The sequence below is a fragment of the Micrasema longulum genome, unplaced genomic scaffold, assembly GCF_059751315.1.
Source record: "Micrasema longulum isolate JH-2025_06_02 unplaced genomic scaffold, ASM5975131v1 h1tg000644l, whole genome shotgun sequence".
Classification (NCBI taxonomy): domain Eukaryota; kingdom Metazoa; phylum Arthropoda; class Insecta; order Trichoptera; family Brachycentridae; genus Micrasema; species Micrasema longulum.
In genome coordinates, this window is record NW_028277840.1 from 440262 (window position 1) to 512350 (window position 72089).

Consider the following 72089-nt stretch of genomic DNA (forward strand, 5'->3'; position numbering starts at 1 on the left):
TGTTGGAGACTCACTAATCAGAGGTCCAAGGTTCGAACCCCACTCTACCTCAACTCGATTTCCATTTTCTAATAGTGAAATATTTACAACTTGTTGAAAATGGTCACCAAATTTGAAATATTTGGGTAATTTATAAGAACGCTAATACATTTTTTTAATGGTATATTAACCGTGACAATTTTATTGATATTTTTATTAAAATTATTAACTGTGAAGTTTTATAAAAAAAAAACGAAAAACATAAATATTATCAAATTTAAATAAGTACAAACGAATGCTTAGTTATTAATAGTACATTTTTAATTTTATATTTTTGCTTCAATTTTTATTATTATCGGTGTAATGGCCATCGGTTCGAATTCGTCACGGCAGTGACATCTGTTGAGAAAAGATGAAGTCAACCGAAAAGGATAACGTATTTGATTAGTTAATCAAATACGTAGTTTTAATGGGCGTCGATAGATGGCTCGCCTGGTCTTCCGTCACTGCACACGGGCGGAAATACATTAAAAATTATCGTTGCAAATTTCGCCATATTGGGCACGCCACTGGGTTTTTGTAATCTCCTTTAAATCTTCGAAATAATCGCGAAGGTGTTAAAACTCAGAGTCAACAGTCAATCCATCTCCTAGGAAGTGACCAGGAAGACGAATTGGATGCAGACCAGGACTTCGGGATTGCCCAGGTCAGTTGTATTCAATTATCTTTGACGGATTTCCTGTCGGTTGGGTTCGAACTGTTGGCCATTATTATATAAATTAACTTTGATTGTTACTTAAGAATCGAAACTGCAAAACAAGAAACATGTATAGCTTGTGAATGACATAACATTATACAATCGGTATGTTTTCTAATTTATGTTTATGTTTAATTTTTTAATTGTTAATGTTTTATTTTTAAATTAATATATATGCTTCAATTTTTCACATTATCGGTTCCTATGTTTTCTAATATATATTTAGTTTATAGTTTTTCTAGTATTTAGTTATAATTTTTTAATATTACTATTATTATTTGAATTGTTTAAGCATCTTTTGATGAAAAATAAACCCATGTAAAATAAAGGTCCTTCCGAAACACAGGAATTTTCTGTCTAGTCTGGACCTAAAACAGAGATCCTCTGTGTATTTTAAAACTGTGAAATAAATAAATAAATAAATTAATTAAATAACAACAAATAAATTGAGATACGTAGATACATCTTTGATATTGGATGGTAGATGATTCCACAGCCGAGCCGCATGGACACTATAATATAAAAAAATATAGAGTCATTATGAGGAGAAAGATTAATTGAATGCAGTTATGCAGAAAGCAGCCAGCCATGGAAAAGTGAAACTGAAATAATAGCACTTTTGTTAAAAGAGTAAATAATCTAATCTACACAACGGTCGAATGTTTTTTTATTTTGACAAATGATAAATAATGCATTTGTTCGTTTTTTAAAATACAAAAAAAATATTACGTATTTGACCAGTTTTAATGATTTTTAAAGTCTGTATATGTATATATAAAATATACATATATATATATATATATTATTATTGTTATATTATAATTTAAAAGCATTAGTTTCCAAAAATTCAGAATGGAAATATTCTGCAAAAGCATTACAAATATTCTGACCGCCAATTACCAAATTATCTTTGTAGGACATTTGAAGAGGCACATCACACCCAGCTCGCTTGGACTTGACAAAAGACCAGAAAAAAATAGGTTCTCGGTTAGTGTTATATTCAGCAGTTGAGATAAAGCGTTTTTGTCTTTCCCTCAGCAAAGAAAAAGTATGATAATCAGACGCTTGAGAGTACTTTTTCCATTTTTTGAAAAAAAAAATCTGAAATTAACTTAATTAGCGGTCGAGTGTATCATGGAGGATATCGGCAATTATAATTTGCGAGACGCTTGGGAACAAAATTGTTAATAACACCATTTAGAACAACGTAAAATTGCTGGGTTGCGTCTTCCATGTTTAGATTAGACAAAGTTTCGAACCAATTAATATTATCCAAATGGGCACACACATCATCGTAGTTTGCCTTATGAAATAAACGAACAGATCGTTGATTATCAGGAAGAATTTTAAATTGTAAATTGAGCAAACTTACAAAAGTCTTGTGATGGGCGTCTTTCAGTGTTAATGGAGATACACATTCGGTGACTCTGCAGTCAAAATTTGAGATAACTCGATCTAGAATACAGCCACGAGTATTGGCATGCGAATTGAACTGGTAGAAGTTATTAAATGACATAAAATTACATAGATACTTGCTAAGTGGATCATCTTCAGGATCGAGGGTGCAGTGAGTAAAACTGGGATTCGAAAACCAGGCAGCATTAGAAATATTAAAATCACCAATAATCAGGAAAATTCCATTAGGGGTCGTTCAGAGTGTATCGGAAACTTTGTCAAAAAACTCGGACATCACTCGCAAATGTGAATTTCCATGTGGAAAGTAGGAACAGAACATATTTAAGGTTTTGTGATAAGTGATTGTGTTTACTTTAATCCAAATAACTTCCGCCGTTAGGTCCCAAGAATCTACTACAGAACTACAAAACATTTTTTTGACAGCTATAAGCACGCCTCCACCGAGAGTCTGTTGTGTTTTCTCATAATCACGGCCTCTTCGAAACACGTTATATCTACTAACAAAAATTTCGCCATCGTTGATACTTGGAAGGAGCCATGTTTCAGATAAAAAGATCATATCATAATCATTAATCAAGACGTTATTTTAAAAATCATGAATTTTGGAGCGAATGTCGCGTACGTTTTAATAGTAAATAGAAAAACTATTAATGGGATAATCGCCTGAGAATCTTAAAATATTTTAACCTATTAAACAAAAAACTTAGTAAAATTGATTTAAATCATATTGGACGCACCTGTAAATGGAGTCTCTATATATCAATGCAGTCACTAAAGGCTAGTAGTTTGCTAAATTATACACCTTGAAATAGTTGAAAAAAGGACGAAGAAAGGGTAAAAACATGGAATTTTTACACGAATAACGCGAAAAAAAATATTTACGCCACATTGCGCATTGCAATGTTCGCACATATATTCTGTATATACAGGGTCTCATTCCCTTTTTTGTGCTTTGTATCCCGCAGCCGTGTAAACACGTGATTATAATAACCATGCGTTGTGTCCCGGTCCCGTGTTTTCACGTAGTTAACCAGCAGTGAAAAAGTACTAATGAAAGTCACTAGATGTCAATAAAATGCACTTTTTAGACAGCTGGTAAACCACGTGAAAACACGGGACCGGGACTCAACGCGTGGTTATATAATCACGTGTTTACACGGCTGCGGGATACAAAGTGTTAACAGAAGAATTTTAATGTGAGTAAAAATGTATATACAGTCCACCACAACATTCCTTCTGTTATCAGTGTACAAAACCAGAAATGTAATGAGCTGAACAGAGTATGTAATAGAATGCATTAGTTTTTTTATATTTTTTTATATAAGAGTTGCTTTATTATTTACCTTGCTAATAATATACAGTACTCCCTCTGTCATCCGGCATCTCATCTCTCCGGCACTCCCACTAATCCGGCATTTTTTTCGCGGTGTTGACGCATCTACGCTAAATAAATCTGGCAACGTCGGCCTGTTACACGGTCGCGCCAGCCCACGCCTTGTGCTGTCAATCGGCTACTGGCACTTGTCACGCGCCTAAGCCTATCACGCGTCTTATTTTATGTGGCTAGTGTACAGTATATATAGTGTAGTGTTGTAAACTATTGAACATGGCTTCTACGGCGAGTGGTAAACGTAAACATAAAAATATTATGTTAATAAAATTTGTATAAAACCACTCACCGACTTATCTGTCTACCGGTTTCGAGACGTAACCCGTCTCTTCGTCAGGACAACAACACTACATCAACGTAAACATAAAACTATATCTTTGTTGGATAAAAGTGAAATCTTGAAGCGGCTTGAGAAGGGCGAGAAGATAACTTGTTTGAGCTACTATACACGATATAAGAAAGAACAGTGACGGAATAAAATCATTCGTCAATAAAAGCGAAAATTTAAAAAGTAAACGACAGACACTAAAAAGTGGTGAACATCCTGAAGTTGACGACAGTGTAAATTCTTGGTTTTCACAAAAACGACGGAGGCACACCCCAATTTCTGGCGATATTCTGAAAGAAAAGGCCAGGAAATTTTATCGTAAAATTGTAAAAAAGATGATTTGCAAGCCAGCGAGGGTTGGTTGCAAAAATTCAAACAACGTTGTGGCATAAGGTTGTTGACCAGTACCGGTGAAAAGTTATCGAGTGATGAAAGCGCTATCGAGCCATACAAAGAAAAATTTCAGCAGGTCATCCAGGAAATGGATTTAACTCCTGACCAAGTTTATAATGCGGACGAAAGTGGCTTGTTTTGGCGGCTTCTGCCAAAAAAAACACTTGTTCACCATCAAGGAAGTAGTGCTCCTTGACGAAAATTAGCTAAAGATAGAATAACATTCATGCCTTGTTCAAATGCCGGGGGTAAGCATAAGATGACCATGTTAGTCATAGGCAAGGCGAAGAATCCTCGGCCGTTTAAAAATGTTAAACGTCCCGTGGATTACAAGAATCAGGCTAAGGGATGGATGAATAAAGCCGTCTTTGCAGAGTGGTTTCATGAACATTTTGTACCATCTGTAAAAAAAAAATCTCACGAAAGAGAAACTGCCACAAAAAGCATTGCTTATTTTGGATAACTGCTCTGGCCATCCCGATGAAGATGAGTTGAACTCAAAAGATTCCTTCATTCGTGTGATGTTTTTACCGCCTAATGTGACCCCCCTTACAACCAATGGATCAGAATGTGAACTCAGCAATAAAAATGCAGTACAAAAAGACCTTGTTGTACAATGCTTTATCCAAAGATAACAGTGTGATTCAATCACTAAAAGCAATAAACCTGAAAGACGTGGTTTATTCGCTTGCAAATGCTTGGAAAAATCTGAGTGATAAAGTTATAATTTGCTCTTGGAAAAAATTATGGCCAAACTTGACACTGCTAGATCAATACAAAATAGATGATCCAAATAAGCAGACAGCCCCTGAAGAGAGAGAAATAAATTTACTGCAAGAACAGGCCAATGAACAGCTCGTGGATTCAACAGCTAACACACTGACGGCAGACGATGTACGGGTGTGGCTTACTGGAGAAGAAGACGAGAATGACCAATTCATGGCAGAAGATGAGATAATTGAGGAGGTCACACGGGAGGGAGAGAACGAAGAGGACGGTGGAGGAGACAACATGACAGCTGCTTCAAAGATAAGCTATGATGCGGCTATCGTCTCATTCGCCACATCGATAGCGTGGGCAGAAGAAAATGGCACCTGTGCTCATGACGTTTTAGTGTTAAAACGGTTACAAGAACAAGCCCTTAAAGGATCGTTCAGAAATAAAAAACAAAAGACAATAGACAATTACTATTTCAAGCCTTCCACGTCAATGGAATAACGTAAATTACACTATAGTAACATGTAACTATGGTAACATATAGTAACTTTTGTATATTTTATATTTTTAATGTAGCCTACATTAAAACGAATGTTTCTGTTAGACTTTTTAAAATTATTTTCCAGTAATCCGGCGTTTTCAGTAATCCGGCAGTGCACTGGTCTGGTATCTGTCGGATTACAGAGGGAGTACTGTACAAGGTTTTTATATAAAAAAGAGGATTTTTCTGCAATTAAATTTCTTTAAATTTATCTCAACTGTTAGGATCAGGAGGCATATACTTATGTGGACTAATCGGGAACTTCTCAGCATTTGCTCATGTGGAGAGGAAACCACTTAAAACTCTTCAGGAGAAGCCAGCCTGTTGGCAGTAGTCAACAGGCCTTCCGTTCCACTAGAGGAGTATTCGGCATTTTCTTCCCTACTTTGGTTTATTTTACCAATTGCCTGCGCTATATTGATCATGTATGTATGATACTACCTCTCGTGTGAGTTCTTTATTACCCATCACCGATGGGATGTTACGTAGATCCTCACCCAGGCTTCTGCATCGTGCCTCCAGCTGTTGAAAGCTGAAAAAGGGGCAATGCATCAACAGGTGAGGGACATCTTGAGGAGTTTCATCGTCGCATGGGCAGTTGTCTATCTCGGAGAGCTTGAAGCGATGCAGGTAGCTCATGAACCCACCGTGACCCGTAAGTATCTGGGTGAGCTCGTAGCCAGCATTCTGCATTCTCCTGAAATCATAGGCATGAAAAATGGTAGAGAAAAACATTTTAGTAATACTTCCGGCAGTCTCACTCAAATAACGATCGTTCCAGAGTTGAAGGGTCCTGCTTGTTATTTTCCTTTTGGCAAAACTGACCGGGAAATCGGTGAAATCGGGGGCTGTCTTCTTGAGCGTAGCCTCCCGAGCCTTTTCGTCAGCCTTTTCATTGCCAAGGATTCCGCAGTGTCCCTGTATCCAGCCAATGTACACGTCCTGATGTCTGCATCGTAGCTTCTGAATATCTGATCTGATGTCCATTACAATAGGGTTGACCGAATTTCGGTCAGTTATTGCATGGACGCCAGATTTGCAATCTGTCAGGATCGTTATTTTTTTTCCATCTATTTAGTGGCTTCTTCAAAACATAGACCAGGGCTTCTCTGATCGCAAAGAGTTCCACCTGAAACACGGAACAGAAATCACCGAGTTTAAACTTTTTCGACGGCAGCTCTCTGACGCCATCGTAAGGTACAAAAGCTGCACCCACTTTGCCGTCCAAGAGACTGCCATCTGTGTAGATCCTCAACTCTTCCTACACCGTCCCAGGCAGAACCTGATCATCGTAGCCGTGATCTATCGGATAGCGCTCCGCTGGATGAGGAAGTGAGAAATAGTCTCCCACTCCCTGGTAAAATCTGTCCCGCGGCAAGTCTTGCAAAGTGAGGCTCTTCTTTACGTCATATGCTTCTGCAAGCTCCCTGGTCCTCAGATCGAGTAGCATGAATCCACTCAGAACCTGTGCTGATACCAAGGAGATTGTTCTGAGTATGCATTAGTTAATACAAATAAGATTATGCAATAATTAATAAAAATAAGATTATGCAAATGCTAGGTACGGCACATTGTTATTGGATATAAGGTTAAGAAAGACGACGTTGTGAAGCAAGTGGGAACAGCGTGAATAAACAGCCAAAGACCGAAGCGTGGAAGAGAATGAAGGAGGCCTACGTCCAGAAGTGGACGGCTAGAGGCTGAAGAAAAATATATGTTAAGTTTTATTATTACAAAACGCTAATTATTTAAAAACCATTTGACTTACAGTATGCGTTTCCAGTGAGGAATCCTATTTTCCTTGAAAGGTGGCAAATTTTTTAGGAATATTGAATTATACATCTTCATAAATATATGAGGGGATTTGTCTCGACGAAATATGTGAGTTGACATAAGGCATTGATTGATTAAATCAATTGACTCGGTTTGTCGGCTCTTCGGTTGAGAAATAGGAAACTCTCAGGGGTGCCGCATAATATAGTGACCGATACTTGTGAAATTCTCGTCTTTGAAAGAATGTGCAGAATAACTCGTAAACTGAATTGATGTTATTGTAATTTAAAAACATTTTTCACTTTGTGGTATGACATTTTACACTTGTTTGTTTATAAATTTGTATAAACCACTTGTAAGTATAAACCACCTAAGTATAAACCACTAAAGTGGTTTATACAAATTTATAAACAAATAAGAATAATTATTTTAATTAAAAATGAGTAGGTATTGCGTTTTCTGTTACAAGCAGGTGACACTGGAGCTGGAGAGATGAAGTTGTTTTTACATAAAACCATAGAAAAATAATCCGTGTACCTGTATATACTTTATTACTCATATTTAGGTACATGCAGGTACAAATTATGAAAAAAAAAGCGTATATATAAAAGCTTACCTATAAAAAAAGTCACCGTTCGCTACTGGTAGATAGGATAGAGCGCTACATCACTATATCTTTGAATACAGATCTTGCTTTCTCTACATTCATACATCTTCTCATGCTCGCGCGCTGTGATTATTCCGACTTTTGACAAGTCCATCTTCAAGTATTTGTTGGATTTGGTCATGCCATGTCTTTGCTACTGGTTTGTTTATTTGGAAGTTCTTGTAATAATGAACAGACTTTAAATGAATTTTAATCAGCATTGACCCGAACGCCATTGGGTATTATTATATTTTGATAAGAGTAAGTGCTTAGTAAAGAATGTGAACTTATCAATTAGTAGAAATTCCTACACGGAGCATAAAGTTCATTTAACATGTTTATAAGAGTATTTGTTGTATTTTGGAGTTCTTGTAAGTTTGGTATATTTTTTATTACTTTTTATGTGATTAAAGCGTGGACTATGGGACCATTTTTCTAATCCCGGTATTTTTTCAATGTTACAATTTCAAATATCAGAAACCCTGTATTTCGATATGTTTTGACAATTTTACTGGATTTTTATTTAAATATTTATTTATTAACCCTTACGGACTATTACATTATTTTACAAAAAATAAGATATCCATTTTTTAAAATTAATTACATACTCTGCTGTTCTAAATAATATTTTTTACTTCTTTTGAAAAGTTTGTCTGAGTCTTTTGATTAGTTTGTCTGGTAGTTTATTGTATAATTTCAGCCCGTGGTTTATTAGTCTCGACTGTCCTTGTCTTGTTTTAAAAAGTTGTGTATGATATTTTTCTGATATTCTCGTATTGTGTCAATGTTTACTATATTTTTTTACAAGATTTAGTTCTTCGTCTACAATTACATTAGTGGCTAATTTATGGATAAATTTTAATGATTCTAGTTGAAAGAGTTCAACAATATTTTGAGTTTGTCCAAATTTTTGTAGACAAGGACAGGATTCAACTCTTTGGGGAGCTGTTTATATTAATATAATACAACAGAGATGAAGAACATCAACATAACACAATATTGTCGATAAATTACCTGGTCCATGAAGAAGTATAGAAATTTAAAAAATAATATTTTCAGGCGTTGCCTAGTATGTAGGTGAAATAATTCAATTAGATGAATCTCACCCGCATAAATAAAGGTTTCAGCTCTTTAACTTCACAAACATCAACAGACGAAAGAATTGAGGGAATATAGATGTTCAAATATAGGCAGAATGGTGAATGTTACACAGTATGTAAAGTGGCCACTTAAACCAGCCATTGACAGGTCATAAGCCCTGTAGACGCCTAGACTTCTATATTACCTTATCTGAAATGTTCTTCATCTCTGTTGTATTATGTTATTTTTTTATTTTTTTTAATTCTTTGTTCTAAATAAATTTTTTTTAATATGCTAATATGTCTTCTTGCCCATACTGGTTTTGGATGTGACAGGGTTTAAAGAACACCCTGTATATATTACCTAGTAAGATAAAGATTAAGATAAGAATTTTTAGAGAAAAAATATTATGTATGCCGACGACATTGGACTATTCTATAAAAATCAAATAGACATATTAACAAACTATTCAAGTCAATTTATTATAAAGCACCCCTGAGAATTTCCCATTCTTAACCCTAGAGCCGACAAACCGACTAAACACAGCACAGTATGTATTCACCTAATAAAGTTGACAACAATACATTATTTAACAAAAAAAAATAATTTCAGTTCTAATTCATACTGATGCCGCCACGTCCGGACCAAATGCAAGGTAATTTATTTAGTTATTACTCCATTTCAATATAAAAATAAATAAATAATATGATAGAATTCCAATGTCATATTTAATGTATTTGACTGTAAAGTCGCAAAATTTATTTTTACTATAGTAACGTGAGCGAGCCGAAGAAAAGATGGTTATTGAAGAGATAGAGTTTAATAAAAAGATCTACGTCATGAAGCTAGGGAACGCTGAATCTGAGTGCCGTTTCAGTGATTACTTTCAGCCTCGTGTCGATCCAAAGTTCAACGTGGCTCCGCCCACTCTTACGTCATGACTGGCGCCGCAGCGATATGTCTTGAGCAGTGAGTGTCATTACTTCACTCAACTTGGAAACTTGGATTCGTTTTAAAATCAGTGTATGTTTAAAAAATATATATTTATAAATCACAAAGTCATTATTACTTTTTCAGGTGTTAGTGAAATTCAATTAGAAACTAAAATAATACTTACATTTCTTAAAAGTACATTTTATTCAGAAAATTACAGAAACAAAACAGTTCAATATTTTTATAAATAAATGTCATTACAAAAAATAAACCAAACAATTTTAACAGTTTCGGACACAAACAAAATAAATAAATATAAACGGTTTTAAAAATAAAGAATGTGGTAAATCTAGGACTAACAGATATTTAATTTTATTCATTTATTTTATTTTATTAACATAAACGGCAAATCTGCCTTTTACAAACATTTATAATACTAACATGTTTGGCTTAATATATATATTTTTTTAAAAACATAAATTTCCTTATACCAAGATTAAAAAAAAAAAATTAAACCTAAAAATTATACAAGATTTATATTTAAAAAATTAACCTTAAAATTATACGGCATATTCAGTAGAAAGTTTAAATAATAAAACATTCTACAGTATAACAACAAGAAAATCATAAGTGCTGTTTCACACAGCTAGGCAAAGTGAACAAAAAACTCTATATATATATTATGAAATGCAAGAATAAATAAATATAATTACCATTCACCATCTTTGAAAAAGTTCAAAAGGTTTGTTCTATAGGAACAATACCCTACACTAAATATATCAGATACGTGGGAATAACTATTGCCGAGTTCATGAAGTCTATTTAATACGGCATTACAAGTATACACTGTCCGTGAGTTGTTGCTACAAAACGGTGGCACCTGTCTAGTCATTCTTCCATATACAGTCATTAATGCAACGTCTTCTTTAGTCTTCTTGAGCTTTTCTCTTTTCACTGCTTGTTAAATGCCTCTCCCAAACGTCTCCATTCCTCAATGTTTGAGTATGTCCAAATGCTTGCAGACTAACTGGATGTACTCCCTAAGGAGTTATTCATATTTAAATTTATTTCAATAGAGAGGGGAAAACATTTTTGAGAAGAGAATATGGAATTGAGAAGGTAATCCAGCCAGTCTGCAAGCATTTTGACATACTCGAACATTGTTGAATTACTACCTAGTAAAAGGAGAAGTGTAAAAATTGGAAAATTGTTTTCAGGCGTTGCCTAGTAGGTGATTTGGTTCAGCCGGATGAATCTCACCCACGTGATAAAGGTTTCAGCTCTTTTACTTCACAAAAGTCAACAGATGGAAGAGTAGAGGAAATGTGGATGTCAAACATGGGCAGAATGGTGAATGTTACAGTGTGTAAAGTGGTCACTTAAACCAGCCAATGACAGGTCATAAGCCCTGTAAATGCCTAGACTCCCATATTCCTTCTCAAAAATGTTTTCCCTCTCTGTTCAAATAAATTTAAAGTCTCCATTCCTTCCTATCACTCGCTTTTATCGTCCATAACGGCTATCGAGGCAATGTCATCAGCCCATCTTTTTTTTGGCCTTTTAATACTTTTTTGTTTGCCTAGAGCCTCCACATTATTGTTCTGGGTGTCCGCCTGCCATCATTTCACCTCGCCCAGCGTCCTACCTACTGCTTATTTCGCTACACGATCCATGATATTTACGACTTCGATTCAGCGGCTTATTTCTTCTTTCATATTCTGTTTCATAGAGACACACCGAGCATTTGTCTTTCCGTGGATCGTAGCGTGCACCGTTCATTCTTTCTACCGAAGAATAAACCGTAATATTTGCTACCCATCGTAACCCATCTTGACCTAGGAAATGAGAGAGCGGATGAACGAGCAAGAGCCGCAACTTGTAAAAGAACGGCACCTTTCTTCTCAGAATTTCCCCTTAGCTTTGCTAAACGCTGTATAAAACAAAATACGCAGCAGCGTTGGGAGGATCATTACCGCGCTTCTTCTACAGGTAAAATCACTAAAATGTTTTTCCCAACGCTGGCTGATGCAGCAAACTTCCGTCATCATCACCAAAGTACTTTCGACACGACCCAAATTTTTACCGGACACGGAGCTATGAGAAGTTATCTATATAAGTTTATATTCAGGAATGATGACTATTGTCCATGCGATGATATTTCTTCACAGATTATCGAACATCTGTTATTTCAGTGCCCATTTTTCAGTTTGCAACGCCATAATCTTGAAGCAGAATGCAGGAAAGATGGAATATCCTTAACAGATATCCACACTGTAGTTAAAAGTAGTTATCACGCGGCATTGTTCTTGAACTTTGCAACAATGGTGATTGGACTCATAAAGGTAATAAACCAAAATCAGTGATCGAACATCCCATTTCCAAGACAAACAAAAACGATTTTTTCCGAGTACCTTGGCCTTGTACATGACACGTAAGGCTACTAAATACAGGGGTCCAAATATATATTTAAAAATAAAACCCATCTTGACCTTGTAAAATGGGTAACGCGGTGTCCCATTTATCTTTCCTGAAATTGTGATACTTACATATTTTGTATTTTTAGCGTCAGTGGATGTCCTCTACCGAATTTCCCTCAAAATGGTCACTATGCACTTGTAGGAGGCAACCCATCTCGACCTCCTAACCCTGGTGACTGGGTGCCTCATTTCTCTATCCTGGAGTACTCTTGTAGAAGCAAGAACTATATTTTATCAAATGAGGTGTCTGTGTGTCAAAAAAACAATGCCTGGTCTAGCAACCCAACTTGTATGAGTAAGTAGGAATAAATATACATATATATTTATTTATTTATTTATTTACACGCCCTGCGGACCTTTACATATATTAGAAATTACATTCAAGTGCAGCAGTGAAACATAAGTATGTATAATTAGGTAAAATTAAAGATAACATAAGAAAAACTAAAAGATACAATAATAAGTAAAAATAAGGATATGTACGGATATAGGTATAGGGTACATAGAAAAATATTTAATAAATTTACATACGAAAACACACACACATACCAGTGGCGAGCCGTGATTTATTTTATAGGTAATCTATTAAAAATGTTCATTAATTTGTACTACATATAAGTACTCACATAACATGTAAGTAATGTAATTATAAATTACTATTTTTTCTGTGGTTCTGTGAAAATCAACTCAAACAACAATTATTACTAACCACGCGATATACGTAGCTTTATTCTACACTATTTTAATAGAATACTAAACTTTTACAAAAGTTTATTAACACATACCACAATGACATTCAGCAGATATTTTCATTATGATCTGTCATTGACAGTACTGTCAAGAATTGAGCACTGGCCGATTTCTTTTAAAATGAATAATGCCTAAAACAGCCACTGCGAACGCCACCTGTCCTTTGTGATACATAATATGTCAACGGTATCCCATCAAAGGAAAATAGTCCTTGGGAAATAATGTTCGAAATACTAGTTTCCAAATAGAGAATCTTCTAAAAATATTTGTAATCTGCAAGTTTGTTTTAGTACTAAAAAAGCCGACTTGGGTTAAAGACGAAAAATACAGTGTACTTTTTTGTATGGAAGAATAAGCTGAGGTAATCGGGTAGTTTTATCGTTCAGTGAGAGTGGACTGGGCGCACTTCATAGATATTTTTTTGTAGAAAGATATAAACGGTGATTTATAATAAATAACAATTACTTTATATATTTTCCCATAAACATGGTTACTATAAATTATTATAATTTAAAGTCAAATATAATGGTAAGCTATGCATAATCGCTTACTTTGACGATTCGCCCCTGACACATACATATACATACATATAAGTTTTATACGTTATTATAGAGATACACGAGAAAAAGTAAATAAAGAACAATATTAAGAAATTTTATACAAATTAATTTATAACCTTTTGAATACTTAACCTATATTTATATAAAGACAGACGAAATATATCAACTTCACCATACTCCTAGCCGCTGGCCGCTGGCCAGTGTAGTCTAGGTATTGGTGAATTGTAATAATAATTGTGACTGCCAGGAGATTAAAAAAATAACGTTAGCTGCCGAGTATTTCGAACTGGTACTTTTAAGCTGATAACACTAGTTCATTCCGGGACGTCCAATACGCCATTTGCTATTTTATACAAATTTAATAAATCATTTATAATTCTTCTTTTACAAAGAGTTGACATATTTAGTGTACATAATAAATTATCGTAATCAATATTTTCAGTGGGTATATTAAGTTTGTAATTGATGAATCTAAGGAATTTACGTTGTACTCTTTCTAACTTTAAAATATGAACATTGTAATTATAAATATAATTATTGTAGACGGGCTGTAGCCCCGTGGTCCAGCGTCACCGACATCAAAAGCTTCGAGGTTCGAACTTCCCTTCCACAACTTTCATTTCCCGGTTTCTCACACGGCTATTTACAACAACAAAAAATGGTCCTTAAATATACATAGTACAAGCTGACCCGACGGACGTTGTCCTGCCCGAACGTTGGCTTACCTGCTATTAGCTTTGAAAAAGACTTTTCATTGATAAGTAGGTGCCTAGGTACTTGTTTGTGATTAAATTCCAAAACTAAAAATATTTAATATTCAAATATTGAATTTAAGTAGGTACAGTAGGTCAGCGCATTTGCCTACCATGCAATAGGTCTCGGGTTCGATTCCCGACAGGGTAGTAATGAAATATTTATTTTATTTTATTCACACTGAAATATTTCATAGTCCCTGGACTGGTACCTGAAGCATAAATAATGAGTTCTTTCATAGAAACTATGCAACAAGAGGATCTAAAAATATAAGACTGGAAAAGAAATCAAAAGCAATGTCCCAGAACTGCCGCATGTACAAGGGAATACAACTATTTGAAGAAATGCCAGAAAGCATAAAAAATTAAATTAATGTAAATATATTTAAAATTAAATTTAAAAAGTATATATGTGAAAAATATTAGGTGGTATATAGTGTAAATAGTGAATATAATTAATGAAAATGTACATATGAAACAGTGAATATTATAAATTAGGATATTAAGTGTATAATAGTGATAAATAATGTTAGAATAAGTATAGATGTAAATATTGTTTGTAAATATATATTAGACTATGTTGCATAGAACTAAATAAATAAATAAATAAATAATAATAATACTGATCATCTTACCTTCGTGTAACAAAAATGATTAAGATACGCTGCGATTGGTGTACCAATGCAGTGCCCTATGCACCATTAGGTACGGATAGGGAATGATGATGATGATGATGAATACCGAATGCTCACTAGTACAAGCACCTATTATAAACCTATTAAGCTCATCCCCTCCCTCCATCCCCTCTACTTTTTCATTAATTCTCAAACAAGAGAATATTCTCATAATTTAATCAGTGCATGTTAGTCCTAACTAAGTGAAGTTGAAGATCTAAAGAAACTAAAATCAACAAATGGAAGAATTGAAGAAATATGGATGTTCAAACATAAGCAAAATGGTAAATGTTACACAGTGTGTAAAGTGGCCACTTGAACCAGCCAATGACAGGTCAAAAGCCCTGTTAATGCCTAGACTTCCATATTCCCTTATTTAAGGTATTCTCCATCCCTGTTGTAATTTGTTAACTATGGTGAAGGTGTAAAGTGGGTTTTGCATGTTGGTTTAATTGGTGTCCCGATGAAGAGACGGGTACGTCTCAAAACCGGTAGACATAGAAAAGTCGGTAAGTGGTTATATACAAATATTTAATAAAATTTAGTGATATTATTTCATTTTTAATTCAATTTAATTTCCAGAACAATGCACGGTGCTGACTTCTTTCACGGTTGACTTTAAATGCATATCGTCAACTAATGACGAAATACCCTGCACATTCAAAATGGACTCTGGAACAAAAATCGAACCGACGTGCAAGCCTGAGCATTCACCCCAGGGATACTTGGAGATCCTCACTTGCAACGGAGGGCTTTGGGATCATCCAACACCCAAATGTGTACCAGGTTGGCTAATTTTGTGGGATAAGTTTATTTTTACTTATTTCCGAAACCAATTACTACCTCACATAGATGTCTTCAAAACAAAATACAACTGTGCCAGAAATTTTGAATAACTGCCTACAACATTTGGTAGACATTTTTCATGGTCGGTCGAAAGAGCGAGGTTGACAGTCATACATCAGGCAAAATCTAAAAACACATAATGGATTCTCCCAGTAACTTTATATAATTTGTTACTCTGTCTACACATACTAGTTTAAATACTACGACTTCAGAATACATGCATAAGGTACATTTTTGGTCTTAGGAAATATGACCACATTTCCGATTTTGTTTTTTTTATGTGTATTTGTTTTTTTTAATATTTTATTTTTAAAAATTTTCTTCATTCTAAATATTTTTTTTAATATGCCAATATGTCTCCTTGCCCATACTGATCATCGTGGTTTCGGATGTGACAGGGTTTAAAGAACACCCTGTATTATATACATAGATTCATTAATTGTGTATGCAGATGTATGGTTAAGGTATCCAAAATAAAACACGTTTATTGGATTTAATTCTACTTTATTTTTTAAATTTATGTGACGCGTTTTGTCTTGTTGGGACATTATCAAACGAGAAATCATAGGAGAAATCAAATCGAGTTTGATAATGTTTTAACAAGACGAAACGCGTCGAATCAAATCCAATAAAAGTGTTTTATTTTGGATAGCTTACTCAATTTTAATGCTTAAATTCTTCTATCTAGATTGAAGAATACCGTAATTACGCATGTGCAATAGAAGAGTGTTTTTGAGTTTGGTAAAAAGTACAAAGAGAAATCGTGGGATCAGCACTATACAAGCTCCTGCCGTCACTGCGACCTATGAAGATATATTGTGATAGGTCTCCGTAAATACTATAGTTCTTGCCCTCCAAGTCCAGGTTTTAGAAGAGCCTGGCTTACAATGTAAATCTCCTCCTCCCAGCCTACATCATTAAATTTAGTATTTTGTTCTGAACAAGACCTACGGAAAAAAGTATAGTGGTTTGTTTTTTTTAACATCTCGTTGCATAATGTTCAAATGCGTTCAACCATTTTTTCCGCATTTTTTCATTAACAACAACAAACCATCACGCCGTTTCCCCGTAAGGGTAGGCAGAGAGGATAGAACGCCACAACACTCTTTGCATACAGATCTCGCTTCCTCTACATTCATACATCTTCTCATGCACGCGCGCCGATTATTCCGACTTTTGACATGTCCATCTTTAAGTATTTGTTGAATTTGGTCATGCCATGTCTTCCTCGGTCTTCCTCTATTTCTGCATCCATCAACATTCGCATTGTAAATATTCTTAGCCGTTCTCTCGCTGTCCATTCGTTCTACATGTCCAAACCAGCGCAGAGCTCCTTTCTTGATTTTGTCAATAATGCTTGTCTCAGCCTTACATAATGTGGTACAAGGAATAGCCAAAAAAGCTTTATTTGGCGTCTTTACCGTAGTGTTTGTGCACATCGGAACTAAACCATACTTGTATCTTATAACTAAAGACATTTTATGCGCGTTAATTAATTAAAACAGTGTAAAACAACCGATTACAACAAAAACGACACGTAGGCTATACAAATTCGTATGAATTTGTTTGAACGGTCAGTCGGATTCGTAACGCGTGACGTCACAAGCCCATCCGGCATCCGAATGGTCGTTTTGGCGCCAATTCAAAATATACGCGTGGACATTAAAAAAAAACTGTACACCTACCATTGTATTTTTTTTCTTTATTTTTTTGCTAAATAAAAAAAAACGTGATAATACCCTATTCAGTGGCCTACGTACTGTAAGATACGACTAAGGGCCTATTTCACCACCTCTGAGTAAAGTCTTGATTAGAACTACTCGTCGAGTAAAACAAATAATCTGTTTCACCACCGCTAAGTAGCGCTATTCGGCGAGTAAGTCCCTGAGTAAACTACTCAAAGCTCTTCCCTATGATTAACTGCTAATCATAACCTAGAGAAAAAATAAAATGGCGGCAAAACAATTTGACAGCCGGCAAAGAGGGTTTGTGTTTCGATTTGTTAGTTTGGAAAGTGTGTTTTTATAAATTATGGAACTGATAGAGCTTGTGGACGATTTTCTGTAAGACTGAAAGTGGTTGGATTTGGAGCACGCGTTAAACTCCGCTTCTATTGATTTCCACGCGGAAATTTTTTCTTTCCACAAAACATTGTCGCTTTTTTTATTTTCAATCACATTTTTGTGGCGCAAAACTAAATTTATTAGTACTTCGCATTCCTCGGTACTAAAGTTTACACCCCTTCGCGCTTATTCTCCATTATAATGCAGTTTTTAAAAAACACGTGCGACTCCCAAAGTAATGAACGAATACAATAAACAACACACGAAAGCTAGCAGTAGACGTTGTCACGTTGTCAGACGTGAGCCTAGACCGTTTAAATGCGACGTTGCCACACAAAGTATCTTTTTAGCAAATCAAAGGATACTCATAGGTCGTGAAACCGTTGCTCGGTAATCGGGACATTAATCATCAGATTAAGTTATGTGATGGTTAGTTATTCAATACTTTACTCAGAGGTGGTGAAATAGACCCTTAACCCTTACGCTGCTACGCAGTTTTTCAAGAATCTAATCAGAAATCTTCTTATTTATACATTTCAAAAATATTTTATCGAATACGTTGTTTTCCAAACACACTACTGTTTTATCAATTAATAGCAATTCCAAGAAAAATCTTCCATTTCATAAATATCTAGTTCAAACTCAATGGAGTGAGCAAGATAGAAAATTCGTGCCGCAAATAGACAATTTTCGTACAGCGGTTGTAAACCCTTTCTAAATTGAAAATTAAAACAAACAAAACTGATCTCGTACTGCAATCTCAAGGCGCATTGTTATTATTGAAACGAAATAATTATGATAGTTTTTTTGTTGATTGCGGGGCAAAGTGCTCTGTTATATATTATCAAACCTACCACTTCCATAAATGCATGCTAAACAAAAATTGAGTAAAATAAATCTTGAAATTTGTTGCAACAGAGAGGAAAAACATTTTTGCCAAGGGAATATGGAAGTCTAGGCATTTACAGGACTTATGATCTGTCATTAGCTGGTTCAAATGACCACTTTACACACTGCGAAATATTCACTATTCTGGGTATGTTTACACATCCACATTCATGGTTATTTTTACATTACCTCAACTCTTCCATCTGTTAACTTTTGCAAACTTAAAGAGCTGAAACCTTTATTGATGTCGGTGAGTTTCATCTGGATAAATTATTTTACCTCCTAGGTAATGCCTAAAAATACTTTAAATTTTTTATGTAAGTTATTTTAATCAACAATATTTTGTAGTATGTCCAAATGTTTGTAGGGAGTTATTTAGATTGAAACTTAAAGGTAACCGGTAAATGTACTTAGTGATATTATTTCTTGGTAGTTGTCATGATATAATTTTAATTTGAAAAAATAATGTTTTTGTACAACTGTCTCACAAATTGATATCTCTTCTAAGAAAAATATTCCGTTTCACTAATAGCTAGTTCACACATAATAGATTGAGTGAGATAGACAACAGTTGCCGAAATTACAAACAGCTGAGGTAAATTACATATCTTTTACATTTATATATATTTTTAATCTTACTTTGTTACTTTAACTAACAATTTAACTCTGCAAAGCGTCCTTTTTATTATGAATAAATTTACAAAATATATCATTCAAAATGATAACGGATAGTAAAAGTGATAAAGAAATAATAGTATCTGGCCGAGAAACTCAAAGGCTTAGCAGCTAAACCTATTCCGAAAGTGAATTAGACAATAATGATATATTTTTAAGTAATAGTGATAATAATTTATAATAAGACTTTTACGAAGAGCACGAAATCGAAAAAGCTTTTTCTGAAGTATTTTTGGATCAATATCGAGCTGATGTACCTCATTTACGTTTTCTTTGTAGAATAGTTTGTAGAATAGAGTTTGTATAGTAATAATTACGTTTTGTTAGTAGAGTAATAATTACTACCTAATGAACAGCTAAAATATTTTGATTTCCCATTACTGTGGGTACCCATTATAATAAATTAACAAATGATTTTTTTAATATTCAAACGTCCTAATTGACAATCATTAGGTTCCATGGTGAATTATTTTTATGTTTTATGGCTCTTTACTTATTTGTTTATATTCTTAATTATGGGGTTTTCCGGTGATATAGGGACCTCACTAGATAATAACTTTTATATTAAAGGTAAAGTATTCAATTAGTTATTCATTACGGAAGTACATCAATATTTTCGTAATCACTGAATCGGGTTTAATAGCGGGGAAAACACCAAATATAATTATTTTCCTCAGATGTCATATAAGTGATAAAAAATCTTAGTTGATTAAAAACAATGATTTATTTTTTATTTCACTGTTTCTGGAATGTAAAAAAGTTCACTGTTACAGGTCCCGACTAGCTAGAAGTTTCCTGTGTTTAGTCGTTTCTCTTTTCTTAAAAGCACTGTGAATTTAAACATCATAAGTAAATTTATAATGAGGATGTTTTTTTATTTATTTATTTAACTTTTTGTACATAATGTTATTTGTGCATTGGCGGGCTTATTGCCAAATGGCAATTTCTTCCAACCAACCAATAAAATAAAAGTTTTACTTTTATAATTCAAGTTACAGAACATATTCAATAGAAAAAAAAAAGATTAAAAAGTTAAAAATATATAAAAATAGAAATAAACGTATTTGTTTATAAATTACCTTAGTGGTTTAAAAAAATTAAATGGTTAATAGACGAAGCTTTTTATTCAATTTTTATGTATCGTATTATCAGCGCTACGATCTTTTAAAGTTTTGTATTTCTGACATTAATCCGCGTGTGACGTCGCAAGGTCTCTTCCCCTTCTTCTCGGTTAGTTCTGTTGATTGGTTTATTGACGATTATCAAACCGGAAATCTTAAACAACCCTCTTATCATTGGTTGATTCATATAAACAAGTGACGTCGTTCAAAGTTGTTCGTTTTCATTAAAATATTTTTAATTATTTTTTATTCATTTTCAAGAAACTTTGCTGTACAATTTAATACTTAAATTTTTACCTGAAATAGGTACGAAACTAAATAATAAGCCGTCGAATAAGTAATTTTTATGTTTTGAAAATGTTTTATACCACTGACGGTTAAGTGCAACAAGCAGTTCCCGAATTCATTTACCCTTTTGGGGATTATGACGTCAGCATCAGTCTAGTTAGAACTTTATGATAGGGATTAACAACAACGATATATCGTTGTTTAGCAGTATAAGGGTTAAGGGTATCATGCTGATTAATTGTATTACTTTACAGATTGCGGTTTGGAGAAGTCATTTGGCATAACACATATCATTAACGCTCAAATAACGAGAAAGGATTCTCTACCATGGCATGTCGGAATTTACCAAAATATGAATCGAAAAGTTGAGCAAATCTGCGGAGGTAGCATTTTGCAAACTAATATTGTTATATCGGGTAAGCGGAGCAAACTGTTAAATGACCTATATTATTAATATATTGGTTTTATGCCGAGTATGGTTGGTAATACTCAGTACAAAGGCACGCACAAAAAATCATTTTCCATTTCATGATTATCCTTATTCTGAAAGATGCGGATCAGTGCTTCATAAGATCCTGACGTCCAGTGACGTAGCAGTCTCAGTAAACCTATGTACATGGATCTATTGTGACGGGTCCCCGTTAATTAGTTCTCGCCCTCCAAGATAGGTCTTTAACTCCTGTGTGGCTGTGATGTCTCACTAGTCGACATAAGACTTGATATATCTCTCTTATTTTTTTAAATTATGAACTTATATTTTTTGTAATCTTCAATTCGACATTTTCACACCCGACTTAGAAAATAAAATTTGTGTAATTATACTCAATGTTGATACAAAAAATATTTATCCTTGCTACGCGAAGAATGAATGTCCGCTAATTCAGCAACACATCAATACAGATACTTTATACAAGAGAGAGCACGAATATAGTCATAACAAGGAAGACAGAGACGCTGTTCTTCGGTGGGTGTTATCTTAAACAGATTCAGTCTTCAGTCGGTTGATGACATTGATGGGGGACGCACGCGCGTAACATGAGTGGCGTATTTGTGATTTTTAATTTATTTTGCTAAAAGGCTTAATTATATAATTTTTCGCATAAATTATCTGAAAGGAATTAATTTAAAGTGTGTCTCCATGTTTTTTTTCTTTTCAAATGCCTGAACTTTAAAATATTCCGTCTTTTATTAGTGGTAACACGATGTTACATCACCGCGCGTAAAGGGATTATTTACCACAGTCTTTTAAGAGTTAAAGAGCCAAGCTACAGATTTCACAGCTCCCCAAAGTATCTAGCTATTAAGTACAAAAAGAGCGCTCTTACGTTCTTTAGTTAGCCCATAAATCCTCCGAGGATGTGGTTTTTTAAGGTACATCGATCTACACAAATAACATCAACCTTGATGATGGACGCTGTAATGCGATCTGAACCGTCGGTTAATAGTACGAACAACAAACGGCATAATAATCCAGAAAACCTTATTACGCATACCAACGCTACATGTATATATATATATATCTATATATATAGTTTGATAATTTATATAGCGCCATTTTTGTGAAAATCACCTCAAGGGCGCTGTACCATTCATAAATATCCCAGTACGTCTTGCAGCTACAGAGCGCATGGACGGTTGGTATTCTAGTTCCTCGTCTTCAATTAAGATCAATAAAAAATTATAGCAGATAGGAGCTAGATTACAGGACGTCTTGCAGTTACAGAGCGCATAGACAGTTAGAAATTTAGCCCCCATTTACACATTTTAAAAATTGACAAATAAATTTAGTGTATTAATGATACTAAAAAAATAAATTAATATGAATAATAAAAAGAAGTAAGATTACAACACGTCTTGCAGCTACTAAGCGCTTAGACGATTGGAATTCTAGACCCCATTTACAAAATTTAAGTATTTTAAAGTTGATATATGAAAGCTAGATAACCAATCATCGTGCAGCTACAAAGCGCATGGACGAGTGGAATTCTAGCGATGTTAAAATGATATCAATAAATTTACAAAAAATAGAGCATAGTAGTAAGTTTGTCAAGTGTTCATGCCAAGAAGTAAGCAATAAAACACTAAATAAATAAATCACTGTATCAACTCCATGGTTAACAAAGGGAGATAGATGTCCGAAGAGAATCTTTTGTAGACAGTAGGTAGATTCCGTCACCATGTGGCCCACTGGCTGCTTGATAATTTCAGGAAACGCACGTGTGTAGACTGTCAATAAATATAAATACCAAAAATTTTCAAATATTTCATTGAATCCACATGAATTAATTAAGGTCTCGAAAGGTTCAACTAAATATTTAATTGAAAGGGAATAAATTTCAGCTGCACATTGTTTTTTTGATGAATGGAAAAAAAGGACAATTCATCCGAGATATTACAAAGTAGCTGGGGGCAAGTACTACAGAACATGGAACACCGCTTTGGAAAGAAATGTACAAATATCTAATGTAAGAAAAGTTTCCATTTAAAATATATAAATTATCAAAAGAAGACGTTTGTTATAATAAGCTGATAATTTAAAATATCCTTGCACTCACTTACGCATTGAAACTAGACATGTCATTCCCAATCGAACTTATTAAAGCACTTCACTCAAGAATTCCGAATCAGAATTAACAGTTGTCACAGATTGGTTTGAGATCACCACCGGGGTTCGCCAAGGTTGCGTCCTTGTACCGTTTCTTTTTTATAATCCTTACGGACTTCATCCTAAGGAAGTCAATCCCACTAGATCCAAGAAAGTTCATCTCTCCTTCCCAAAAACTCTGTGACTTCTTCTTCTTCTGCGATCGCGATACGCTGCATGTGGTGTTTCAATACAGTGTTCTATAGGATAGGAGCATGGTAATAATGATGATTATCTAAATCAAATAGTTAAAAAAATGATTTATATAAATCTCTGTAAACTCTTGACGCTTTAATTTTCCAGGTCAGTCTTATCAAAACCCACGAGTTCTATGGAGGAGACGAGCAAAATCAACAAACTGACGTAGCTTTAATAGTGCTGGAGACTCCATTTATCTTTTCTGACTCAGTGCATCCGATTTGCTATGATCTTGTCCGGGCAGACTTCAACAAGCATCAACTTTCAAATAACAATCTCGGTCAGGTGAGTCAGTTTAGGTTTATTTATAATATTTTTTCAAATCAGAGAAAAAAAAATGGTGTATTAAATTTACAATTCCATACCAGTTCATAGTAGGGCCAATTTAATAGATCACATTTGACACTTCATCAAAATTCAACAACATAACCTTGTAAGAGCGGTAATAAAATATTATTTATTTTTTCGAATTTAGAACTACACAATTGCTTAACTTTTTTCGATAACGATTACATATTTATTGTAATAATGATAAAAGGTAATTTTATGATTTACTTTCACTAATAAACCATTCTAAACATAATAAACTTTTTCTGTTCTAAACGTCGTTACAATGTTGCGTCAGTGAACCCTTTTTCTTTTTAAACACTAGGGATGTTACCCAGAAAAATCGAATGTTGATAGTTTTGTTAAATTATGTAATTATCTTATTTTGTTCCTTAAATTCACGATAGAAAATAATTGATAATGATTCGACTTATGATTTTTAAAATAAAATTACAGTACTTAAAAGGACCTTTTTAAAGCAACTGAATTCAATTCACATTTATTATGTTTGAAATCCGAATCGATTCATACACTTTAATCGATGTTTTTAAGCATGTTTCCTCACTATGAAGCTAAAACCGACAAATGTCAAATGTGACCTATTAAATTGGCCCTACTATAGTTATTGTAAATTGTAAATTAAAGGAGCGTCCCTTTGTGGGTAGGCTCCAGTGCATTAGACGCATATTTTGATTTATTTGTGGACCCCCATACAGTAAAAAAACCTATATTCTTTCTGCTACTGTCTCGCTTGTCTAGCTCACAAAACACCAGTCGTATCTCTGTAACATAACCCTTCTACGTCAACTTTTTTCTTCTTAAAATAAATATTTCAGAGAAGCGACGCCTATAATTATACATACAGTCCACAGCAACAGAAATATAAAAAAGAATCTTTACAATACCAATAATGGTTAAAGTAAATTGTGTAAAACCTAATTTGGCAGATGATGACAATTCAAACTTATCGTGAATTCGTCGACACAAGAAAACACATAAAATTATCTGGAAATCAAATAAAATAAGGAGAAATAATAGTGGAACTCGGTTTTGATCATTTATGAGGAAGCTTGTTAAACACTTTGTATCCCGGAGTTATTATATAACCAATCGTTGTGTCCCGGTCCCGTGTTTTCACATGGTTTACCAGCTGTCTGAAAAAGTGCATTTTATTGACATCTAGTGATTTTTATTGGTGCTTTTTTCCTGCTGGTAAACCACGTTAAAACACGGGACCGGGACACAACGCATGGTTATTATGATTACGTGTTTACACGGCTCCGGGATACAAAGCACAAAAAAAGGAGTGAGGCCCTGTATATGTGCGAACACATTGCAATACGCCAAGTGGCTCTCCATAAAAGCCAATTTTGGCAAAACTATCATACAAAAATGACTTATTTAATTATTTCAAATAAATATGAGATGTTTTAATTGATTTAATTTAGTATTTTTTTTATTATGACACTTTTAAGAAACCATTTACAAAGCATGAAATTTCACAAAAATGGGCCGGGCACAGGGTAAATTCTATGTGTATTCGGCCGGTGCTCAAATTGTTAAACAACGTTGGTATACAAATTTGGTATGAGACTCGATAGTAAAGTCAGAATCAACAAAACATGTGTAGGGCATACATAAATGCATGTGCTACATACAGAATTAAGGCGAGAGCGGATACCAACATGACAATATCGAAACTACGAAAGCGAACACTGCGCAATATCAGCGGAAACATACTACGAGATCGCATAAGAAACACTGATATTCAAAGCCCGCGTAGTGCGGAAGACGGTGAAGAAGCCGGCAAATATGATACTAGAATATTAACATCTCAACAGAATGCTGAAAAACGGGCTTCCGCGTACCACGCTTCAAGAGAACCCCGAAGGCAGAAGACTCCCAGGCAGACCACTAAAAAGATAGCGAAATAGCTGATAAACAGATGCAGCGACACAAACAGACCATACGAATCTAAGAAAAAGAAGGCGCCTTAAGGCAATTCCTTCCTGCCTACCCAAACCGTTCAGTTTGAGAAAATTATAAATACATGGACATATTGAATCTTACAATTTTATACAAATTTCCATAATCCTGAGCTATCTAGACTTTATAAGTTTTATGGTTAAAATCGGCCAGTTCCATGTTGGTGATTCGCCAGGGTTTTTTTATTATCAAAGTACTTGACCGGAAATAGAATGCCAAAATATTAAGTTTTTTTTTTCAATTTTTTAACTTTAAATTAATGATTTTATTAACATATTACGACAGAGATAAATATCATTTTAGAGAAGGTAATATAGAATTCTAGGCATCTACAGGGCTTATGACCTGTCATTGGCTGGTTTAAGTGGCCACTTTACACACTGTGTAACATTCACCATTCTGCCCATATTTGAACATCTGTAATCCTTCAATTCTTTCATCTGTTGATGTTTGTGAAGTTAAAGAGCTGAAACCTTTATTTATGCGGGTAAACCAGCCAAAGACAGGTCAAGCCCTAGCTAGCCTAAGCCTAGACTTCTATATTACCTTCTCTTAAATTTTCTTCATATCTGTTGTAATAGGTTAATGTTAACTGCTCCCCGGGGAGTTGAATCCAGTCCTTGTCTCCAAAAATTTGGACAAACTTAAAATATTGTTAATGATTTTATTATTGAAAAACTTATGTAAAAAAATAAATTGAATTTTAATTAATAAATATTTAACGTGTCTGAACAATTTTTTTGTGCAGATACATGTCAAATTATTTGATGTGATGATTCACTAATGTTAATTTGTATCGAGTGACTTACTTTTAAGCTCAAAATCTGCACTTGCGAATGTTGTGTGTTTAAAAAGAAGAGTTTTTTACGAATATTATTAATTCCTGTATATTTGTGAATGTTCATTTAAAATTTTCATGAAGTAAGTGTTAAAAATACATCTTTTTTTACAGCTTGCTTTTTGTTAGTCCGAGGATTCAAGCAAAAGTAAGGTTAATTCTGACAAACAATCCACAGGTGGCGGGCTGGGGGCTAACGGAGGCTGGAAATGCTTCGGAGGAACTTAAGATCCTTAAGCTTCCAGTAATAGATTATGACGAGTGTAAAGCAGAACTATCTCAATATCAATTCATCAGGTATCTTACTCAAGACAAACTCTGCGCTGGATACCTCAATGGTTAGTCATAGGTTATTTTCACGATGCTCTAGCACATTGTTATTCAACCTGTGGGTCGCGACCCCCTGGGGGGTCGCGGAGCCTCTGTAGGGGGGTCGCGAGAGGTCGAGAAAAGTTCAGTTTTTTTATACAACATATAATTTGTGAGACTTAAATAAAAGGTCGATAAGAGTTGAAATTATTATATTTTACAAAATTTCCCTATAATCAATCATCAAAGTCAGAAAAATGCTAGTTCAAAACATGTTATTACAAAGAAAATAAATATTAAAAAGGTGTTTAAATAGAAAATGAGTACATCTGTGCTTGCTTATCTTCGTTCATTTTAATGTGAACGCTGTGCTTGAGTTTGTTCAATTAATATTTCCCATCGTGGATCCGTTTTTGCCACATTAAATATTAAATCGTTTTCCAAATTTAAGCGACTTCTTAGTTTACATTTTATTCGCGCCATTGATGGAAATGCCAACTCGCACAAATACGAGGTAGAAAATGGAATCAAACACTTCAAAGTCTCGGTTGTTAATTCCGAGTATTCTGTTTTTCTTTTTAACCAAAACGTTTCCAAATTTTCAGACTTGAATTCCAAGTGTAACATCCCATCGGCAGATAGTTCTAGCAGATTCTCTTTGAGCTTAGTTGCTAAATTTGCCTCGTATAAAGCTATAAAGCTGCATTTGAAAACGGATTTAAGATCCATCTTTGCCGATATCTCTTGCAGTGAGAAGTAATGGCACAATTCTTTCTTCAAATTATGTAACAACATTTTCATACCAGATATATATGAGTTGATGTTGATCTCGCTTCCGACTAAGAATCATTGAAGACGATGAAAGACTGTGTGAACGAAAATGAATCAAAGTTGTTTTGATTTATAGATGATGACCACAATTCAATTTTTTTTATAAAGCCAGCTAACATCTGGAACCTGCATTAGTTCCTAGTGTTACCAACAGAGGGCGCTGGGAGTCTAACCCTAACGATATATTTTATTTATTTATATACATCTAATATGTTTGTATTTGTTTGTTAGTTATCAATTGGCCACGTATTCAATTAAAAATTATATGTTTTACGTACTTAATACTTAATTATATGTTTATATCAGATTGCAAATAACGCAAACGCCTAAAATTTTGCAAGTATTATATATTTTTACCATACATGGAAAAAAAGGTTGGGAGGTCGCGAAATATTTTTTGATACTAGGGGGGTCGTGTCATGAAAAAGGTTGAAAAACGCTGCTCTAGCAGATTAAAAATTCCTGTTTTTTTACTTAAATTATACGCCAAGAAAGACGTAGCATGATCAAATAAATAAAAATCGTACGTCTAGTAATGTCAAAAGCATTAACAACTGTAGGAGGTGTATTACAAGATATAATGAGTTAGAAACTACCTTGAATATATCTTCTCTTCAAGACCAACGAAATAAATCCGACCTTATAGTCCTATTTAAAATTCTCAACTCACTCTTTGATGCGCCTGAACTACTGATCTCAATAAAATTAAATATTCCAACTAGAAACCCCAGACAAAACTCACTCTTCCATACCGATAACCATAGAACTAACTATGGTTTTCATTCCCCTGTGCCCAGAATTCTTAGGTCTGCCAACAAACATACCAGTCTTGATTTCTTTGATAACAAGTTGTCTTCTTTCAAACGATGACTGAATCAAATTCAATTATAAACACCTCTCTCCCGCTTCCACTCCCACAAAGTCTAATATAAACCATTGAGTCTTTCTAATTTTGTTATAATAATTTTCTTTGTATAAATGTGTCCATAAAAATGCCCTTTGGGCGTATATATAAATAAAAAAAAGATGTGTGAACGCGGAAAAAGCCAGGAATGTATGTCAGGATAGAAGTGTGTGGCAGTCCATCCTCTTTGAGAAACGTGTGTTAAAGTGATGGCAGTACTACTACTACATCTACGATGGTAATAGCAAATATACTTAATTTGCGTTATTCAACGAGTCTTAAAAAAACATATTGTAGTCTTCTTTTCTTCCACAGGATCGGCTGTATGCAGGGGTGATAGTGGAGGTGGTCTGGTGTTCCCAGCGAGAGATGTAGTGGGACTAGAGAGGTGGTACCTCCGAGGAGTGGTCAGCAACGGCCCCTTGAACGATGACCGTACTTCATGTAGATCCAACACATACTCAGCATTTACTAATATTTTTACACTCAGGAGTTGGATTACACGCCAGCTACAAATATTAGAGTATGTTTTTATCTCTGTAATTATATTTGGTAGTTTTGAGCTTGTCAAGCATTTTTTTCTATTTATCTTCTTTCTCTGCCATATCAGGTCACCCCGTCGGGACGTTGGCGATCACTCTAGAGTAGGCATTCCGATCCTCAACCTCGCGCACTCCCGTCCGGTCGCGGATGTTTCTCAGCTAACTCCTCGCTTTTCCTCGATTATGATGAGTTTCATCCCCATTATGATTAGCTGTCGAAGCGCATATTTGCTTCCACGCAGGATGTGGCACAGATATGCGAGTTTTCTCAGTTTTATTGAAGACAGTTGTTCTTTTTCGGTACTGGCTCGTCTCAGCACCTCAATACACAAAAAAAATAGTTAAAAATAACATGTTAAGATAAGAGTTAGTTAACATAGTAAATACGGAAATCAGCATACATTTATAAAAGACTAAGAAATATTTTGAATGCTCAACTTATGAGACAAATTTACTTTGCTTTTTGCCAAAGCAAACTATCATATTGCAATTTAGCTTGGGGAGGTTGCTCTCGTTCAATCCTTGAACCAGTAAAAATAGCACAAAAATGGATCATGAAGATCATTCTCAAAAAACCTTTAAGATATTTAACGGAAGATCTATTCGCTGAGTTAAAGATATTGGATGTAAGACAATTGTTTGTAAGGTGCCTACTACTTAAATTTTATGATAAATTAAGTGAGGTCAAAAGAACCCAACAAAATATAAACACTCGTTCAGCAACACAAATTAACTGTATTGTCCCATTTGTATCAACCGCCTTTGGTATAAAGCGGTACAATGTAATTGCTCCAAAAATATTTAATGATTTATTGCCAAATATAAAAGACTCAAAATATAAACAAATTTTAAAATAAAAATAACTGCACATATAAATAGTGTAGCGAGAGATTTTTTTTAAAAATAAATGTAAATCAATAAACGTAGTACTTTATATAATTGGTACACATATTATTTATATTTTTATGTATTTCATTGCTTTATATTTGTTTTATTATATATTATTTATTATATATATACGGCCTAAGCCAATTACAACAGTTACATGAAGAAACATAAATACAAGAAACTGAACAAAAAGAACATAAAACTATTTAGCAAAGACAAACAAGGGAGAAACAATAATTGTATACAATATATTTAAAAAAACGAAAGACCAAAAACTTTGAGCTAAACCATGCAATATTATACTATATTATTTATGTTTAAGTAACATGTATTCTTGGCACACATATATACTTTATATTTGTATAATAATGATTTTTAATTTCTTACATTTGATTAGCTAAGCATTTATAATTAAGTACTTTTATTTTTTCTTTTTTATGTTATTGTTTTATTAGTATAGGACTACTTACGCTCCATCTTAGAACAGGCTGTGCCATGTTAGATGGAGACTATCATAAACAGAGAACACTCCGTTTTCATTTTAAATTAATTGGTTTTATATAGATTCCCTGTTATTAAGTAGGTATACTATTTTTTTTGCAATAAATTTATAAACAAATAAATAATAAATAGTGAAAATATGGAAAAAATCATTTATAGTAAAAAACATAGCACAAAACGCAGTTAAAGACATAGTAAAAAAAAGAAAAAAAGAAACAGGAAAAAACATGGTAAAAAGTAATGAAGAATTATTAAAATAAATAAAACTCTTACAATTCTAATAAAAACATGTGTTAGCCATCTAAAAGCCATCATCAACCCCTCAGACTCCGTGGCCAACTTCACTGAGGAAAGTAGCCAGTAACTTCTTTAGCCTTTGGCTCTTACGACATTCCTATGGTTCTAACATTGCCCTTAAAATAAGTCATAAGGTTTTGTTTAAACTTTAAATCAATAAAAACGAAAGAAAAGATCATCATTATCAGAAATTAATTATTTTTACGCCTAGATGCTTTTTTTGTTTCAATAGATCCCGACTAGACGGCTGTACCTTGCCTGATTTCCCGGATAATGGGGAATATATTATTAGCAATTCCACTAAACTTGCCGTTCCTGGAGCATTGGTGCCACACTTCACCCAACTTGGTTATTTTTGTGAGACTAATTACCACCTGTCTGATGACACCCGAGTACTCTGCCAGGATACCAACGTGTGGACCCCACTTCCCACTTGCATAGGTATCTTTCAAATATTACAATTACAATTCATGATTATTCTTTTTTTTTCTGTGGCTTGGACCTAAAAAACATCAAATCTTAAACGCAAGTTTACAGATCTAGATAGATATAGAATACATTTTTTAACCAGAACTCTGGACGAGTGTTTTTGACTCGTAGTTTCTCTCAGGGGAAAATTCTGAAATAAAAGAAATCGAGTGGGTCTAGTCCACCTCGTCGAGTAATCATATTTTTCAGAAAAATAAGATAGTCAGTGTTGTTCGAGCTCCCGACGTCCCTGTGACCTGTGTAGATCTATTGTGGCGGGTCTTTGTAAATCGGTTCTCGTTCTTTGAGCTTTTTTTTATACATATAAGAGTTGCTTTATTATTTACCTTGCTTATAAAATACAAGGTTTATATTTCAAAAGTGGATTTTTCTGCAATTAAATTTCTTTAAATTTATCTAAATTGTTGGGATCGAGAGGGATATTCTAATGTGAGCCTATCAGAAACTTCTCAGCATTTGCTCATGTGGAGAGGAAACCACTTAAAACTCTTCAGGAGAAGCCGGCCTATCGTCAGTTGTCAACCGGCCTTCCGTTCCACTAGAACAGTGTTCGGCATTTTGTTCTCTACTTTGGTTTATTTTACCGACTGCCTTCACTATATTGACCATGTATGATACTACCTCTCGTGTGAGTTCTTTACTACCCATCACCGATAGGATGTCGCAAAGATTTTCACCCAGGCTTCTGCATCGCGCCTCCAGCTGTTGTCTTTGAAAGCTGAAAAGGGGGCAATGCATCAACAGGTGAGGGACATCTTGAGGAGTTTTATCGTCGCATGGGCAGCTGTTGATCTCGGAGAGCTTGAAGTGATGCAGGTAGCTCATGAACCCACCGTGACCTGTGAGAATCTGGGTGTACATGTTGAACAGAGATGAAGAACATTTTAGAGAAAGCAATATAGAAATCTAGACATCTACAGGGCCTATGACCTGTCATTGACTGGTTTAAGTAGCCTCTTTACACATTATGTAACATTCAAAATTCTGCCCATATTTGACTATCAAAATCCCTTAAATTCTTTTATCTTTTGATTTTTGTGAAGTTAAAGAGCTGAAACCTTTATTTATGCGGGTGATATTCGTGTAATTGAACTATTTCACCTAAATACTCGGCAACGCCTGGATATTTTATTTTTTCAATTTCTATACTTCTTCATTAACCAGGTTGTTAATTTTTTTGTAGACTCAACTTCTTTGTAGATTCAACATCCTGGGGAGCTGTTAATATTCACATATTACAACAGAGATGCATAACATTTGCAGAAGTCTAGGCATCTACAGGGATCATGACCTGTCATTGGCTGATTTAAGTGGCCACTTTACACACTGTGTAACATTCACTATTCTGCCCATACTTGAACATTTATATCCCTTCAATTTTTTCAGTTGATGTTTGTGAGGTTATATTACATGATTGAGGTCCCAGGTTTGATCCGTGGTAGAGTTTAAGCGTGTTGTTTGTTTTTTTTTTTTAAAAGAGAAATACTGGAATTCTTATTATTTACTCAAATATTGAAATTTTCCCACCATTTCCTAAAAGTCGTAAATAACTTGTGCTGGAAAAATGGAAATCGAGTTGTGGTAAAGTGGGATTTGAACCATGGACCTTTGGGCCGTGTGTTCACAATACTACCACGGGACCACAACCCGGTTCAAATTATTAACGTGGTTATACAACGCAAATTCCGTGTCTGTCGATTGGCATCTGGATCATCTGTTACAGTCAGTCAGTCTTTCAGATGATCTTACCTCATGTAACAGATGATCGACGTACGCTGTATTTGGGTATTCTAATGCAATGCCCAATGGAAAATGATGATGACAATTATGATAGTTGAACTAATTTACGATAAACTATTTTTTCAGCTGACGAATTGACATGTCCACCTATTCCGATAAACGCAGTAAGCGTTCAGAAAACAGGACAAAAGTCGTGGGACAGTAAGTACCAACATAAATATTACTTTCAAGACAGACGTCTCCAACACAAACGAATGCATTATTTTTGTGGAGGACATCACCATTAAGCCGTAAAGTCGACGAAGACGAACACCGCTTTGGCCCGCAACGCGTAATCCAATGCAACGTCATCTCGGACAAGACATCAAACGTCGTGCATCGACAGAATATGCACATTTCATCTTGGCGTTTTGTGCATTTTGTGCCCGTCCACCAGCTCCTCGCCAGGATGAAATGTGCATATTCTTTCAATGCACGACGTTTAATAACTTGTCCGAGCTGATGTTGTATCGGATTACGCGCTGCGGGCCAAAGCGGTGTTCGGCCCTGTGAACTTCACGGCTTTTTGGTGTATCCTCTACAATACCAACGGAACCGAACAAACTCTATGTTGCCTAATTATAATATACCTCCGTGGTCTGGATTTGAATCGTCACCTTCTAAATTGAATCGGTCTAACATCAGTTCTCATTATTACTGGGACAAATAAAGTTTATTGATTCAACCTGTAGGCTGAGAAACAATGATGTACTGTTCTCAATCAGCACAAAACAAACTATAGCCTTAATACACCAATATACCGTTTTTGATGTATTGTAAACTCAAGACAAGACTTTTTCGGTTTACCTCGATTTAAACGAGCACTTAATCAAAAGTACACATCATGTCTTGATGCCATTGCTCTGTTTTTGGTTTTCTATAACATTTATAATTTCGACTGTAGTTGTAATATGCCTGGTTTACTTTTATAAATGGACGATAATGTTTGTTAAGTAGTCAAATAAATGAAATATTGAGATTCAAAAGCGGTTGCAGCAGCTTTATATGTGCTTCGTTAGCACTGTCAATAACCATTCCTAAAAGGGGGAAATCATATGGAGATGTTCGTCTGGGGATCTAGTGATTGGTTGATCTTTCATGCTGTTTCCGGCAGAGTCGCTTAAAATATTTTTCGATTTGGTTGTTTTTGTTACAGTCAATTATGATTTGTTTGAAAGAGATCGATCTAGATAAGTAAATGGGTATTTTTGATATATGGGTTTTTCATACCATATAACACCCCTTATTTCAGAATGCATAGAGCTGGCAGAATCAGTGTATCCATGCATAAATGGTAGCAGACCATATGCTTGTGCAAAACCAACCAGTACATATAACATTGGAAGGATGGAAACTGTACCAGGAGAGTTTCCTCACATGGTAAACTTTTAATATTCATCTAATTTTAATGGATAACTTATATAGTGGCACTTTTACAAATGTAATACGTGTTCGTTAACAGTATTACTACATTTAGCTTTTATCGACTATCGAGAAGCGTTTGACTCAATTGAAAAATGGGCTGTTATTGAAGCACTCCAAAATGCCCAAGTAGATTTTAGATACATTAGATTAATAAAATTCATTTATGACAACGCTACTATGGATGTGAGGATTAATGATGACACAAAAACTGATAAAATCGAAATAAAAAAAGGTGTCAAACAAGGGGACACAATATCGCCAAAACTCGCTAGTTTAGAGGATGTATTTAAAACCCTAAATTGGGAAAATAAAAGTGTAAAGATCGATGGCATGTACTTGAGTCACCTCAGATTCGCAGATGATTTAGTAGTCATAAGTAAAGACATGGATGAACTAGGCGAAATGATTATGGAACTACATGAGGCTTCAAAAAGGATTGGTTTGGAAATGAATATTCATAAAACAAAGATTATGAGTCCAACAGGACGAGACATTTTCATTAACGATAATAAAATCGAATTGGTCGATGAATACATTTATCTAGGACACAAAGTCAAACTTGGTAAAGATAACAGGCGAGAACATTCCATGGTGACTTTTCATATAAAAGCATCGTTATTGGATCTCCAAGTCTCATAATGATACAAAACTAGTGGGTGTGCGTGTCTGTTAGTATAAAAGACCACCACTGCCTTTAATAAAAAAAAATATCGATATCTAGCCCTGAAAATTCCTCGAATTGAGAATCACTCTGATATCTGTAAGACTTTTTCAGGATAGTTCTTATTAATGACTTTGGTATTTTTGCTGCTGGGTCCAGCAGATACAACTAACGCAAATAATTACACCACCGTTATAACAGAAACGTAGGTTGTTCAAAAAGTAGTTTCGTTATTTTGTCGCAAGATGTGGTTGATCATACATCATCGACCCACTCTACTAAGCACTCTTGTGTTCCATTCAACTTAAATTACGGAACTTAACCTCTAGTCAGTAAATGTCAGTGGTAATTAATTTATTATATACATACGGCCTAAGCCAATTACAATAGTTACATGAAGAAACATAAATGGAAGAAACTGAACAAAAAGAACATAAAACTATTTAGCAAAGACAAACAAGGGCAAAACAATAATAAAAGTATACAAAATATTCAAAAAACGAAAGACGAAAAATTTTGAGCTAAACCATGCCAATCCAACTTCATCCCACACTGTTTAGTCGCGAAGAGATCTACGAAAAGCCGGAAGATCTATCCCAAAAATTCCAAGTCGTGTGATGAATTGACTAATCTACACATTCTGGACATTGGGGCATAAAAACCAAAGTTGCTCTTAGAAGATTTTATAAATAGCAGATTTTGACTTCTGGTGACACGGTTGGGAACATAAAAATAAATTGATTTCAATAGAGATGGGACATCACTTAAAGCATTAAGTATTTTGAAAATGCATATAAGGTAATGCATTGAAGATGTTAGGATTTGTCCTGTGTACTGCCAGGGTTTTTGAAAATACCCGCATACTGAGAACTCTTTACAACTCCTTGGTGCGAAGTAGACTCAAGAGTGGCTCGATGATTTAGGGGCCACATAAACTGAAGTACTCGATTATGATAGAGAAAATACAAAAGAAGTTTCCGAGATATCTCTACATGAGAAAATGCGGGTATTATCCTTAACTCTACCCGACCGAGTTTCACCGGGGTATGCTCAGCTACAACAATTTAGAGACTAGAAGGAATGTGTACTTGTCTACACATTTTTATTGATTGTTGCGCGGTGTGCTCGATAATTCTGAGATTATGATGAGCATTGGTTTGTATGTTCCTGATGATTACCTAAAACAGCGTCAGGATACATCGTTTCATATTCCGATATACACGACCAACATGCCGACGGTTATGCCTGTTGGAAGAGCTACCGCTATGCTGAACAACATCGCTCTGGATATTGATCTGTTCCATGTACCCGAAGGGGTTTTCCGGAGCAGGATTCTCCTACTACTTTGACATTTAACGTATACGCTGTAATTTCCTGTTCTGTAGTTGTCGTTCTAATGTCGACATTTTATGTTTTAGGCTTTGATTGGGTACCGCAAAAGGGACGAGCTCGAATGGAATTGTGCCGGGAGCCTCATCAGCGAAAGATGGGTCCTTACTTCTGCACATTGCTTAGCACCAAGAGAAGGGTAAGAATCTTTTTAAAAGGCATTAGAGTTGATAGATATGTTTAACATGGAAAATGAACCTTCTTGAGAAAAAAAAATACAAGTTATTTATGTTTCCAGGAATAAGTTATCATAAAGCACTAAAACATTTACTATTTTCTTCATAATGAGGAATTCCAGCCCAACCAGGAATTAAATATTAAAAATGTTTTCGTTTACACGTGAATATTAAAAAAATTTGGAGTAGGATAAAATATCTTAAAAACGCACGCAAAAATAAATAAAAAATGTTAAAAATAGTATTCATTTTAAAATCGTAAATAATGACGTCACTCCTTATATCTACGTGTAGTATTTCCGGTTTCCGTTTTAAAGCCCCCGCACCTTGTAAGGAACGTTTTGACCATAGAAAAAAGAGTATAATTTGTGATTGAAAAGTTTTGACATTTCAACAGCGTTGCTCTGGATTTTTCGGTAGATCTACATAGAAATAAGCAAATTACGATCAACTAAATGAAGTAATCAAAGCAATATTCCATAGATACTTGTCAGTTTTGTTATTGGCTGGAGAAATACAACTTGCCGCGGTCAGTGAAAGTAAGAACGCCAACCGTTTCATGACGTCACTACTGAAAAGTGATACACTGATTACAGTCATTTGGCGCGGTATTTGATAAATGTAACTTTAAAAAATCATATCCTTGTAAATAAGGCACAAAAAAAAAAATTGCTTAGTTTAATAGTACGCTAATAGAAAATAAATAAATTAGAAAACAGTGGAATTCCTCATTGACATCAATATTCCTTCAATTCTTACATCTGTTGGTTTTGATTTGGGAAGTAAAACATTTGACAAAATTGTATTTTCTTTTATATCGTCAGTACAGTGGACTGAATCGGGCTACTGACTGTTAAATCGGGTTGTTATCCTGCGGCTAGTGTTGCGTACTCACGGATCCGAGATCCGAGGTTTGAACCCCACTCTACCCCAACTTGATTTCCATTTTCTAATAGTCAGTTATTTACAGCTCGTTGAAAATGGCCACCAAAACGGAAATATTTGGGAAAATTATAAGAACGCTAAAAAAATCGTCTGCTGCCACGGACGTAGAATCAATAATGCAGTATTTGGTCAGTTTTAAAATGACTTGTATGATGTTCTACAGATACGTAAAACGACAAAAAGGTCTGCTTAAAACTGTAAAATCTTCAGAAAAGTAGATTCAGTATTTTCAATATTAAATATTTGTAGCATGTATTTAAGAATTAATTGTAAAATTGTTTTTTTCCTGCTACATCTCCCCATTCCAGATCTTCTCGACGAGATTCTAGCCAAATGTGGAAACCTTAGGTGTGGGGTATCTAGCCAAATCTTTATACACGACCATAGCTAATACTTACGATGAACTGAAGCTAAAAATGAAAGACAATTAATAATTGTAGGCAACCGATCTTGTATTTATTTTCAGGGGTTTGGAGTATGTCAGACTCGGTGGCAACGAACTCAGTGCTACAAGTAATCCTGATAATCTATACAAGGCAGCGAGTCTTCTGCGCCACCCACAATTTAGGTCAAATGCAAAATACAGTGACATTGGATTAGTACAGCTGGACCGCGAGTAAGACTATTTTATATTTGATACTTTGTACTTGGTGGATTTATTTCTGCACAGCAATTTATTTGCTTTGTCGTTGGCGTCAAGATCCTGCTCAACAAGATTGTAAATAATAAATTTGATTCCCCGGAACTAATTTATCTACTTGCTTACCATATTCTTTCCAGACCAACTAGACTGTCTACATTCGTAATATTAATACTAACCATCGGAAACATTCTACGATCTATATATGTGAAGAATTTTAATAGTTTTGATATATTAAACACTCCATGTAATGTTAACGAAAAGGCGGACTGTAAATGAAAAATGAATTTCATTAAGTTTTGTGATTGGGAAATATTTGAGAAATGAATCATCTCAGATATGGAATCCCCAGTATGCCATATAAATAACAAGAATTGAAAATATTCAAAACAAATGTATAAAGTACCTTAAATACAAAACCGGTATTTCTTAAGTATCAACTCGCTGCCTCCACCTACCATGGAATCACTTCTCTACAGTACCGCAGAGTCTGTGCGGACCATCTACTGCTTCAAAAAATAATGACAGGAATAGTTGACTGTGCAGAACTACTTAATTTAATAACACTACATATGCCAGCCAGGATTCGTTGACGATACCACCTGTTTCATGTGCCAATAAGTAAAACATCGTATGTTAAAAATGCTTTTTTTCTTAGAACCTTTTTCAGAATACAATACAAATTTTAAAGATATAGATTACACAAACATCACTCTGTCAGATTTAAAATTTACACTAAAAATGAATTATGTAACTAAGTAGACATTATAATAATAAATATGTTCATCTCCCTTCCCTTCCTTATCCTCTCTTCAAGCATTCTTGTCCTAATCCCGCCCAATTTACAGTAACTTAATGTTCTTAAAATAAATATTTAAAAAATCTTTGATTATTAAATTTTTTTACGAGTACATGAAAATAACATTTTTATATGCATAAATTTAAATGTATTTATTTGATATGTAGTATATTTTATTTACTAACTTTGTATACTTTGTGGAAATCTATTATTAGTTCTGAGTTTATACACTATATCTGTTTACTATAAATATGTATGTAGAACTGTTGATTTCCCAAATAAAAAAAATAAAATAATAATAAACACTTTGAGCAAGAACGATAGAGGAAAGAGTGTTGTGCATAGTTAGTGCTACCGACTAGCAGATGGAATAAATACTTATTTCTAGTCACGCGAAAATGGACATAAAAATTAATTTTGGAGAGTAGGTTTTAAGGATTTACTTTATTATTTTAATAATTTATACAAATAGCGTATTTCAGATATAGTGCGTCTATTTTCAAGGGTAAAAAATTAATTTTGTTTAGTAAATTGGCTAGAAGTGGAAAGTGTTGTATTTTTTTATAATCTAGATATTTTAAAATTATAACACGACTGGTTATATTTCAAAGATATTTATTGATTCAGTTCATACTTTACATACAGTACAAGCACTAGGAAATTAACTTAATACAATATCGTTGGTTACACGGGTTGACAAGCACTGATTTTACAGATTGAGAGGCAGCGGAATTGTTATTCGCAACAGGGGGTGATTTCGGGTCCCGGGTGGCCAAAACACGTGTGTGCCTCGAACAACCGAACTAGCTCTTCCTAGTAATATGATGTCTCGCACCGTATTCAGAAGTTAGCGAAAGGGCCGAACAGCCAGCATTCGTACTGCACTGAGTAGGTCCTCGGGATCAATTACTAGGATCTCGATTAATCAAATTATATGTCTGACCAAAGAACCCGGATGAGCCAAATAAGGCAAGCAACTAGGTTAGCAAGGGTTGACAGTATAATATGACTGTACGGGATGAGAGCCAGGGCGTAGCCTAGTACCAAAGAGTTCTAGAAAAGGAAAGCAAGCTGGTTCGCTAGGAGAGCCCTGAGTGGGTGTCCTTACCAAAAAGTACCAAGAAGCTAGGTAAGCAGAAAGGTTAGAGGACGACCCGAAATATTCTGACTTCTGAGACTAGAAATCCGCCTAATAAAGGCTGAAATCGAGGGAGGATGAGAAATTTAGGGGTCTCGGCTGGAGGGCATCGCATGGGAATGCGGCCGAATATGCAAACTAGAGATGAAAATAATCGACTAAATTTACTTATCGAATGATTAGTAATCAAATGAATGAAATAATCCAATGAATCATTCGAATGAATAATTTTTTTCCGGTATACCATAGACAATAGACACAGAAATTTATCCAAAGACGAACTCTGTTTTTCGGGAGAAATATCCATGCTTCGGGAATGCTAGGTATTTTTTTTTTATAAGAAAAAGAGCCTTCTACCAAAATGTGACAACATCGGCCAAAAACAAGTGACATAGATTTACAAATTAAAATCAACAACAACACAAATAGAAAGGAATAATAATATGAACACAAGCAAAAAACGATACCTACATTGTATGAAAACTTCAAGTTGGTTACATTCTAGAATATTTTCAAATGTTTTGAATTTTTATTTTACTTTAACTAATAATATGGAGAGAAACCTACTTTAGAGTGATCGCCAACGTCGGGGAGACCTGATTTGGCACAGAAAGAAGAATAATATTATATGAAAAACAGAAGTCACGTTCAAATACGGATTTTATTTCTAGAAAGCCGGGACGTAAATACGAAAAAAGTCGTGTGTTTATTGTAAGTAACCCTAATAAAAAAGTAATACGAAAAAATATTTTTTTTAAAACTTAAAACAAACCTATCCAGCTAAATCATTGCGTTCCGTTTGCTTGTTTTACAGAGTTACTTTTACCAATCTGATTCGCCCTGCTTGCTTACACATTGGTAATCAAATTGATGACAGTACCTTAACGTCAGTAGCCTGGAGCACCAATTATGTTGATAATGGTGAAGAGAGCCATACACTTATTAAAGTAAGTAAGTTTGCGTTTTTTTTTTTTTACAATAAATATAATAATAAAACAGAGTTTTAAAAAAATAAAGCATAATTACATATCAACGAAATACGTGAATTTTTGCTCCTGTAATAAATAATGGACCGTTAGAATATTTTTTTATAACATAAGAAAGAAAAAATTTAATATTCTGTAAAAGGTAATACGGTATTTTTTTATAGTAATTAAAAAAGGAAATAAAAAATATTTAAAAAAAAACACAAAAATATTCATTATTAGTAAAGGGCTATAAAATAAATCATAGAAAAAAAGAGTTCATTTCTTAAGTTTGAATCCAGGATAGTGCATGTTTTTTAAAAGAAGGAAAATTTTGATAGTCTGGAATCAATGAAATTATCATATTATCAGTAAAAAAGAATTAAAAAAATTTTGGGCCTATAAAATATGCATGTCTCTGTGCGAGCCTCGTTTTACAATGTGGTATTTCTAACACACGATTCCTTCTTTGACTTGATCTAAATAGATTTACAAGTAATTAACCAAAATTTATTTACAAGTAACTCAAATGAATTACTTGTAAATAAATTTTGGTTCTTGAATATATATTTTAAACATTGAAAACAATATATTTGTCTTAGATCTAAAAGTTTAGCTTCTTGGAACAATTGGAAAGAAGGAAAAGTGCGTTAAATTAAATATACACACTACGGGCAGTGCCAACGCTTGCGCAGATTTTAAGTTTGAAGTTCGTTTGCAATGTCACTTTGAACATGCGTAATGACATGAATTTAGTTGATTTAGTATCCCATAACGTGCGTATAATGTTAGGCGAATTTAGCGTTCCTGGTTCCGATGCGCGGACTGTCATTTGTCATATTATCGCCCGTTTATCACGTCAGACCTGTCCTATTGTTATAATATTATTAAACTTAATGTAAAAGTTGATAAAATGTGAAGAAATGTATTGCCAATGTTTTCGGCCTGCAGCCGCCAGTGATACGGATATATTTAATTTGGACTAAACACAATAATTGATATCAAACTTTCGATTGTGTTCATTTAATATAAATAGATTAAATTAAATGCTTAATAGCAAGAACTCAAATCTAGAAATAGCAAAGCATTGCCGGGTTCAGCTCGTAAGTAATAAACTCCGTCGTGTATTCAGGCCCCAGCGCTCAAGTGTGAACTGCGGCCGAATTTCCGTATCGTCCCAGCGTTTTGTCCTGTGCGGTCGAGGCTGTTCCCGGAGCTGGGACAAGACAATATTGCCTATCAACATTGTATTGTCCTTCTGTAAAATGTGCACATGCACGGTTGTGGGGGTAATCATTGCTCCGCAGAGATAGCCTGTTCTCGATCTCGGTGGTGATGTGTCAGGACAATTTTTTGTCTTACAAATTTCTGTTTACACGTGGACAATGATCGAGTCCTGGGACAAAACATTAATGAACTGTCTACGTGTAAAGTAAACGACCTTTTATGTAGGCGTTTACTGTTTTTATGCGTTTTATATGCTTACTTATTTTATATATAATACTCCTCTGAAATGTATTCACCATAGAATTAAGAATAGTCCAGGAGGAGCGTAAAATCATATTTGAGTACATCGGACTGTGTCCAAAAAATCCCCCCACTATGCTCCACTTTCACCGCGACAATTTTATTTGAAATAAAATAAATTTTATTTGAAATAAAATAAATTTTATTTTACATAAAACGGATATTTTTATATCATGTTAAATAATATTTGATGTTTTAAAGATAATGTCAATCAAATGTCCACCACAGAGTTGTTTAATCCGAGGTCCAATTTTCATTAGTTCTCTCATAAGATGAGCAAAGTAGGGTAAAAAAAATTACTACCCTGGCAACACTAACGAAATGTCCATTTTGTTCTTCGACAACCTGACAGATGGAAAAATAATTCCATTTTTAAGTAATGTATTTGCTACTTCCACATTCATTTGCTAATTACATACGGAATGTGATCCCATCCTGTTTTTTTAAGATGCTAGCAGTATTTCTACACTTTGAAAGGACCTAACACGGCAGAATTGAATTCAAATCAGGAGTTGCGTACTGAGCGGCGTCTACAAAGAAACTAATGGGTCAAAACGTAAAACTACTCTTTTACGAGCAGTTTAGTCGCCTTTTGGTTGATGCTCGTATGCGGTTTCTGGACTGTTCTTAATTCTATGATATTACCTTTTTTTATATATGGGAGTTGCAATAATTTTTACCTTGCTTTTAAAATACATGGTTTATATTTCAAAAAAAGGATTTTTCTGCAGTTAAATTACTTTAAATTTTAGCTAAGTTTTTTGGGATCAGGAAGAATATTCTAGAGTGGGCCAATCAGGAACATCTCAGCATTTGCTCATGTGGAGAGGAAACCATTTAAAACTCTTCAGGAGAAGCCGGCCTGTTGGCAACAGTCAACAGGCCTTCCGTTTCACCAGAAGAGTATTTGGCATTTTGTTCCCTACTTTGGTTTATTTTACCAATTGCCCGCACTATATTGACCATGTATGATACTATCTCTCGTGTGAGTTCTTTATTACCTATCACCGATGTGATGTCGCATAGATCTTCACCCAGGTTTCTGCATCGCGCTTCCAGCTGTTGTCTTTAAAAGCTGAAAAAGGGGCAAGGCATCAACAGGTGAGGGATATCTTGAGGAGTTTTATTGTCACATGGGCAGCTGTCGATTTCGGAGAGCTTGAAGCGATGCAGGTAGCTCATGAACCCACCGTGACCCAGAGAATCTGGGTGAGCTCGTAGCCAGCTTTCTGCATTCTCCTGAAGTCATAGGCATGGAAAATTGTAGGGAAAAACATTTTAGTAATACTTCCGGTGGGTTCACTCAAATAACAATCCTTCCAAAGTTGAAGGGTACTGCTTCTAATGGGATTGGCTCCTGGGAGCCTTAACCACACTTGCCTAATTTACAAGATATAAGGTTCTCGACGTCTTGGACGTCCACTGCTGACTGTTCGTTGGCAGTTTATGTCAGAACTTCGGGCTGAGAACCTGACTTGGGAAGACGCGGAGTTGGCAGCCGATAGAGATGCGTGGAGGCTCTTTGTGGATACTCCTCCAACTAGCGAGCGGACATGAAATGATAACGAAATGTATTTTTATATGATTAAGCCCCCGTGCGAATAAATAAGCAAAATGAATTACAATTTATGTTTTAATATTTTTGATTGAACGTTTAAGGTGATTCTGGATAAAGTCCCTTACTCCGCCTGCTCGTCATTTTATTCTCCAAGTAGAAAGCTGATTGATGGAATAAGGAACGACTCTCAACTGTGCTATCATTATTCAACTGAAATGACTGACAACTGCCCGGTAAATATAAATACACACTACATGGACATTGGCACTCTCAAAACTCTGTATTTTGCTCTTTTCTAGTCAGTAGTAAGTTTACATATGGTATAAAGCTACCTATATCGCGTTGCTATTAACTCTTGTGTAACTGTGATGTCACACTAATGGGACACAAGATTTGATATACGAGTATCTCTCTTATTTTTTTTAATGATGTATTCGTGTTTTTTTTATATTTCGTAATCTTCAAATGGACATTTTCACATCCGATTTAGAAGGTAAAATTTGTATAACTATGCTAAATGTTAATACAAAAAATATTTATTTTCGCTACGCGAAGAATGAATGTCCGCTAATTCAGCAACATGTCTATACATATACCTTATATAAGAGAAATCACGAAGATAGAAGTCATAACAAAGAAGACAGAGACGCTGTTCTGTGGCGGGTGTTGAAAACAGATTCAGTCTTCAGTCAGTTGATGACAGTGATAGGGGACGCACGCGCCTAACATGGGCAGCGTATTTGTGATTTTTAACTTATTTTGCTGTAACAAGGCTAAATTTTTCGTTTATTTGCATAAATTATGGAAAAGGAATTATTAAACAGTATGTCTTCATGTTCTTTTTTTTTAATGTCTGAACTTCAGAATATTCCGTCTTTTTTTTTTTTTGCACCACAACAGGCCAGGAGGCCCAATTACAGTGGTGAATTACAGCACAGAACACCCAGGCTTGAGAAAAATCACTTTTTTTTTTTTTGTGTTCTCACCGGGAATCGAACCCGGAACCTTCCGTGCGTTAGTCAAGCGTCTTGACCACTACACCACGGAGGCCGCCTACTTTTACTAGTGATAACACGATGTTACATCACCGCGCGCAAAGGGATTATTTACCACAGTCTTTTAAGAGTTGATAATTGTTGTTTGAGTTGAAAAGATAAAAAAATGCCATTTTCGATTAAATTACTTGTAAATTATGAACAAGTGAATAAACATTTTTTGTAGATTACCCATAAAATAAATCACGGCTCGCTACTGATTTACAGACCATGATAACTTAGAGGTGCTCTACAAAAAACAACTTAGCAAATAAAATAAGTAGATCAATTAAACAATTATACGCTAAAACAATACTCACTTATAGATTCAAACACTACTCTTACTCAAATGAAAGACATAACCCCCACAATACATCACATACAAATAATATAATCACTAGATCCTCAACACATAAACAACTTAAACAAATACAAACTAATACCACTTTCAGACAAAGGGATTTTGAGTATTATTCAATTAAAATCTATAACCTACTTCCACTATCTATTAAAGCAATTAGTAATGAGAAAATGTTTAAAAAGGCTATAAAAAAATGGATAGTGGAGCTAGGTAGAAGTAAAATGGATTGTCTCATTCGCCCATACCAATGCTGAATCAACTGCTCCACAACTGTATGGCTTATGTTAGGTTTTTGTTGTTTTCATTGTGTGTTTTGTAATATAAATAATATAGATGTATATAAATACCTTGTTTTTAAAACTGTCTGAATATTTGTTAATTATGTTTGTTTTTTAAGTGAGTCTTCTTTGTTTATTCTCAAATGTAATAAAAAAAAACTAAATTGTTAAGTGTCCTCGGCACGGGAAACCCCAGTGAGGTCATATTATTTTTATTATTAATTTATAGTTTGTAAGCGAAAAATATGAATAAATAAATAAAATAAAATTGATAAAATTAGGTTGTAACGGCCGCTTGGTTTTGGCACAGCTTTCGTTAAGTGGACATCTCTGATCTAATCTGTTAATATTATGAATGTTGATTAAATTTTCAGAATGATGCCCAGGGTCCATTGCAAGCGAGTAATGATCACAGCGTGAACTGTACATTTCTCATCGTTGGGGTGTCTTCCTTCGGATCAAGCTGCGGAAGTGACGCTCCTCTCGTCTATACCAGGGTATCGCCATTTGTTCCGTGGATCGAGAATGCAGTCTGGCCCCAAATTCCAGATGGAATCGTGGTAGAAACTTCAGCGGGACAAACACAACCAAATACTTATAGAAGCATACCCCATTTTTCTTTTCTTCGGGAAGAAGAAGAGCTTCCAATATGGGACTAAAAACGAATACGCATCATTGGTTTATTTTTATTTTTATTTTATTAACATAAACGGCAAATCTGCCTTTTACAAACATTTTTAATACTAGGGGAAGGGTGTACAAAATGACATAGTAATAATATCTCAGAAACCAAACTCTTGGTCATGTTTGAACCTGCACAAGAATGAGCACTGGTACGACACATAAATACTCACCAATATTTAGGACGCTTATGGCGACCGCCCGAGGAGGACGTGTTGCGGGTTACTTTGTATAATAAAACAATATTTTTGTTGCACGGACACCGAAGGTATTATTATTATTTTATTTGTATTATTCTACAACACAAACTGAAAGGATATGTTGTTCTGAAAAACTATAATTTTGTTAAAATTTACTAAGCGCAATTTGATATTTTTTTATGTTTTTAAAAACTCACGTAGTGGGGCAAAACGACATATGTACCGGTAGGGTAAAATGACATACTATGTCATTTTTCCCCACTTAATACTTTTATTTCTTTAGAAGAATAATAATGCTTTGCAATAATTATTTGCGTAAAACGTGACATTTGAATACAACTCCAAAATATATAAGAGGCTAAAGCTAAAGGTTCCAAAAAACATATCCTGGAAAAGTGTAAACAAGGTATATGTAAAAAATTGATTATTGATTCAGACACTGAAGACTTTCTACTTACAGACGATGAAGATGACTGCTCGTGCATTTATTGTAATGAGTTATATACGAGATCAAAGCCAGGTGAAAAAGTGGAAACTGGGTTCACGCAGAATGTGCTGGTTTAAATTTAAAAAAACAAGATTTTTGTTTGTGAAGTGTGCATTTAATATTTTAATTCTTCAATATTCATAAAAAAACTTATCAATTCTGTTTTTAAAAAGTATTGAATAATCTTCCCATCATCGTTTGTCATTTTGTACACCCGGTGGGGCAAAACGGTTATTTGCAGCATGTTTTTATTTTTGTATTTTTATTTGATAGATTTGTATTTTTTTCTACAACAACAGTGCTAAGATGTTAAAAAATAGTGTACATTTTGAACCAAAGAGATTTTTTACTAAATATGTTACCAATTATTATTTTTTCATTTTACAAAAAATCCCTTCCCCTACATATTTGGACACCCTTCCCCTACACCCTTCCCCTACAGTTAAAATAAAAATAAAACATTTTAAAACCATAAATTTCCTTTTACCCAAGATTTATAAATAAAAAAAAATAAACCTCAAAATTATAAAAGATTTATATTTAAAAAATTAACCTAAAAATTATACAGCATATTCAGTAGAAAGTTTAAATAATAAAACATTCTACAGTAATACAACAAGAAAATCATAAGACCTGTTTCATACAGCTGGGCAAAGTGAACAAAAAACTGTGAATTATGAAATTCAAGAATAAATCAATATAATTACCATTCACCATCTTTGAAAAAGTTCAAAACGTTTGTTCTATAGGAACAATACCCTCTACTAAATATATCAGATACGTGGGAATAACTATTACCGAGTTCATGAAGTCTATTTAAACGGCATAACAAGTATACACTGTCCGTGAATTGTTGCCACAAAACGGTGTCACCTGTCTAGTCATTCTTCCAGGCACCCTGAAGTTGATGAGAGATAATAGTTCAGGGCAACCCCATATTGAATTTACAATTTTGAATCAATTTAAAAGGTCCATAATTTTTCTTCTTCTTCTTTTACTGATAAAACCACTTAAATGACCAAATTTGAGTAAAGAAGATAAAAATGCAGTCGTGTATTTTTTAGACCTTATCAATTGATGAAGTAAAAAAGTTACCATGTATAAAAACCTACTCGTTTTTTTAAAAAATATTTGTGTTTCTGGTGAAAACCATTACGAGACATATTTTTTAGGAATCTCATCCATTGAAACAATTTAAACGTACGGCAGATCATCTTGCCTTCGTATTTTTTTTACTTATTTTTACCAATAATTATTTGCCAAGAACATTTTGAGTTTGTCCAAATTTTTGTAGACAAGGACTGGATTCAACTCTCTGGGGAGCTGTTTATATAAACATATTACAACAGAGATGAAGAACATTTAAGAGAAGGTAATATAGAAGTCTAGGCATCTACAGGGTTTAAGTGGCCACTTTACACACTGTGTAACATTCATCATTCTGCCCATATTCGAACATCTATATTCCTTCGATTCTTTCATCTGTTGATGTTTGTGAAGTTAAAGAGCTGAAACTTTAATTTATGCGGGTGAGCTTCATCTAATTGAATTGTTTACCTACATACTAGGCACATGAACAGATGAAAGAATTGAAGGAATATAGATGTTCGAATATTAGCAGAATGGTGAATGTTACACAGTGTGTCACTTAAACCAGCCATTGACAGGTCATAAACCCTGTAGATGCCTAGATCTTTACCTTTACCCTTTCTTATTTTCTTTGTTGTAATATGTTAGTAAGTATTTGCTTTGTTATTTTCAGTTGTTTATGTGGTTTTTTTTTCAGTGGTAAATTATATCACAGAACACCTAGGCATAAGGAAAATCAGTAGTGTCATATGCACCGTTGGTTCTCCAATCACGACGCCAATGATATTCATAAAAGCATTATTTAATAGTATAATCATAAATGTGGAATCATTCAAAGGGATTAACATAAAAGAAAAAAAACAGGTTGAATTCAATAAAAATTTATTAAAAATTTAAAAATTACAATTATAACATAAACATTTACATTTATTACACAAACAAATATAAACAGTTATCAATTAAAAATAATTGTAAATAACAAATAAAAAATCTTTAAAACTTTATAAAATATTACTACCAACAATACGCGATGGAAAGTTATTTCATTAATATAACGAAAGCATCTTGAAAAGCTCTTATAACAATATGTAAAATATGCGCAATTATGGTAACAATATAGATTACTAAAATCGTTTGCAATGACGCGCATAAGATCAAGGGTTCGATTCCTTACAGGATCCTGAACTGGTGCATGCAGCAGCCCTATGTACCATTGTACAAAGTACGTGTAGGATTTTAATTTCACTTAAGTATAAAATGATGGACTGGAGGACGAGAACGGGACACAGAAGCATAGGAAGACACCAGATCCGGTGATCCGACAAAACCAGAAAGAGGTTGCTTGAGACGGTGTAGTTCTCTTCCAAGGAATGTGATATAACATTCCTTATTCCAAGTTATGTCTAGTGCTATGGGAGGCACTATTCGATCTACGTATTGAAGTTTTGATGAACAGTATAATATCACGTTCGCTGTTCACGCAGAATAAACTGCTTGAGGATCGACAGCCTTTTCGTGTTGCAGAATAAAATACGATGGGTATTTTCCTTTGTAATCATTTCAGTGATATGATTAGATCGATTAGATGCAGACATCAGTACGGATTAGGATTTGATATACAAAGTAGATTACTCGAGACTCCGTACATTAGTTTCCTTTTTGGATTAAAGGAAAATGGCAATTATTTTCAAAGCGTGCAGAAATAAGCACGGATAACACAGAGTATTAAGTTTTCTGTGCTAAGTACACAAGCAATTTGCTCGGATGAACTAGACCTCTTCATGGATTGAAGATGACGGTGTCGAGCAAACATTCAACTCATTGGCACTCCTGGCCAGTCATCGCCAGTCGTGGAAGATACCTCGGGGCATTGTATCTCTTGAGCAGGCACATATCTCATCTCGAGCTCCGGCATAACTTCGTTATCGTCGTGGATCTCCACCTCGGCTCCGAGGTCCTGATCGTCCATGAAGAGGAACTCGGGAACGGGAGCCTCCTCTTCTGGCTCTTGCTGGACATTCAGCAGCCCCATGAGGCGTTGGAAAACTTCCAGCGCGTTTCGATTGTCCATTACTTGGTGATCACCGTCAGCTCCAACGAATTCCATGGTAATAAATGCGGATCTGTAACGAGCAAAAGATACACTGTTATTATTTGCAAAATAGATATTTTCTCGTTTACAAATTTAAGCCCAAATATTTAAGTAAATAAGCTAAAAGACATTGAACTAATTCTCCATAAATTTAAAAAAAAAAAAATTTATGTAAATTAGGAATAATAACTAATTAAGTCAATTTGGCCAGGTATGTTTAAATTTTATGAGACCCATGTCGGGAATCGAACCCGACAACTTTAGCGTAGCAGGCAAAAGCGCTCACCACATGAACGCTAGGCTGACCAATTAATATCTTATCAAGACTAAGGTTCACAAAAATAATCAGAATTGAAGAAATAAGAATATTAACATAGTTGAATATTACTTAAGGTGGCAAGATAACACTTTAAATAATGACAGGTCGTAAGGCCTGTAAATGCCGGGACTTTCATATTCCCTTCGTGAATTTATTCAACATTGTCAAAATATTGGCGGCTTCCGTGGTGTAGTCGAGATACTTTACTCACTCACAAAAGGTTCCGGGTTCGATTCCCGGTGAAAACACAAAAGTTTAAGTTAATTTTCTCAAGTTTGGTATTATAAACAAAATAGATTAAAAAAATTACACAAAATAAATATTAATAAGAAAAACATTATTGATAAGGTAATACAGAAGTTTAAGCGTTTACTAAATCACTATGACAGGTCATAAGCCCTGTAAATGCCTAGACTTCCATTTATCTTTCCCTTAAATGTTCTAGAGAATTCAGTTCTAAATTTGTTTGTTGCAATAAATTTAGAACTGAATTACTCCGTTGGGAGGAAATCCAGCTTATCTACAAGCATTTGAAAATACTCAAAACATTATAATAATAAAATTTATTTACCTTGTTAGAGAAGATAAGTCTTGAGAGCGCTGAGCAGCAGTGGAATCAGGAATCTGAATAACACTTTAATTAAATTCGCAGGAAATTTAGCACACGGCGTTATTAGCACGACACACACTACACAGGAGTGAAGACAGTTTAATAGTTTGAGATTCGCTGCCCGGGGTATATATACCCTACGGCCGAGAGTAGGCGTGGCTTCACACAACTACACGGAGTGGGGGCCAATGCGTGCGCGCGGTTTGAATTTTGTAAAAAGAACAAAGTTTAGTGAGCTTTTGTACCTATTACATTTATAATTTATAATTTAAATGTTTTTTTAATTATTTTATTAAATTGAAAACATATTATACATAATTTTATATAATATTTCACCCGGGGTTTTTAAAAAAAACTCATTTAGGGACATGCAGATAACTATATTTATTTAAAGGCGTTTTTATATGTTAAACTATAACATTATTAAAAAAGCAGAATAAAAATTACGATAGGTACACTACAAATTAAAAAGGTATGAAAAATATTTAAAAATAACAAAATAAACATAATACTAGGTATATAAATAAATTCAAAATGATGTATACATTATACAATCTGGGAAAGAAAAAATATAAAATATAAAAAGTTTATAAATTACATGTGTGTATACATACAAACTGAACTAGTACGAGAGTGCAAATGTTCAAAATTACAAGAATAAAAAAGTTTTTTTTAAATTGACAAAATATGCGCACCCAATACAGGTTTAAAAAATTACATATACATAATACAAGCTAAAAAGGTATAAAAAAACACAAATAACATTTCAATAGAATTAAAAATTACATATACAAACAAAAACGGTAAAATATTAAAAGTTATATGTTCAAGATGCGCATTCTCTAGATAAACTAACATTATTTATTCAAAGTACTTCTGGAAAAAATAATTCTTCAATTCGCACGTCCTGTTTCTATATTTTGAAATTGGTACACTAAATTTTGTGGCAATTTATTAAATTCTTAGAAACCTATGTACTGTAAAGATCTAGTACCAAACTTCGTAGACTTCACAGATCCAATATAAATATTATTTTTTGATCGAGTACTGTACTGATGGATGTCTCTAATGAAAGCGGGCTTTATGTTACTGTGCATCGAATCAAGAGTTGTATTAATGATAGTGTCAGTTATGACAGGCGCCGTGGCGCAGTTGGTTAGACGACTATCTGTGAAACTGGCGTCGCGGGTTCGATTCCCGCCAGTTGCAAGAAAAAAATCCAAGAAAGATTTTTTTCTCAATTGGTCTGGGTGTTGTGGTGTATTTTTTATTACCTTCTTCCGTATCCCCTCTATCCCACCTGCTGACAAGCCTCAAAATAGAGGCTAGCGGGTTATTCCTTTAAATAAAAAAAATCTCGAAATAGGAACGCATGCTAAAAGGCATGATTTTTGTTTCAAAATAAATGTCCCTGACATGAGTATCATACGGTAGGTATCATAAACACATTTCTGATCACTCTATTCTGAATAACCTGCACCTCAGAAATTATGCTCTAGTTGCAAAACCCCAAACACAGCATAGGTATGATAAATGTGAATGGACCATAGAAAAATAGATTGCTCGAAGCAGCGAAACTGGAAGCATTCTCTGAAATCTGTACAGTATTCCAGCTACAGGGACAATCTTTCCCTTCACGTGCTCAACATGTTCATTCCAAGTAAGCTGCGAGTCCACTAACAGTCCCGAGTACTCAGTACTATTTTTTTTCTCCAGACGATCATCACCAATAAAGACATCAATAGATGTTAATATTTTTATTGTTTTGACGGAATGACTGAGATAGATATTGATTGTAAGGAGGGTGAGTGCCGGGAACAGAGTGAACGGTGCACTTAAATCAACCTTGGCAAAAAATACATAATATAATAATTGTGATTTATCAATTATAAATATATAATATTTTCATCCGTGTCTGTTATCGTTAAAAACACCCCAACTGCTTTATTTTCTATAAGCCCACCCAGGGCACTGCAGATTGAACAAACACCTTGCCAGAATGAACCTTTCCCAAACTTCTAGATGTAGGTTCTGCAAAACAGATGAGGAAACACCTACACACATTCTATGTGAGTGTGAGGAGCCTCATCTTCGGGGGACCACTGGTTAAACCTGAGGATATTAAAGAGTTCGCCCCCTAGCTAAAAGCCCGATACTTTACGGATCTAGGCATGGAGGGGGAGATTTAGCAAAATGTAAACTCTCGCCATCCACACAGTAGCCGGTCTCTTCATCGATCTGGGCTTGGAGGGCGAGAACTATTCACGGGGACCCGTCACAAAAGATCTTCACAGGTCGCATTGACGTCAGGAGCTTGCATAGCACTGACCCCCTGTTCTAAGAAGAGTAAGATTATATTTAATATCAAAATGATAATAATTGTATCTAAATTTATTGCAACAGAGAGTGTTTTGAGAACGGGAAAGGCTGGTTTCAGCAGCCGCTTTACGCAGTGTGTAACATTCACCGTTCTGCGTATGTTTAAATATCCACATATCACCAACTCCATGTTTTAAATTGGAAAACATAATACCATTTTGTTAAATTGTCAATCAATAAAAAAGCACTTGAAATGACGTTGGCGGTAGGTACCTATTTTAACTAAACAAAAGAATGTTGATATAATAGAGATTTACCTTTAATTGCAAATTTTATGATACTCTAATGTGAGTCACCCTATTAAGCTAAGCGTCTCAGTTTCACGGGGAAGCAATTAATAAAATATCATTAACTAGAAAACGCATTTTGATATTTATTCTGGATTCGCTGATAGTATATTTACATGTTTAATGTACACCTATATCTTGCAAATTTATTGAAGAAGTCGAACTATCCAATTTATTTCTTTTTCAAATGGGAATGGTTTTAATTAAAAAATAATTTAATTTATTGGTTAAGTTTTACTTTGTTCAATTGAATTATGAAGTAAATGCCTTGAAATCAATATTTCCTTCTCTAAAATATTATCTAGCTTAGTTTAAATATGATATATTCAGATCAGAGAGTATTGTAGATAGCTTCCTTTTTCTATGTGTCGTTTGTTTCCATTTATGCGTCCTGTCACTTATCAAACATTACGAGTTGTGATTTATAATTTTCATGATAAATTGATAATTCAATTCATTATTATCATTATCATAATAAATAAATATTTAGGAGAGGATGGAAACCATAAAATAATAAAAGAAATCCGAGATGTAAGATGTAATCCGTTTTCACTTTCATCTGTCAGTGCCTGGAACTTGAGTGTTGAGTGGGCAAGGGGGGGGGAGGGGGGGGGCTTAAAATAATTTGCTTAGAAAACTCTCCTTATATTTCTGTCTGTGCCCTGTGGCATTACCAACATTAAAATAAATACATTACTCGTGAACTTCTGTGACAAAATTTATTACCAACTTACGAAACGATCGTTTTCGAAAGGCCTAATTTTCGAAACGAAAATAACGAATGTAAATATTTATTAAAAGGGCCTTTATAAACACTAGGAGAATCTTTAAAAAATGTTTTATATGTAGAGTAGGTTAAATCCGATATTCCTCCTGAGTGATAATACCGTAGCTTATTTCCATTAAAAATTCAAATTAAGGGGTATTTTAAAATAACAATTAGTCATTCGCAAAATTCCCGTCCATTGGGTTTTGGGATTTTTCGTCAATTATGATGAATCATAGTTTCGAAATACCCATTTTATTAATTGTTCAATTATGTTAATTGTTCAATGGACTTTTGATTGTTAATATTTTAGCAATTATATTTAAGGGCCTTACAGGACGTGACTCTCATTATAAATCATTAAATTACAACTAAAGGTAACAATAGGTTTGGTTAAAGTACCTTCTAGATTTTCCAAATTTGTGGATTAAAGATCACTCGTCTTATAAATTACTCTTTTATTACTCTATAATAAATTACAATGAACTTCCATCAAGAATTTTCACTTAAAAAACCTAAATGTTTTTTATAATAACTACGTTTATGGGAAAATAAACACTCCATATTTAAATTAATTGCAACAGAAAGGGAAAACATTTTTGATAAGAGAATATGTAGGTCTAGGCATTTACCGGGCTTATGACCTGTTTTTTCTGTTTTTTTTAATATATATTTTTTTATTTGTTTATTCCTATTTTTTTACAATAAACATAATAATAAAACCGAGTATTAAAAAAATAAACCATAATTACATAGCAATGAATTACATATTAATAGAAAAATAGTAAACAAAAAAATCCCACAAAGGCATGGCCTGTTCGTGGGTTTACAAGAAAATGTTAATGAATTTTTGCTCCTATAATAAATAATGGACACTCATAATATTTTTGTAAAACATAGAAAGAAAAATATTAAATATTCTGTAAAAGATAAAATGGTATTTTTTTATGGTATTTATAGTAATTAAAAAAGGAAATAAAAAGTATTTTAGAAAAACACAAAAATGATTAAATATTATTAATTAATATTTTTAATAGATATAATATTATTCCTTATTATTAAAGGGCAACAAAATAAACCATAGAAACAAAGTGTTCATATCTTTAGTTTGAATCCAGGATAGTGCAAGTTTAAGTAGCCACTTTACACACTGTTTAACATTTACTATTCTGTCTATGTTTAAACATCCACACTTCCTCAACTCTTCCATCTGTTAACTTTTGTGAAGTAAAGAAGCTGAAACCTTTAATATGTGGGTGAGATTCATCCGGCTGAACTAAATCACCTACTAGGCAACTAGACTAGACTCACATATTCTCTTCTCAAAAATGTTTTGCTCTTGGTTGCAACAAATTTTATTATGAACCCCTAGGAAGGAAATCCAGCTAGTCTACAAGCATTCCGACATACTAAAACATAAATTATAATGAAAATAAAACTTTGTTATTGGTGTTACACAAATTTTATTATTTTACAAGAACACTACAACAGTTTCGGGAGAGCACTCCTCCCATCGACGGGCCATATAAAACTAATATAGTAAACACAGAATATTGTTCACAATGTCATAGAATTTAAACAAAAAATAAACAAATTAATCAGTGAAGTTTTATTTTCATAATAATTTGTAATGAAGTGTTCCGAAGTGAATGCCGATTCAATAACCAATACACTCAAACATTGTTAAAATATTTGTTATTTATTATAAATCACCACCACTGTTCAAATACTACAAAAAAATGTATTAAGTGCGCATAGCACCCAGCATTCTCAGTGAACGATGAAACTAGCCGATTACCTCAGCTTATTACCCCATACAAAAAAGTACAGCATATTTTAGATCTTCAACCCAGTCGGGTTTTTTGGTACTAAAACAAGTTTACAAGTTACAAATATTATTTTTAGATTTTCCATTTACAAAATTGTATTTCAAACATTATTTCTGAAAGACTTTTTGTTGATAAGGTACCGTTGCCATATTGTGTATCTCATAGGACATGTGGCGTTCTGGGTGGTTTTTGTAATTACTTCTTTTTAATTCAATCGGCCCGTGCTTAGTGTTGACATTTCGATCATTATAATGAAATATCGGTTGAATAAACTGCGATTTTAGTACCAATGTAGTGCCTTAGGCACCACTGGATCTCCGATCATAATGGTAATGATAATTATTTATGCATTATTTATTAGAAATGACCATAAATGTGGAATCAATAAAATGGGGTAAACATACAAAGAAAAAAATCAGGTTGAATTCAATACATTTATTGCAAATTGAAAATTACAATAATAACATTATGTTGTACAAATAAATAAAAACACTTATAAAATGCCTATCAAACTAAATAAAATATTAATTACATACAAATATACATACACCAACAACTTATTTATTTCATAAATATAATGAAAACGTCTTTAAAAGCGCTTATTCACAATATGTAAAGTATGCGCTATTATGGTAACAATACAGATTACAAAAATCATTTCCACGTGTTGGTGACGCGCATAAGATCAAGGGTTTGATTCCCTACAGGACCCTAAACTGGTGCATGCAGCTGTCCTACGTACCATTGTACAAAGTACGTGTAGGATTTTAATTTCACTTCAGTATATTGTGATGGACTGGAGGACAATAACGGGATACAGAAGCATAGGAAGACACCAGATCCGGTGATCCAACGAAATCAGAAAGGTCAGATGTGGCAAAGGATGGCGGCTGACGTTATTGCGGGGGTCCAAACAGGGAGCCTTATACAGCGCTGGATGGAAGACAGCAGAGTTAGTAATGTTTGCAGTAGTCTGCGCACAAGAGATTGCTTGAGACGGTGTAGTTATCTTCCAAGGAATATGATATAACATTCCTCATTCCAAGTTATGTCTAGTGCTATGGGAGGCACTATTCGATGTACGTATTAAAGTTTTGACGAACAGTATAATATCACTTCGCTGTTCACGCAGAATAAGATGCTTGAGGATCGACAGCCTTATCGTGTTGCAGAATGAAATACGATGGGCATTTTCCTTTGTAATCATTTCAGTGACATGATAAAATCAATTAGATGCAGACATCAGTACGGATTGGGGTTTGATGTACAAAGTAGATTACTCGAGTTTCCTTTTTGAATTGAAGGAAAATGGCAATTATTTCCAAGGCACTACAGCGTGCAGAAATAAGCACGGATCACACACAGAGTATTGAGTTTTCTGTGCTAAGTACACAAGCCATTTGCTCGGATGGACTAGACCTCTTCATGGCTTGAAGATGACGGGGTGGAGCAAACATTCAACTCATTGGCACTCCTGGCCAGTCATCGCCAGTCGTGGAAGATACCTCGGGGCATTGTATCTCTTGAGCAGGCACATATCTCATCTCGAGCTGCGGCATAACTTCGTTGTCGTCGTGGATCTCCACCTCGGCTCCGAGGTCCTGATCGTCCATGAAGAGGAACTCGGGGACGGGAGCCTCCTCTTCTGGCTCTTGCTGGACATTCAGCAGCCCCATGAGGCGTTGGAATACTTCCAGCGCGTTTCGGTTGTCCATTACTTGGTGATCACCGTCAGCTCCAACGAATTCCATGGTAATAAATGAGGATCTGTAACGAGCAAAGAGATACTATGTTAATATTTGTTAATTTAAGATTAAGAACATTAATCAATTAGGAAATTATTTTTATAACGGGAATACAGAAGTCTAGGCATATACTAAATCAGCCAAATGTCGGGTTCGATTCCCGATGAGAACACAAATATTAAAAATGATTTTGTTCTCAAGCATGTGTAGTATTCAAAAAATTAAAATTAAATATCAAAAAGGAAAACATTATTTAAACGGGAATATAGAAGTCTAGGCATTTACTAAATCCGCCAAATGACAGGTCATAAGCTCTGTAAATGCCTAGTCTTTTACCATTCTTAAAAATTTTCTAGAGAGTTCAGGTCAGTTCTAAATTTGTCTGTTCCAACAAATTAAGAACTGAATGACTCCCAAAGGATCCCTGTCTAAAAGCATTTAGACATACGCAAAACATAGTCAAAATAAATTTTATTTACCTTGTTAGAGAAGATAAGTCTTGAGAGCGCTGAGCAGCAGTAGAATCAGGAATCTGAATAGCACTTTAATTAAATTCGCAAGAAATTTAGCACACAGCGTAATTAGCACGACACACACTACACAGGAGTGAAGACTGTTTTATAGTTTGAGAGCCGCTGCCCGGGGTATATATACCCTACGGCCATGAGTAGGCGTGGCTTCACACACCTACACGGAGTGGGAGCCAATGCGTGCGCGCGGTTTGAATTTTGTAAAAAGAACAAAGTTTAGTGAGCTTTTGTACCCATTACATTTATAATTTAAATGTTAATATTTTTATTGTTTTGACGGAATGACTGAGATTGATATTGAAAGCCGGGTGAGTGCCGGGAACAGAGGGAACGGTGCACTTAAATCAACCTTGGCAAAAAATATTAGTCGCAAGAGGCAAAATTATCAGTTCACATTGGAGTCCTGGTCCCGACCCTGATGTATGGGAGCGAAGTATGGACTTTGAAAAACAGGGATGAAAGTAGGGTGGATGCTGTCGAAATGCGATCTCTCAGGCGAATGTGTGGTAAAACTATATACGATAGATACACAAATATTGAGATCCGTACATTATGTGAGGCTGAAATAAGCATTATCGACAAAATCAAGAAAGACGCTCCGCGCTGGTTGAACATGTAGAGCGAATGGACAGCGAAAGAACTGCTAAAAACATTTACAATGCGAATGTTGATGGATGCAGAAATAGAGGAAGACCGAGAAAGACATGGCATGACCAAATCTAACAAATTCTTGAAGATGGACATGTTAAAAGTTGGAATAATCGGCATGAATGTAGAAAAAGCGAGATCTGTATGCAAAGATTGAGTGATGTGGCGTTGTATCTTCTATGCCTAACCTTACGGGGAAACGGCATGATGCTTTGTTTTGTTGGTTTGCATTTTCATACATAGTGCAATCAAACAAATGTGCATAACAGACGAAAATATTATTTTACAGGCGAATATTTTGTCAGGATCGTAGAACACCGTCGGATGTGCGATACATGCGACTTTGAAATTCTTGTATATTTGGTATTTAAAATATATAGAAAGGATTTTTTCTCCAGGTTTAAAAATAATGTGTATATTTAACTAACTCATGTACATGCACTGTAGGTATAAACAAAAAATATTTATCCATCAAAACAATAAATTGTTCAGCTCAATTTTTTTTAGAAATAAATAGATTTTTTTATAATTTAACAATAAACAAAACACACACAAATTAACCGTCAGACCGTTTCCTTATATTTTTTAAATTTATTTTAGTAAATATAAGAAAGACACAACGAGGAGGTTATAAAAAATACGAAACAACACCCTGAAATCAGGTGAAATCATTCAATAAGATGAATCTCACCCGTATAAATAAAGGTTTCAGCTCTTTAAGTTCACAAACATAAACAGATGAAATAATTGAAGCAATATAGATGTTCGAATATGGGCAGAATGGTGAATGTTACATAGTGTGTAAAGTGGCCACTTAAGCCAGCCATTGACAGGTCATAAGCCCTGTAGATGCCTAGACTTTTATATTACCTTATCTTAAATGTTTTTCATTTCTGTTGTAATATGTTAATATCAACAACTCCCCAGGGAGTTGAATCCAGTCGTTGTCTACAAAAATTTGGACAAACTCAAAATATTGTTTATATGTTTATTATTAATCATTTTGAGATCAAATATTATGCTGAAGAAGATGTAGTTATTTATTTGGCAAAAATATCAATGTTTTTAGATAACAAATATAGACGGTAATATTTTATGTTTAAAATTGGTAAAGCACAATACCATTATGTTTAATTGTCAAACAATTTAGAAGCACTTAAAATAGCGTCGGAGGGAGGTACCTACTTTAACTATACAAAATAATGTGTACATAATAATAGATTGTTACCTTTAACTGCAATTTGACTATACTTTAATGTTAATCTTCTTAATAAGCTCTTGTTTGTCGACGTCTCGGTTTCATAGGGAAGCAACTAATAAAATATTATTAATTATAAAACGCATTTTGATATTTATTCTCATTTCACTTACAGTTACATGTTACATTGTAGATTTATATGCTTAATGTATACCTACATCTTACTAATTTATTGAAGAACTCGAACCATCCAATTTATTTATTTTTTAAATAGGAATGATTTTGATACAAAAATAATTTGATTTCGTTGTTAAGTTTCACTTTGTTCAATTAAATTATGAAGTAAATGCCTAGAAATCAATATTTCATCTTCTTAAATAATATGTGTAACTTTATTTTATTATGATATAATCAGATTGATATTATTAATAAGCTTGACTTCAAAGAACAGAGAAACCGTCAAAATGTTTATTATTCCATAATGTTTTTTTTATTCAACGAAAAAACCGTTTCCTACCCGATTTTAGTCGTTTCTATGTGGAAATGATGGAATAGAACTTAGAAAATATAAGTTAAATATTTAGGACATTGTCGGGTATTCTATTGTAGAAGCGTACGCAGTGCCCCACAAACGATGAGCTTACCTTACTTAGATTTAATTTTGGGATTAGCAATTTGTCTTTACTTCTAGTATTGTGATATTATGTTTGTCACTATTTTTTTTTTAAAAATTTGCAAGCGAGATATATTTTCACGCAAATAATGTGTACGTATGTCGTTCATATGTCCTTCAGTTTATTTTTTTATTTAAATCTTAAAGTAGGGCACACATATCATACATATTGTTATGTGAGTTCTAATAATAACATTGCAAATATATTTAATTTGTAAATTGTTTATCACATATGTCTTGACCATTATTTTAAATTTTGATATGTTTTTTTCTTCATAAATATTTTTTTCCATTTCATAATACTTTTTAATTGCTTAAAATAAAACTGAATTTTGTGACTTTGCCTTTTTCCTAAGTGAAAGTCTAATTTTGTTCTTTTCTCTAGTATTATGATCGTGTTCATGCTGGTTCCGATCATTTTTTTTTCCAAAATTCTGTTTTTTTATTAGAGTTTATAATTTTATCAACAAATATCATTGTATTGTAAAATATTCTTTGTTTATATGTTAATAATTTCATTTCATTTACCATCGACTTTACCCTCGTGTATTTGATCAATGTAATTCCTCCAGAGTCGTCCCCTGTGGGAGTCCTTGCTTATAATATGTAAGATAAAAACAAAAAATATGTTTTTTCATAAAGAGTAGACTGTTTCCGAATATCTTCTGGGTGAACCTAAAATTTAATTTCTGTGTCTATACAGACGACATTATCAGGATCATTTACGTCAATTGATTATTAATGAGTATAATTAATTACGTATAATTAAATATACATGTTACAAGTGCGTAACAGGTGGCATTTCAGTTCGTAGATAGTTAGTTGCCTTCCTTGCATATCTATCTCATGTTTGTAGGGACTTGCCATGTCTTTTTTTCGATTAAAAAGAAAATAGCAATGTTTTCTCAAAGTGATGATTTTTTACTTAGTTTCCTATGAAACTGAGACACCGGCGTAATTGCCCAAAAGTAATATTTAAGCTGATTTCCATTGAATAATTAAAATTAAGGGGTATTTTGAAATAACAATTAGTCATATTCGCAAAATTCCCGTCCATTGAGTTTTGGGATTTTACGTCAATTATGGTGAATCATAATTTTAATATACCCATTTATCATAATTGTTTAATGGACTTTTGATTGAAAATATTTTAGCGATAATATGTAAGGGCCTCACAGGACGTGACTCACATTATATATAATTAAATTGCAATTAAAGGTAACAATGGGTTTGGTAAAAGTACTTTCAACGCCATTTTAAACTTTTTTCTATTTTTTTAAAAGGTCTTTTATATATCTGGTAAAAATCCCATATTTCCGCCATTAATAGTTGAAAAACATTTATATGAATTGAACGATAGATCGCTTTATTTCATTTATTTACAACTCTTTTAAAATGTCCCCAATATTTAATAATTGCAATTTAATAATGTTGAAATGTGAATTATCCTATTTTATTTTATTTATTTTATTGAAATAAACAGCACTTCGTGCCTTTAATATATAAGTTACAAATACACTGAAATATACATACATGTAAGCATAATTATAAGTAATACAGAGCATTTAAAACAATATTATTAATTAACAAATTAAGAAAGTCTAAAAAAGATAAACTTTATAAAATAATAAAATATTACCAGTTATGGAATTATCGATAAAAAAAAGATAATTTGGTATTACAAATACTTTGAGCCAGTTAAAAAAAAACTAAGAAAACAATTTTGAATAACGTTAAAAAAAATATATATATATTTGTATTAAATTAAATTAACGTATTTGATTTAATAGCATAATTATACATTTTTACAATTTAAAATTTCACTTGTTATATTTTTACTAAAACTAAAATCCCACCAAGCCACTTTTTGTAGCTTGTTGGTGAAGATTATATTTATACTGACTTAATAATATTATTTACATTTATAAAAACAATGAATAACATATAAAAATTAACAGCCGGAAAGATCAGAATAAACATGTTTATACAAATAATTATATATAAATTTTTTTTTTTAAATACAAGAAAATATATGAAAAAATAAAATATTTACACCTAAGCTACTATTCATATATAAACTCTTGATCGAGTAGCCACTCTCTTATTTTGCTCTTGTTACAATGTGAGTTAAATTTAAGTTCTTTTGGTAATAAATAAAAAAATCTAGGTACTAAATATTTGAGAGTTCTATTTCCATATTTATTACATACTTTTGGTACTACCAAGCCATCATTAGACGTGAAGCGTGTATTATGGTTATGTTTGAGAGGAAACTTGAATGTATTACTATGAAATTGTTCCAAAATGATGCAAAGCCACAGTAGTCCTCGAACAGGCAGAGTTTTGATTGTTTTGTACAGGAGATCATTATTATTATTTAAAACTAATACTTAGGTAAATAGTATATATTTATGTATAAAAATATATAATGATGTAAAAGAAATAATGAAGAGAAATATTTTGCACTTATTAATTAATTTAAGAAAAGAAATGAAAAAAGAAAAAAAAACACCAATGAAGAAGTTTAAAACAATTCTTAACAATAGTAACAAATAGTTACATAGAACTATTACCAATGAAATAAAGAAGAAGAGCCGTTCTATATGTACTAAATTTCATGTGAAATGAGTCACCGACGTCCTGGTACTCATTGCCTAGAGAGTGAAGTCTATTGATGACTGCATTTTACCATATGATGTCGAAGTATTGTTGCCACAGTATTGGTAGGTTTGCCGAGTTGTCCTTTTCGGTACATTAAAATTAATTAGTGATAAAATTGCATAATTAAGGCCATACTCAACGATGCCTCAGTTCCATGGGGAAACAAGTGCAAAACTAAATGCATCGTCACAGGAATCGCATCTCAAGATTTATTCTGGTTTCGCTGTCCAGTTGCATTGTTAATGTAGATTCTAGATCTGCATATTTATTTTACGCATTTATGTTGCATTCCAAATGTTTGCAGACGGGCTGGATTACCTCACTAGGGAGTTATTTTGATCTTCACTTGTTGCAACAAAGATGGAAAACATTTTGAAAAGGGATCATGCTCTCCACTGGCGGCTCCTGACCGAAAACGTGGGCAGTGCTTTCCTTTCTATTTAGTCAACTTGTATATTAAGTTCAATAATATTATAAAAATATGACGTGATAAACGAGAAATAGTATGACAGATGACAGACCGCGCATCGTAACTAGGAACGCTAAATTCGCATAACATTATACGCACGTTATAGGATACTAAATCACCTAATATCATGTCATTACGCATGTTCAAAGTGACATTGCAAACGAACTTCAAATTTCAAATCTGCGCATGTGTTGGCCATGCCCTGAGTATGTATATTATCTTCTCCCTCTAACGCACAATTCACCGGTATAAAGCGTTGTCAATCTCGCCCAAATGACGATCTTAGGAGAAATCACATATTTCATACAAATTTAGGGTAAAGAATTGTGCAAAACAGAACATGCACGGAAACGATTGCGCATGCGTAGACAAGATGAGAAAATCGTCCGCTAGAGTCGATCTCGCTAGATCTTTTGGCGCTAGTATAGAATATTATGATGATTACGAGTAAAATATTGCAACGAATCCCTGTTTCTTTGAACCTATAAAATATTTTTACTATCAATAAAATTACTAATTTATTTCCACATATTTTTACTTGGCAGTGAACTGCGCTTTTGCACATACTAAGGAACAGTGGCGAGCCGTGATTTATTTTATAGGCAATCTATTAAAACTTTTCATTAATTTGTACTACATATAAGTACTTATATGACATGTAAGTAATGTAATTATAAATGACTTTTTTTGTGGTTTTGTGAAAATCAACTCAAACAACAATTATTAAAAACCACGCGATTAACGTAGCTTTATTCTACACTATTTTAATAGAATACTAAACTTGTACAAAAGTTTATTAACAAATACCACAATGACATTCCGCAGATATTTCCATTATGATCTGTCATTGACAGTACTGTCAAGACTTGAGCACTGGCCGATTTATTTTAAAATGAATAATGCCTAAAATGGCCACTGCGAACGCCACTTGTCCTATGTGATACATAATATGTCGACGGTATCCCATCAAAGAAAAATAGTCCTTCGGAAATAATGTCCCAAATACTAGTTTGCAAATAGAGAATCTTCTAAAAATATTTGTAATCTGCAAGTTTGTTTTAGTACTAAAAAAGCCGACTTGGGTTAAAGACGAAAAATACAGTGTCTTTTTTTGTATGGAAGAATAAGCTGAGGTAATCGGCTAGTTTCATCGTTCAGTAAGATGGGCTGGGCGCGCTTCATAGATATTTTTTTGTAAAAAGATATAAACGGTGATTTATAATAAATAACAATTACTTTATTTATCTTCCCATAAATACGGTTACTATAAATTATTATTATTAAAAGTCAAATATAATGGTAAGCTGAGCATAATCGCTTACTTTGACGATTCGCCCCTGCTAAGGAACCGCCTCTGATGCTCTATAAAGTCTATCTTCACCCTCATGATAAACGTTTCACATTTTTTACTTTACAAAAGTAAACAGATGGAAGAGTTAAGGAAATATGAATATTTGCTATTATTGTTAAGCAAACATAAGTCCAGAGCTCACTTCTTCTACTCCTTGACTATGCGGACGTATGTTATCCAGATGCTAACTCTAAATTACTTGATAAGTAAGAACTATTGCAGAATGTTTGTGTACGTTATATCTTCGATCTTCGCAAATTCGACCACATAACCGAATATCGCACGCAACTTCACTGGCTCAGTATCAGACATAGAAGAAGAAACATTCACATTCTATCACTTCTTCAGAATATTTTTAATTATCCCACTTGAAGAGCAAGGCTGATCATCTTACCCTCCTGTAACAGACATGATCAAGATACGCTGCGATTGGTGCGCCAATGCAGTGCCATATGCACCATCAGGTGCGGAAAGGGAATGATGATGATAAATCAAATCTTGAAATTTAATAATCATTAAAATATAAATACATAAGTGGACACTTAAACCAACCAATGACAGGTCATAAGCCATGCAAAAGACTAGCCTTTCATATATTCATCTTAAAAATGTTTTCTCTCTCTGTTGCAATAATTTTCAATCCTTACCACCCGCTCAAATCACCGGCGAGTAGGCACCAAATGTAATTGATATTTAGATTCATTTTAATACTCCGCATTCAGATTTTATATAAAAAAATTCCAAACGACTATATTTGACGTTTTACCCCCCGCCCGTTCATATGATCGGCGTTGCAAATTGCACTTAATTCATTAATATCTCATTAATATATATATCATTAATAATAACTACTTTGAACATCACAACGAAGTTGTGTATCTTCGAGTGATTCTTTGCGCATCGAGAATTAAGGTTAATTAAGTACTTGTGTTTAAATATTGTTAGATTTATGGAATAGTTCAATAATATCTTTAAAAAAATGTTTTTTTTTTGGCATCACGAAAAGTTATACCAAATTAGTTATAATTTATAATAGGTACGGCTAAGTATAATCATCGTTACCCTTTCGCACCTAATGGTGCATAGGATAGTGCTTTGATACATGAAGGTCAGATGATCAGTCCTACGCTTCAGGAACCAGTCCTAGGACTGTAAAATATACTGGTGTGATATCACCCTTTTTAAATAAATATTTCATATCAACTATAAATGTTTGTCGCAAGAGGCAAAATTAGCAGTTCACAATGGAGTCCCGGTCCCGACCCTGATGTATGGGAGCGAAGTGAATGTTGAATCGGGTTGTGGTCCTGTGGCTAGGTCTCGGACTCACGGACCAAAGGTCCGCGGTTCGAATCCCACTCTACCCCAACTTGATTTCCATTTTCTAATAGTGAGTTATTTACAACTCGATGAAAATGGCCCTCAAAATTAAATATTTGGGTAAATCATAAGAACGCAAATATTTTTTTAAATAAAAAGAAAAAAGTATAGACTTGGAAAAACAGGGATGAAAGTAGGCTGAATGCTGTCGAAATGCGATCTCTCAGACGAATGTGTGGTAAAACTCTGTAGGATAGATGCACAAATGTAGATATCCGACCATTATATAAGGCTGAGATAAGCATTATCGACAAATTCAAAAAAGGAGCTGTGCGCTGGTTTGGACATGCAGAGCGAATGGACAGCGAAAGAACGGCTAAGAATATTTACAATGCGAATGTTGATGGATGCAGAAATAGAGGAAGACCGAGAAATAAATGACATGACCAAACCCAACAAATACTTTAAGATGGATTATGTCAAGAATCGGAATAATCGGCGCGCATGCATGAGAAGATGTATGAATGTAGAGTAAGCCAGATCTGTATGCAAAGATAGTGATGTGGCGTTCTATCCTCTCTGTGTACCCTTACGGGGAATGGCGTGATGATTTGTTGTTGTTAAGTCTGTCGGGAATCGAACCCGAGACCTCCTTGCGTAGTAGGCAAACGCGCTGACCATTACATCACGAGGCCGGCAAACGCCGAGGCCGTGTTAAAAAAATATGCAAAATTATTTACAAAACGAATATTGCTAAAAATGTTGGCAAAATTATTTAGGTAGGTACAACAATGGTTTACAAAAAAAAGGACGCCTATTCAATGTTAACGGATATGTTATTATCATTAATCAGTAGAGCGAGATAAAACATCAACGCATAAAGCGTATTGGTTTAAATATAGCTCTGCCCCGTTCTTTCTCATCGGCCAGTGGGCGGGGCTCCCGTAATCACCTCAGTGCTAACAGCACACGTGCGTATATTTCTATCTCTGTTTCCCTCACACAGACAAATAGGAGCGAACGAAAGAAAAACCCTAATTGTTATTTATTATCGGTAATTATCCTGCCGTACAAAATGTAATTACGCTTTCTTAGAACTGCAAATAAAGATGGTGGACGCTCCGGGTGACGCATAATACAACTTTTTAACCCTGTGTTTTTAACCGATGTGTATAATTATTATCATTATGGATAACTTATATGGCGCCATTTACGCAATAAAATACCTCAAGGGCGCTTTACATAGTGATTCTATTGTTAAATTAATTTAATTGAAGCTTTTAAATTTGTAATTTAATTAAACCAATTTATTTTGTTGTCACATGCTACGGATTTATTTAAATGATTTAGAGAACAAGCGGGTTTTAAGTTTTTTCCGAAATATGACTTTACTTTCACAGCCTCGCACCTCTGCTGGGAGAGCATTCAATGGCATAGGGCCTGCGACCGCAAATGCGCGTTCACTAAATTTAGTGCGCTGTTTGCGTAGAGGTATAATAACTTTTCCTCTCGCCGTAGACGTAGCTGATCTAAGCGTGAGACGACAGTCAGCTAGTTCATCTGGAATGCATAGTTCCCTCAGATATTCCGGAGCAGAGTTGTGCAGTCACTTATACATAAGCCAACAGAGTTTGTATTCGACCCTCTGTGGAAAACGTAGCCAGTGTTGTTCCCGAAGTAGTGGGGTGATATGACTGAACTTAGAGATTCCGAAAATAAGTCTCGCTGCGGCATTCGATACAGATTGTAGGCGAGCCATTTTGTTCATTGGTAGAACTGCGTAGATACCATTACAATAATCGACTCTAGACACTACAAACGCATTTATTAATTGACGGGCGGCATCAACCGGCAAATTTTTGCGTATGCATTTAATTTGTCTCAGCTAGTAGAAGCATGAACTTATCGTTCTACTAATTTAAGCGCCAAGAGAAAGGTCGGAATTTAGTAAAACTCCCAGTAGTTTAACGGTGGGTAAAGCGGTACTCCCTACATTGGGTAGGGCCGTATCCTGGATCAAATTCTATCGTCTGGCTGAAGCCACCCATAGTTGTTCAGTTTTTGATGGGTTTAATGTTAGTCTGTTTTCAGCCATCCAGTTTCCTATTTTCTCGATGCATCCATCAATTAAATTGACTGGTTGCTGGTGTAGCTAGTACACATTGCGTCTAATAACTACGAGTATAATATCTTTATATTGCGTTTAGATTTTCAACAGAGACGAAAAATATTATTGGTAAGGGAGTATGGAAGTCTAGGCATTTACAGGGCTTATGACCTGTTTAAGTGGCTAATTTAAGATAAATTGTTTTTAGGCGTTGCCTAGTAGGTGATTTGGTTCAGCCGGATTAATCTCACCCACATGATAAAGGTTTCAGCTCTTTTACTTTACAAAAGCCAACAGATGGAAGAGTTGAGGAAATGTGAATGTTTGAACATGGCAGAATGGGGAATGTTACACAGTGTGTAAAATGGCCACTGAAATCAGCCAATAACAGGTCATAAGCCCTGTAAATGCCTAGACTTCTGTATTACCTTCTCTAAAATGTTTTTCTTCTCAGTTGCAAAAAAATCAAGTTTCATTTCTAAAAAAAATACATAGATACATAAAATACTTATAGAAATGGTAGTATTAAAAGTACAATAAGGAACTTCAGCCCTACGGGAAATTGGATATAAATAATGTTTTCATGCGCGCGTTAAAAATTAGAGCATTAAATTGAACGTTATTATTTTTTTAAAATTTACGAACAAAATTGTAATAAATATTTTAATAAAACGCACTACTTTGAATGACGCCACTGGTTCATATGAACCGTCCAATGATTTGAGAGCTTTGAAGGATATCCGGTTTGGTCACCGTAAAGGAAACAATCGGAAGAACTGTCATAAAACAACCTCTGACGTCACACGCGAAGTTATTTCAGAAATACAAAACTTTGAAAAATCATAGCGCTGATAATACAATATCAAATATAAAAAAAAAAATATCTTAGTTTAATATTCTATTAACTAATAAAAAAATAATAAAAAGACTCTGAACTTCCTCATTAGGACAATTTCAGAATACGCCATCGCGGCTACTACCCTCTACCCTCTACCCCCACCCCTGATAAGCTGCGTAACGCCACGCCCACTATGGACTGGGGACTATAAAAACCAAAACGCGGTGGTTCTCAACCTATTATTCGCCAAGCGACGCCGAGTGTTTGATCATAATTTTGTGTTCAGTAATTTGTGCAAATACTCAAACATCATTTATATTGAATTTCGTTCAAATTATACTATTTGTGAATAAAGTGACTGTGCCCTGAACTCTAGAGTCTAAATCTGCAACTAAAAAACAAGGTAAATATATATTTTTTTGTCTTTTCAAAATTATTTGTAGATTTGGGTTACTGTGTTTAGTTGGCATCATCAATCTGATGAAAACCTGTTGGCAAATCGTTGGCTCACATACGGAAGGTTCCGGGTTCGATTCCCGGTGTGCTGTTATGTAATTCACCACTATAATTGGGCCCTTTGTGCAAAAAATGCGTAAATTACGCACGACAAAGTAGCGAAAAAACTTAATTTAGATATTATATTATTTTGTAATTCCGTTTTTTTTTTGTCTAATTTTGTAAAAACCGTCAAATTTAATTAGAATATTAGGGCTTCAAGACTGTCATAATCATTTTTCCCTTTCCGTACCTAATGGTGCATAGGCACTGCATTGGTACACCAATCGCAGCGTATCTTGATTATTTTGTTACAAGACAGTAAGATGATCAGTCTTACGCTTCAGGTACTAGTCCAGGGACCATTAAATATTCTCGTGTAAAATCACCCCTTTCAAATAAATATTTCATGTCGACCATGTCGGGAATCGAACCCGAGATCGGTTGCGTGGTAGGAAAATGCACTGACCGTTACACCACGAAGGCGATTTTAGGCTGTAGTCTGATAAAAAATAAGGAAATCATGATAAAAAATAAAATAGTTTTTGTTAAAAATATACTGTAAAGTTTTATACAGCAAAAATATAAATACTTTTCGACTGATATCCTTTTGATATTTATAATAATTTCTAGTACCAACATTTTACCTAGTTTACACCTAGTTACCAAGCGAATAATATTCTAATTCATATTTCCTTAGGGGATTAGTTAAAATATTTTAAAGTTTCTACTATTGATGTAAAAAGTGAGGGCGATTTAAAAAATCTATATCTGAGTAGTGGTCGGCGTTTTTGCCAACCATGCAAGAGGCCTAGGATTCGATTACCGATACGGTTGCA

General features: G+C 34.1%; 1 protein-coding gene across 1 annotated transcript; it reads left to right on the forward strand.

Moving 5' to 3' along the window:
• Positions 1–8215: 8215 nt before the first annotated feature.
• LOC148279925 (transmembrane protease serine 9-like) lies at positions 8216–48209 on the forward strand. The gene is made up of 17 exons (XM_088229215.1): positions 8216–8311; positions 9633–9675; positions 12517–12725; positions 15749–15952; positions 21302–21463; positions 23388–23512; positions 23995–24174; positions 27219–27378; positions 29400–29607; positions 31545–31753; positions 33668–33742; positions 34833–34960; positions 37085–37194; positions 38643–38792; positions 41568–41700; positions 44905–45036; positions 46851–48209. Exons 1-17 carry the CDS (start codon positions 8275–8277, stop codon positions 47133–47135), a joined length of 2550 nt encoding a protein of 849 aa, XP_088085341.1. The 5' UTR covers positions 8216–8274; the 3' UTR covers positions 47136–48209.
• Positions 48210–72089: the final 23880 nt, after the last annotated feature.

Excerpts from the sequence above, each read along its gene's own strand:
- LOC148279925 (XM_088229215.1), top strand. The coding sequence starts at position 8,275 with ATGTTTATAAGAGTATTTGTTGTATTTTGGAGTTCTT. Across the intron at positions 31,754-33,667 it reads CCCACTTCCCACTTGCATAG|CTGACGAATTGACATGTCCA; the intron begins GTATCTTTCAAA and ends CTATTTTTTCAG. Across the intron at positions 41,701-44,904 it reads AGAGCCATACACTTATTAAA|GTGATTCTGGATAAAGTCCC; the intron begins GTAAGTAAGTTT and ends TGAACGTTTAAG.